Source organism: Triticum aestivum, chromosome 1A (assembly GCF_018294505.1).
Source record: "Triticum aestivum cultivar Chinese Spring chromosome 1A, IWGSC CS RefSeq v2.1, whole genome shotgun sequence".
Lineage (NCBI taxonomy): Eukaryota > Viridiplantae > Streptophyta > Magnoliopsida > Poales > Poaceae > Triticum > Triticum aestivum.
The window spans coordinates 223612772-223684517 of record NC_057794.1 but is presented as its reverse complement, the minus strand read 5'-3'; the positions used below and the strand labels follow the sequence as shown (position 1 = coordinate 223684517).

General features: G+C 46.8%; 2 protein-coding genes across 7 annotated transcripts; both read right to left on the bottom strand.

The window, feature by feature from the left end:
- Window positions 1-29139: 29139 nt before the first annotated feature.
- Window positions 29140-30488, bottom strand: LOC123043709 (inactive protein RESTRICTED TEV MOVEMENT 2). The gene is made up of 3 exons (XM_044466249.1): window positions 30264-30488; window positions 30000-30120; window positions 29140-29903 (listed from the first exon to the last, which is right to left on the bottom strand). The coding sequence occupies exons 2-3, from the start codon at window positions 30109-30111 to the stop codon at window positions 29365-29367; spliced, it is 651 nt and encodes a 216-aa protein (XP_044322184.1). The 5' UTR covers window positions 30112-30120; window positions 30264-30488; the 3' UTR covers window positions 29140-29364.
- Window positions 30489-30668: 180 nt separating this feature from the next.
- On the bottom strand, window positions 30669-43216 carry LOC123043677 (soluble starch synthase 2-1, chloroplastic/amyloplastic). 6 transcript variants are annotated; one of them, XM_044466223.1, is made up of 10 exons: window positions 42865-43216; window positions 42375-42608; window positions 41124-41402; window positions 40916-41036; window positions 36249-36313; window positions 33409-33486; window positions 33212-33331; window positions 33030-33074; window positions 32664-32837; window positions 30669-32122 (listed from the first exon to the last, which is right to left on the bottom strand). In XM_044466223.1, exons 1-10 carry the CDS (start codon window positions 43045-43047, stop codon window positions 31166-31168), a joined length of 2256 nt encoding a protein of 751 aa, XP_044322158.1. In that variant the 5' UTR covers window positions 43048-43216; the 3' UTR covers window positions 30669-31165. The 6 variants fall into 6 exon arrangements, with proteins under 6 accessions (XP_044322158.1, XP_044322143.1, XP_044322150.1 ...); XM_044466208.1 differs by having other exon boundaries at window positions 33030-33092; window positions 33221-33331; XM_044466215.1 differs by having other exon boundaries at window positions 33030-33092; window positions 33221-33331; window positions 41124-41393.
- Between the last annotated feature and the right edge of the window lie 28530 nt (window positions 43217-71746).

Here is a 71746-nt window from a genome sequence, read left to right as displayed (position 1 = left end):
TCTTGTTGCATTCTAGTTGGCATCGTGTTGTTAATCGCAGAATTGTGCCATTATTGTTTTGCTTGCCATTTACAAACCGTGCATCCGATTCCAGTGATCTTTATATCGATTTCTACCGAAATCAACTCATCTTTCCAGAGGCGCACTTGGTTTGGCAAGTTGAGGCCGGGTCCAATATTTTCCTTCCGGAGCACGCATATGCATTGCATAGCACATCCCGCATATCATGCCATGTTTTGCATCATGTTGCTTGCGCATTGCACCGTGATTAATTGTTGGTCACTTGCTTGTTTTCTTGCTTTGGGTAGAGCCGGGAGATGATTACGTGATCGAGGAACCCGTTGAGTACGCTTACGAGGATCAAACTTTCGTCAACTCGGAGAACTTTGCAGGCAAGATGACCATACCCTCGAAATCACTTCTATCTTTGCTTGCTAGTTGCTCGCTCTTTTTGCTATGTCGCGATACCTACCACTTGTTATATCATGCCTCCCATATTGCCATGTCAAGCCTCTAACCCACCTTTCCTAGCAAACTGTTGTTTGGCTATGTTACCGCTTTGCTCAACCCCTCTTATAGTGTTGCTAGTTGCAGGTGAAGATGGAGTTTGTTCCATGTTGGAACATGATTATTGTTGGGATATCACAATATCTCTCATTTTTATTAATGCATCTATATACTTGGTAAAGGGTGGAAGGCTCGGCCTTATACCTGGTGTTTTATTCCACTCTTGCCGCCCTAGTTTCCGTCATACCGGTGTTATGTTCCTTGATTGTGTGTTCCTTACCCGATTGGGTTATAACAGGAACCCCTTGACAGTTTGCCCTGAATAAAACTCCTCCAGCAAGGCCCAACCTTGGTTTTACCACTTGCCACCTAACCTTTTTCCCTTTGGTTCTGCAGACTCAAGGGTCATCTTTATTTTAACCCCCCTGCCCCTGGGGGCTAGTGCTTCTCTAAGTGTTGGTCCAACCTGAGCGATGTCCGGCGCCCCCTGGGCAACCAAGGTCTATGCCAACCCGAGGTCTGGATCATCCGGCGTGCCCTGAGAATGAGATATGTGCAGTTCCTATCAGGATTTGTCGGCACATCCGGGTGGCTTTGCTGGTCTTGTTTTACCATTGTCGAAATGTCTTGTAATTGGGATTCCGAGTCTGATCGGGTCTTCCTGGGAGAAGGAATATCCTTCGTTGACCGTGAGAGCTTGTGATGGGCTAAGTTGGGACACCCCTGTAGGGTTTTGAACTTTCGAAAGCCGTGCCCGCGGTTATGGGCACATGTGAATTTGTTAATGTCCGGTTGTAGAGAACTTGACACTTAACTTAATTAAAATACATCAACTGCGTGTGTAGCCGTGATGGTCTCTTTCCGGCGGTGTCCGGGAAGTGAACACGGTTTTTGGAGTTATGCTTGAATGTAAGTAGTTTCAGGATCACTTCTTGATCACTTCTAGTTCACGACCATGCTTTGCTTCTCTTCTCGCTCTCATTTGCGTAAGTTAGCCACCATATATGCTAGTGCTTGCTGCAGCTCTACCTCACTACCTTTTTCCTACCCATAAGCTTAAATAGTCTTGATCGCGAGGGTGTGAGATTGCTGAGTCCCCGTGACTCACAGATTACTTCAAACAGTTGCAAGTGCCGATGATAACCGTGCAGGTGACGCAACCGAGCTCAAGGAGGAGCTCGATGAAGATCGTGTTCGTTGTGTTGTTTCCTTTCCAGTTGATCAGTAGTGGAGCCCAGTCGGGGCGATCGGGGATCTAGCATTAGGGGTGGTCTTCTTTTATTTTGGTTCTGTAGTCGGACCGTGATTGTATTCTGGATGTTGTAATGCTATATTTATGTATTGTGCGAAGTGGCGATTGTAAGCCAACTTTTTATCCCTTTCTTATTCAGTACATGGGATGTGTAAAGATTACCCCTCTTGCGACATGCCTACAATGCGATTATGCCTCTAAGTCATGCTCTGACACGTGGGAGATATAGCTGCATCGTGGGTGTTACAAGTTGGTAATCAGAGCCTTCCCCGACTTAGGAGCCCCCTGCTTGATCGAATCACTGGCGTTGTTGAGTCTAGAAAAATGTTTTGAGTCTTATAGGTTTATATATATCAGAGAGTAGGATTCTTTTTACTCCTTGTCCCTTTGTCGCTCAGGTCAGGCCTCCTGACGTAGAGTTTTGTCTCTTCTCTTCTCAAATTTCACTAAAAAAATTAGGATCACGCAGGTATCTTGGAATCGTTCCGATGGTTTTGTGATGAGAACATTGTTCTTGGTTCCTCCTGACATTTAGGGCTTGTGGCAGTGTCCCGGGGAGTTGAGCTCCGAGGTGTTGTCGTCACAATTTTATCGTTGCAGTTCTGGAATACCTGAGTTTTCGCCGACATCGAAATCTCTTTTATGCAGTTGTTGGTGAGATAACCTCGACGCCACCCAGTACTGGGGTGGGAGTTCGAGAGTATTGCCGTAACTCGTACAACGGATGCTTTTCGAAGGTTGAGGTAAATGATTTCTGAAGGTTTCTTGGTTATGTGTTGAAGGATGGATACAGCTGAATGTAGGATCTGTTAGTTTTGGGTGTGATATTATGCTTCCCATGTATCCCCAACACCTGATTGCATAACCAGAAAGTTTTGGGAGTTTATAAGTGGGAATTCAAGTAGCTCCTAGGATATCTTTCCGACAGATGCATGATATGAGATTGGGGTTCGACGTCTAGTGGTCCGCCTATCCACAGTTGGTTTTACAGTGGTCTCGTTGTGTCTTAAAGAGTCCTTGGCTATGCTGACTCGGGGACGCTTCGTATGTCATGTGCACTGCCTTGTACATGATGGTGTTGTACGATCGAGCCCGTGTGGGCCCCACCACGAAAACTTCGAATGAAATCTCTATCATATGTTTGTTCCGGCTTATTCTGCAAGACAATCCTTTGTTTTGTTTTCAGTTGTGGTATTCGAATTGTTTCAAAGTCAAGTGTTGATTCCATACCTTTCCTAAGTGGTGTTATCATATTTCTATGTAAATACTAATCCTTCATGATAATCAAGATTGTCATGTCAATCCTTTTCAACCGGTATGTTTCTCTTCAAGTGGATCCGATCTTTTCAACAACCACAAGATCTATTCTAAGCTCTCTCAACGGTGTTTGTTTCATCCTTCCCAAGTTGCCTTTGTTTTTCATGCCCTCCCACCCTTTTTCTTCAAGGACTCGGATTTCTTAATCAGGTATCCTTTTATTCATACGAAGTCTCTCCATTCTTTTCCGTCAATATTCTTATCCGGTGATTCTCAGGAAGATGCTAAGGAAGCTACAAGTTCAACATTTTCCGTTCTCTTTCTTCTCTGGTGGATTCAAATCAAGCTTTTGGTGATGATCATAACCCTTTTCCTCGTTTCAAATACCTTCTCATGCCGATGCACCTCATAATCATTCACTTCTCGCTATTCATTTGTTCGGGAGTGCTGAAGATATCTTAGAAGGCTCATCTTTTCATTCAAGATCCGTTCAACCTATTTCGAGGTTGTCATCTCATTCAAGCCATTTAATTCAATCGTCGCAATCTATCTCTTAAATCATTCAATGGTGTTTTCTCTTGAGTGGGCCCTAACCCACGGGTCTTTTACTAGGATCTTACCTGACTCTTCTTATTTTCCTGGAGTTATTTTCAAATTCTTTTCAAAGTTTGGCGTAAGAATGGATTATCATCAGTCATATGTCTTTCTCCAAGATCTTCCAAATTCTTTTCATCATTGGTTCAACCTTTCTAATTTTCATCCCGGAGTATCTCTACTATTCATGGTGGTGTTTCTCATTGTCATTCTCAGCACTTGAAGACCGAAGAAGAGTCTCTCTTAAATCTTGCTCCATTCTCTTCAAGATTCATGGTTCTAGCCTTATGTCGTCCTCTCATAATTGTTTTCGATTGTGAGAATTCTTTTCGCCCATCCGGAGCATTTCATGAGTTGTTTCCATTTCTTTCCTCCCAAGGCCATCTTTTCAAATATTACTCATTCTCAACTTTCAACTCTCGTTCTCAAAATCATACCAGTGCATCATCCGAGTATTCTCTAATCAGCTCATGATCTATTCGTTCTCATGTATCTAAATCCCCTCAAGTATTTTCATTCGTTCTCCCATTCTTCCCGGTGAACTTGTGCTTTTGCTATTTTCATGTTCAATTCTTACGGTGGTTCTTCCAAGATTCTTCTTCCTTCGTTTACCATGTCAATGCATTCATGCTTTCCAAATTCTACCGGTGGATCATTGAAGACCTTCTCAAGTTGCGCTATATCTATCTTCATCCTTGCTACGAGAATAAGTAGTGTGCCAAATCCGTTGCTTGTCATCAATTTAATTGGTGAAGGATGAGCATAATGTAATTCTTATTCTTGTTTCATCGAGTAAGTTCAATTCCTGCTTTCCGGAGTGGTTCATCATATCACATTCTCGGGTCGAGATGCTTTATCTTTTCTTTTCTCGGAGTTCCAAGCTCTCATCATCACAAAGATCCATCTAATCATTGCAAGGTTTCAATCTTATTCTTTTCATCCTTCACTTCCTTTTGATCATACTTTTGTTGCCGGAGTTCTTCATGGAGGCTCTACATGATGGTTCATAAAGGATTTAATTCCTTCTCGAAGTTTTCATCGAGATTCTTTTCTAAGGAGCTCAAGTATTCTTCATCATGCAATCCGGAGTGCAATTCTTTTCACCTTAACTTTTGAGGTGGTGTTATGTCATTCTTGATAATTTTCCTTCGTGTTTCATGATTCACAAGTTATCAAGAATGAGGTATTTTAAACCCATCAATCTCTTCATTGGAGTTAGACGGGTTATATTTCACCTAAAGCTTTCCCTAAGGATTGTGCTATTTATGGTGCTCATAAATGACCCAAGTTCTTCATTTATCCTCCCGGTGAAATAAGTTTCTCGTCTTCTTGTTGATATCAATCCAATCTGTTGTTTCCGTTAGTGGCGGAATTTCACCTCATAGTTTTGAGATGTTCTCCATAAGCCCACTACAAGCTTACTCTTTTCGTTGTTGGTTTTCCAATAACTACGTTTGACCCTTCTCCTAAAAGATGTTTTCAAGCTCATTCAATGTAGAAGATATTGTATTCTCCTCCGTTCATTCCATTCCATCCCATCATTTCTTCCGGAGAGATTGTGATGTTGCTCTCTTCAACCCATCTTCTTGTTTTGTCAGGATCGTGATCTTTTCGTGCTTATCCATTTAACCGGAGTGTTGTGTCCTCTGCTCAAGTTCTTTTCTACTTATCTAGTCTTGCATCTCTTATCAACCGGAGTGTTGTCCGAATTTGTTCTTCCTTGTTTCTCTTTTCTAACGGAGTGCTTTCAACTTTGTTCATCGTCGTTGTATTATTCTTTCGAAATGGTTTAACCTTTCAAGGTGCTTTGGTTTCACTCATTTGTCAAAGAAGCAACTTAGTTTTACCTCTTATCTTCCTCTTCCTTTTCCCTCCGGTGCCATCCTAGATCTCGGGACGAGATCCTTTCGTAGTGGTGGAGTGTTGTAATGCCCCGAGACCATTGCACCAGGTGTCTTCCAGTTATTTGTTGTTGTTGCCTTGTCATTTGTTTGTGTGTCATGCATTTCATATCATGTCATCATGTGCATCGCATTTGCATACGTGTTCGTCTCATGCATCCGAGTATTTTCCCCGTTGTCCGTTTCGCAATCCGACACTCCTACGTCCTCCGGCGTCCCCCTTTTATCTCTTTTCGTGAGTGGGTGTTAAACTTTCTCAGAATGGACCGAGATTTGCCAAGCGGCCTTGGTATACCACCGGTAGACCGCCTGTCAAGTTTCATGCTATTTGGAGTTCGTTTGATACTCCATGGTTAACCGGGGAACCATAAAGGCCTCTTGTGTGTTGCAGCCCAAACCCCCTCCAAAGTGGCCCAAAACCCATCCAAACCCCCTCCATCCTCTCGGTCGTTCGATCACAATCGCGTGGCCGAAAACCGCACCTCATTTGGACTCTCCTAGCTCCCTCTACCTATAAATATGTGCCCCCCCCCCCAAAAATTTCTAGTCTAAACCCTAGCCAATCTCCCCACCGCACCGCCAGACAAATCCCGCCGCCGCCTGTAGCCACTCACCGCACGACACGTGGCGCTCCGCCGCCAGCCGCCGCCTCCTCGTCCCGCGGCCCATCGGGGCCCGGATCGGGCCCTCCCGGCCCGGGACGCCGCCACCGCCGCCCGCGGGCGCCCGAGCCCCGCTCCGCTCCGCGCCTCCAGCCCCGCCGCCCTTCGCCGCCCGGCGGCCTCCGCCACGCCCATGGACCTCCGCTGCCGCCACGACCTCGCCCCGCCTTTGCCGCCTCCCGCCGGCCCCGCCCAGCTCCGCCTCGAGCGCCGCCGTGTCCGCCCGCCGGCGGCCTTGCTCCGGCTACCGCACGCCCCGCCTCGGCCTCCTCCGGCCGGAGCCGTCATCTCCGGCGAGCTCCCCGGCCGGATCCACCACGGGGTGGATCAGATCCACCAACCCCACGAACCAAACGCGCGCCCTCGTCCCCGGATCGCTCCGTCCCGGATCCCCTTGTCCCATTTCCCCGAGGTCCATTTTTTCACTAAGTCCCCGGATCTGCTACATTTTCATGCCATGTTCATCGCATCATATCCCCTAGCATACTGCTCCGTTTTGCATGCATGATATATCAAAATGTTCATCATGATGTGCTCTTCATTTCATTACATTGCACCATGCTTGTTTGAGTCCATCTTGATGCCCTAAATGTTGTTGCAAGAGTGCTATAAAATGTTAGGTGCTGATTCTTATCAGTTTATGAGCATTTGTCATTTTTGCCATGATTATTTTGTGCTGCATATGAGCATGAGCTCTACATGTGTTTTGTTATATGCCATTCCATCTTTACAGGGGTGTATGCCATGTTTTTTTGTTATCGATGTGGTGACTAGCACAAGCATGCAAAGTAGCTCTCGTGATATTGCTGATTTCAGGGACTTCAAATTTCACTAAGTCTTTGCTCTGCTGTTATTTTTATGCCATGTATTCATGTTGCTATAGAGTGATCCATGCTGCTTTTGAGTATGTTCAATAATAATGATTTTGAGATATGGTTATGCTCTATCCATCCATGTCCATGTTTACATTTATGGAGTGCCGTAGCATGACTCAATCTTGCTCTACTTTTGCTATAAAATGTTCCTAGCAGATTGTTTACATGTTAATCAATTTTGCAAAGGTTGTTGTAGTTGATCCATGCATGCTATGAGATTGTTCTTGCCATGTTTAGCTTCTTGATCATGTCTTCTTGCTGGGTGTATGCTTAGTTTGTCATGCAATGCCTTGTGTTGAGTGCATCGAGCTCGCAAACATGCCTTCATAACTCTGTTTTTGCCATGTCCAGTTTTCTGCTAAGTCTGAATCTGTTAACGAAACTTGCTATGTTTACATGGGTGCCATCATGTTTTTTGTGCCCTTTTGGCTTATGGTCAGTAAGGGACTTTTGTTATATGCTTTGAGTAGATTCATGCCATGCCTTGTATTGCTATGATCTGATCCTGTAGCATATTGTTATCTTGCTCTAAACATTGCTTCCTGATGTTAATTCCTGACATGTTAGTATTTTCACTAAGTCTGTGGTGCTATTATCTTTTGCCCTTTTGCCATGCTTGTTTGAACCTGCTCTTGTGTGATTTAGCCATAGCTCAGTGTTCATCTTTTGTCAAGCATCTTGAGTAGATCACTGCCATGTGATTTGTTGTTATGTTGGAGTGCAGTAGCTTAATTTCTTGTTGCATTCTAGTTGGCATCATGTTGTTAATCGCAAAATTGTGCCATTATTGTTTTGCTTGCCATTTGCAAACCGTGCATCCGATTCCGGTGATCTTTATATCGATTTCACCCGAAATCAACTCATATTTCCAGCGGCGCACTTGGTTTGCCAAGTTGAGGCCGGGTTCAATCTTTTCCTTCCGGAGCACGCATATGCATTGCATAGCACATCCCGCATATCATGCCATGTTTTGCATCATGTTGCTTGCGCATTGCACCATGATTGATTGTTGGTCCTTTGCTTGTGTTCTTGCTTTGGGTAGAGCCAGGAGATGATTACGTGATCGAGGAACCCGTTGAGTATGATTACGAGGATCAAGCTTTCGTCAACTCGGAGAACTTTGCAGGCAAGATGACCATACCCTCGAAATCACTTCTATCTTTGCTTGCTAGTTGCTCGCTCTTTTTGCTATGCCGCGATACCTACCACTTGTTATATCATGCCTCCCATATTGCCATGTCAAGCCTCTAACCCACCTTTCCTAGCAAACCGTTGTTTGGCTATGTTACCGCTTTGCTCAGCCCCTCTTATAGCGTTGCTAGTTGCAGGTGAAGATGGAGTTTGTTCCATGTTGGAACATGATTATTGTTGGGATATCACAATATCTCTCATTTTTATTAATGCATCTATATACTTGGTAAAGGGTGGAAGGCTCGGCCTTATACCTGGTGTTTTGTTCCACTCTTGCCGCCCTAGTTTCCGTCATACCGGTGTTATGTTCCTTGATTGTGCGTTCCTTACCCGATTGGGTTATAATGGGAACCCCTTGACAGTTTGCCCTAAATAAAACTCCTCCAGCAAGGCCCAACCTTGGTTTTACCATTTGCCACCTAGCCTTTTCCCCTTTGGTTCTGCAGACTCAAGGGTCATCTTTATTTTAACCCTCCCCTCCCCCCCGGGGCTAGTGCTTCCCTAAGTGTTGGTCCAACCTGAGCGATGTCCGGCGCCCCCTGGGCAACCAGGGTCTATGCCAACCCGACGTCTGGATCATCCGGCGTGCCCTGAGAATGAGATATGTGCATCTCCTATCAGGATTTGTCGGCACATCCGGGTGGCTTTGCTGGTCTTGTTTTACCATTGTCGAAATGTCTTGTAATAGGGATTCTGAGTCTGATCGGGTCTTCCTGGGAGAAGGAATATCCTTCGTTGACCGTGAGAGCTTGTGATGGGCTAAGTTGGGACACCCCTGTAGGGTTTTGAACTTTCGAAAGCCGTGCCCGCGGTTATGGGCACATGGGAATTTGTTAATGTCCGGTTGTAGAGAACTTGACACTTAACTTAATTAAAATACATCAACCGCGTGTGTAGCCGTGATGGTCTCTTTCCGGCGGTGTCCGGGAAGTGAACACGGTTTTTGGAGTTATGCTTGAACGTAAGTAGTTTCAGGATCACTTCTAGTTCACGACCATGCTTTTCTTCTCTTCTCACTCATTTGTGTAAGTTAGCCACCATATATGCTAGTGCTTGCTGCAGGTCTACCTCACTACCTTTTTCCTACCCATAAGCTTAAATAGTCTTGATCGCGAGGGTGTGAGATTGCTGAGTCCCCGTGACTCACAGATTACTTCAAACAGTTGCAAGTGCCGATGATAACCGTGCAGGTGACGCAACCGAGCTCAAGGAGGAGCTCGATGAAGATCATGTTTGTTATGTTGTTTCGTTTCCATTTGATTAGTAGTGGAGCCCAGTCGGGGCGATCGGGGATCTAGCATTAGGGGTGGTCTTCTTTTATTTTGGTTCCGTAGTCGGACCATGATTGTATTCTGGATGTTGTAATGCTATATTTATGTATTGTGTGAAGTGGCGATTGTAAGCCAACTCTTTATCCCTTTATTATTCAGTACATGGGATGTGTAAAGATTACCCCTCTTGCGACATGCCTACAATGCGGTTATGCCTCTAAGTCATGCTCCGAAACGTGGAAGATATAGCCGCATCGTGGGTGTTACACAAGCTAAACGTCGAAGTCCACATGGAACTACTAGTGAGACTGAAGTCTCTCTGCAAAAACATAAATTAAGCAAACGTGAGTACAAATGTACCCAGCAAGACTTACATCAGAACTATCTACATATGCATCAGTATCAACAAAGGGGTGGTGGAGTTTCTGCAGCAAGCCAACTTTGACTCAGTGGCTATCCTGAACTACGCCTGCAAGTAACTCTTTGAGGTGACGCACACGAGTCCACATATTCACCATATCAATACACCACTATGGATCCGCTCCCGTCTCCCTACAAGAACGCCATCCATAGTACTCACGCTTATCTTGCGCATTTTAGAGTATCCACTTTCACTTGTCTATGAACTGTACAGGCAACCCAGAGGTCCTTTACCGTGGATGCGGCTATTCGAATAGATGATGTTAACCCTGCAGGGGTGTGCTTCTTCACACACGCTCTCGCCACTTACAGCCATGTACACGTCATGTATCTCGTCCAAGCGGAAGCCTGGCGAGGGTGTCGGCCACAACCTAACTAACCACACAAGTCTCTAGTCCAGGTTTATCGCCTATTCAGGTTCCATCCACAGGGAGTCCGGCCGATGTTTCCACATACGGCCCCAAATGATGTGTACAGGGTTCCGCAACACCAAACGGGCGCCTGGCATACCCGGCCACATGCCTACCACATCACAGCCCACCCCTCGGGTCAGCACAGCACATGGCCTCCAACAACTACAAACACCAGAAACTACTTGCAACTCCTGGACAGAGGACAGGGGCGGTTAATAAGTCAAGAGAGTCAATTAAGGATCCCAATCTGTGGTAGTAGCTGTTCATGGATCACAAACACAGAACTCAGTTCCTGAGGGCGGCTTCAATGAGACAACCCACCATGTACTCCTACATGGCCTCTCACCGCTACCTTTACCAAAACGTATTCACACCCTTAGCTCACACACAGTAGGACATGTTCAACACTGATACGTCTCCAACGTATCTATAATTTTTTATTGCTCCATGCTATATTATCTACTGTTTTGGACATTATTGGGCTTTATTATCCACTTCTATATCATTTTTGCGACTAACCTATTAACCAGAAGCCCAGCCCAGAATTGTTGTTTTTTTTGCTTGTTTTAGGGTTTCGAAGAAAAGGAATATCAAACGGAGTCCAAACGGAATGAAACCTTCGGGAACATGATTTTCTCAATGAATAAGACCAAAGAGACTTGGACCCTACGTCAAGAAAAGAAACAGGAGGCCACGAGGTAGGGGCGCGCGCCCACCCCCCACCAGGCGCGCCCTCCACCCTCGTGGGCCCCCAGTTGCTCCACCAACGTACTCCTTCCTCCTATACATATCCATGTACCCCCAAACAATTAGATACGGAGCCAAAACCCTAATTCCACCGCCGCAACTTTCTGTATCCACGAGATCCCATCTTGGGGCCTGTTCCGAAGCTCCGCCGGAGGGGGCATCGATCATGGAGGGCTTCTACATCAACACCATAGCCTCTCGGATGAAGTGTGAGTAGTTTATGTAACGCCCTCGATGTGGCTATATCTCCTACGTGTCGAAGCACGACTTAGAGGCATAACCGCATTGAAAGCAATGTCGCAAGTGAGGTAATCTTCACACAACCCATGTAATACATAAGGGAAAGGAAAACATGGTTGGCTTACAATCGCCACTTCACACAATTACATGAATAAAGCATTACATCAATCAAATACAATCATGGCCCGACTACGGAGCCAAAATAAAAGAAGAACCCCAAATGCGACAAAGGTCCCCGATCGACCCCAACCGGGCTCCACTACTGATCAACTAGAACGAAACAACACAAAGAGCAAGATCTTCATCGAGCTTCTCCTGAGCTTGGTTGCGTCATCTGCACGGACTCATCGGCACCTGCAAACTGGTTTTGGAAGTATCTGTGAGCCACGGGGACTCAGCAATCTCGCACCCTCGCGATCAAGACTATTTAAGCTTATGGGTAAGGTAAAGGTATGGGGTGGAGCTGCAGCAAGCGACTAGCATATATGGTGGCTAACCTATTCGCAAAAGAGAGCGAGAAGAGAAGGCAAAGCATGGTCGATAAAAGTATGATCAAGAAGTGATCCTGGACTACCTACGTCAAGCATAACTCCAACAACTGTGTTCACTTCTCGGACCCCGCCGGAAAGAGACCATCATGGTTACACACGCGGTTGAATCATTTTAATTAAGGTCAACATCAGGTTTTCTACAACCGGACGTTAACAAATTCCCATCTGCCCATAACCGCGGGCACGGCTTTCGAAAGTTCAAATCCCTGCAGGGGTGTCCCAACTTAGCCCATCACAAGCTCTCATGGTCAACGAAGGAATAGACCTCCTCCCGAGACATTCCGATCAGACTCGGTATCCCGGTACAACAAGACATTTCGACAGGGTAAAACTAAACCAGCAACACCGCCCGAATGTGCCGACAAATCCCAATAGGAGCTGCACATATCTCTTTCTCAGGGCACACCGGATTGTCTAAACTTCCGGTAGGCCAGCCCAGAGTTGCCCCTGGTGGCCACCAGCGGCTGACATTTTGGACCAACACTTAGAGGAGCACTGGCCCGGGGGGGGGGTAAATAAAGATGACCCTTGGGCTGGCCGACCCAAGGGAAAGAAAAGGCTAGGTGGCAAATGGTAAAACCAATGTTGGGCATTGCTGGAAGAGCTTTACTTAAGGCGAACTGTCAAGGGGTTCCCATTATAGCCCAACTGCGTAAGGAACGCAAAATCCGGGAACATAACACCGATATGACGGAAACTAGGGCAGCAAGAGTGGAACAAAACACCAGGCATAAGGCCGAGCCTTCCACCCTTTACCAAGTATATAGATGCATTAATTAAATAAGATATATAGTGATATCCCAACAAGTAAATAAATGTTCCAACAAGGAACGGCCTCCAATCTTCACCTGCAACTAGTAACGCTATAAGAGGGGCTGAGCAAAACGGTAACATAGCCAATCAACGGTTTGCTAGGACAAGGTGGGTTAGAGGCTTGGTTCAACAATATGGGAGGCATGATAAGCAAGTGGTAGGTATCGCACCATAGGCATAGCAAAAGAGCGAGCAACTAAGCAAGCAAAGATAGAAGTGATTTCGAGGGTATGGTCATCTTGGCTGAAATCCCGCAAGGAAGAAGAACGAGTCCATGAAGAAGACAAACGGACGTAGACGAACGGGTCCTCACAAACGCGACGTTACCGGAACCAACCCGAAGAAGCAAAATCGGAAAGAAGCAAACAATCATGGTAAACAACCACCACATAATCATAGCATGATGCTCAATCAAGTATGGTGCATGTCTGGTTTAAATATGCATGGCATGGCAAAGTGCACAAACAATCCTACAAATCAAGTGGAGCTCAATATGCAACTCCGTTGCATATTGACGAAACACCACATATAAGTAATTTAGTTTGATCTCGTTTATGTACCCAACAATATTAAATGTTGATTAACAGGGCAAGAGGTGAAGCAAAGTAAAACTACCTATCTAGGCAAGTTTAAATGAGGCCGGGACGCCAAACAACAATTCCAGTAAATCCCCATATGCATTACTCAATTTGGTGCAACAACAATTTAAACCATTTAAATGTTATTATCATGATGCGAATGACATGAGCAAGTTTTGTGCAATATTTATGAAAATGTCGGCATGTTATAAGATATGGGGCATTTCGTCATCATGGTGGAAAGAAAGGGTGCCACGGTGACGGTAACGACAACGATGCCACGGCAGCGTTTCAGTTCCGATAACTCGATTGAGATACCGATGCAAAGGAGAAGTATGCGTATGCGTGCAAAAGATGGCGGGGCACTCCCGGATACCGGCTGTCCCACGAGTTGGCGACAAGGAAACGAGTGACAATCTGGACACGGTGCAAACATGAGCTTCCCAAACATCGCAAGCATTCATTACACGGACGTCGTCTCGGGTTATACCTTCGAAGCGTGCAAACGGGACGGTTCTCGATCGGTGCCAAGTAGAGGAAGTAGACGTTCTTGGGACGTTCGTAGTGGAAGTAGTGGAAGTAGACGTTCACGAGTCGAAGAGGAAGTAGACGTTCATGTTCGAGGAGCGGTAGGGGTACACGGTCGTCATCGAACTTGGAGTCACATCGCGTAGTCGTACACATTCCGTAGATGTTCATGTCATCGGTGTCATGGTAGTTGGGGTCTTCGGACTTTCCGGTCCCGTTCTTGCGACGGCGATAGTGCTACTTGGCAAAATGCACGTCGACGGTAGTTGTTCTCGGTTCGTCGTGGTACTTGGCGATTTCGGAGACGGCGGAAGACGAACTTGGCTGTACTCGTTGACCTAGTACTTGGCGTTGTTTCCGGTTCGGTGATCGTTTAGGCGTCGGGCGTCGAGGTCTCCGGCCGTAGTGGTACTTGGTGAATTCCGAAACTGTCTTGGCGTCTTCGCGCGTAGGGGTACTTGCGAAGAGGTACTCGGTGATCGTCGTGTATATGTTCACGTGTCTTCGGCGACATCAGGATGCATCTTGGCGGTCTCGTCTCGATGTAGATGTACATGGTAAATGTAGTGGTACTCGGCAACTTGTCGAACCCAAGTGACTGTAATAGTTCTCGCGGACGAAGCCGGGAGGCGAAGGCAAAGCAACGCGGCGGCGGCCTGTGCTCATCGGTGAAGCAGCAGCAGAAGACGAAGGTGGTGTTCAGCGGCAGGTGCTCGAGGCGAGAGGAGTAGCGGAACGCGGCGGGGTCGGCCCTGGCGTCACTTGACCAGGAAGATGGCGGAGGGAAGCAGGATCCCACCGGCGACGGCCTTGAGACGACGACGCCATGGGTTCCCTGGACGGCATCCACGGGAGTTGCAGAGAGGCGAGGTGGAAGGAGACTCGGTCGGCGCGGCGGCAGGCTTGGGCTCGCCGGCCGGCAGGGCGCCATGGTGAGGAGGCGGCGATGCGAGGTGCTGCTCTTGGCGTGGAGCGGTGCGCCTGCTGTTTCCTGGAGAGGCGGAGCGATGGGGACCGGCGAAGTGGCGTCCCGGCGGCCGTGCTCGTGGGGATGAGGTCGGAGGAGGGCCGGCAGGGGCGCGGGCAGGTCGTCTCCAGGCGGAGCTCGAGCTCCCGGCGAGAAAGACGAATAGGGAGGAGGAGAGATGGGGATCGGGAGAGGGTGAAAGCGAGAGAGATGGGGATCGGGAGATGGGGTCGTTCTGGTGGCGCGAGGGGAGAGGGAGTCTGCGAGGGGATCGGGCTAGGGTTCGGTCGAGGGTTAGGAGGGTTTGGTGGGGGCGGCTGGGCCTTGGCCTTGGGCCGGCGCGGGAGGTTGGGAGGCCCAGGCTGCTGGGCTCCTTCTCTCTCTCTCTTCTCAAATCTCTACCAAAAACAGAAAAGCAAAGAAAGAAAAGGAGAGAAAAGAAATGAGTGGACAAGAATTTGGGCATGGGGATTATTTTCCCGGACTCACAAAAATGAGCTTGACCCAAGAAAAATGGAGTGGGCAAGATTGCAAGAATTAAATTCAAAGTCATTTGAATTTAATTTAAAAGGTTTGAACAAGGACTAGGATTTAGAAGAGTCCAAAAATGTTGAGAATTTAGGAGGAGCCTCGATAAATGGGAAAAGAAATGTTGGCAAAGTTTGGGGACCAAACTTGAAGTAGAAAGGGAGTGGGGATTTTTCAAGTGTGTTTTGGTTAATTCCAAAAGAATGGGATATTTTTATTATAGCTCTCTAATAATATTGAGAGGCTTCAATATGTTATGAAGAGATATCACAAGTGAATTCCCTCGATTTAAATGGATCAAAGATCCATGCCATTTATTTAGTTGAGTTGCAAAATATTTATGAGATGAAGGCATGATGACATGATGAAATGCAAAAATAAAAGGGCAGGCACAAATGAAACACAAGGCGAAACCCGGAATATATGGAAGTCTTCTCAAGCATCGGTCTCGGGGCGTTACAACACTCCACCACTACGAGAGGATCTCGTCCCGAGATCTAGAATGGCACCGGAGGAACAACGGAAGAGAAAAAGAAGAGGTAAAACTAAGTTGCTTCTTTGACAAACGAGTGAAACCACGAACCTTGAAAAGGTTAAGCCATTTCGAGGAAAGAATACAATGGGGATGAACAAAATTAAAAACACACCGATAGGAAGGAGGAACAAAGAAGAACAAATTCGTATAGCGCTCCGGTTGGGAAGAGATGCGAGACTTGATAAGGCAAAAAGATCTTGCGCAGAGGACACGACACTCCGGTTAAATGGATTAGCCAAGAAAAGAACATGATCCTGACAGAACGAAAAGATGGGTTGAAGAGAGCAACATCAGAAAGCCTCCGGAACAAAAGACTAGAAGATAGATAATTGAAATAAGAGAATTGAGAAGAAAATGCCAATTTCTACCACAAGAGAGTTTGAAAAGGCATCTTTAGGAGAAAGGTCGAATGGAGTTGTTGGAAAAAACCCAACAACGAAAAGATAAGCTTGATATGGACTTATAGAAGATACCCCCAACATTATGAGGTGACAACTTGCCACTCACGGAATAGATTTGATTGGGTTTGTATGACAAGGAGACGAGAACTATTCGCCGGAAGGACAAATGTAGAACTTGGATCATTTATAAGCACCAAAATTAGCAACAATCCTTAGGGAAGGCTATAGGTGAAATATAACCCAAGATAACTCCAAAGAAGAGATTGATGGATTTAAAATATCTCATTCTTGATAGCTTGTGACTCACGAAGCACGAAGGGGAATTATCAAGAAGGACATAATACCGCCTCCAAAGATACGGTAGAAAGAAATTGCACTCCGAATAGCAAGATGAAGAATGCTTGAGTTTCTTAGAAAAGAATCTTGATGAACACTTCGAGAAGAAACATAAATCCTTGATGAACCATCATGTAGAACTTCCATGAAGAACTCCGGTAACGAAAAGATGATCAAAACGGAATGAAGGAGAAGTTGAAAACACAAGTTGAGCCCTTGCAATGATTAGATAGATCTTTGTCATGATAATTAGAGCTTGGAACTCCGGGAAAGAAAAGATAAGGCATCTCAAACTGCGAATATGATATGATGAACCACTCCGGAAAAAAAATACTCATTCGGATGAAACAAGAATAAGAATTACATTATACGTATCCTCCACCAATTAAAATTGATGACAAGCAATGGAATTGGCATACTACTTATTCTCGTAGAAAGGGTTAAGATAGATATAGCGTCAACTTGAGAAGGTCTTCAACTAACCACCGGTGGAATCGAAACAACGAATGAATTGGTATGATAAAGAAGGAAGAGAAATCTTAAACGAACCACCAAAAGAATTAAAAATGAACGAAGAGAAGATAAAGAAACACCGGGAAGAATTATAAAATGAATGAAGATGCTTGAGAGAATTTATATATGAGAGAACGAAGAGATGATGAGCTAACTAGAGAACACTTGAACGATGCACCGGTAAGATTAGGAGAACGACAACTGAAAGCTGGGAATGAATAATTATGAGATGATGGGCTCTGGAGAATCAAATTGAAAATACTCTGAATTACTCCGGATGGGTGAAAAAAATATCTCACGATCGCAAATAATTAAGAGAGGATGGCAACAAGCTAGAATCACGGATCTTGAAGAGAATGTAGCACGATTGAGAGAACAATCTTCTTCGGTCTTCATATGATGAGAGGGACGATGAGAAACACCAACAATAATTGTAGAGGCACTCCGGATTAAGAATAGAAAAGTTGAGCCAACGATGAAAAGAATTGTGAAAGATCTAGGAGAAAACATTTGACTGATGACAATTTGGAAAAGAATTTGAGATTAACTCCGGGATAATAAGAAGATTCAGGTAAGATCCTGGGAAAAGACCTGTGGGTTAGGGCCCACTCAAAAGAAACACCGTTGAACGATTCAAAAGAGAGAAAGCACCGGTTGAATTAAATGACTTGAATGAGGGGACATCCTCGAAAGAGCTTGAATGAAAGCAGAGTGTAAGCACAAATCTTCGAGATATCTTGAGCAGTCCGAAATAATTGAATAGCGAGAAATGAATGAATATGATGAGCACCGGCATGAGGACACATTTGAAACGAGGAAAAAGGATGTGATCACCATCGAAAGATTGCATTGTGAACACCGGGGAAGGTAAAAGAACAAAGAATGATAAACTTGAGGCTCCGTTAGAATCTTCATGAGCAACACCAGGTAAGAATATTGACGGAAAAAAAAGAGTGGGGAGGCTTCACATGAATAAGATGGATACTTGATGAAGAAATCTGAATCCTTTAAGAAAAACAAGGGTGGGAGGGCGGGAAAAACAAAGGCAACTTGGAGACGGATGAAACAAACACCGTTGAGAAAGCTGAGATTGAATCTTGCGAATGTTGAAGTGATCGAATCCACTTGAAGAGAAAACACGCCGGTTGAAAAGGATTGACAACACAATCTCGATGATCAAGAAGGATTAGCATTCACATCGGAGTATGAGAACACTGTTTCGGGAAGGTATGGAATCAACACTTGACATTGAAGCAACTCGAATACCACAACTCAAAACAAAAACAAGGGGTTGGCTTGCGGAATAAGCCGGAACAAACATATGATAGAGATTTCGTCCGAAGTTTTCGTGGTGGGGCCTACATGGGCTCGATCGTACAGCACCATCATGTACAAGGCAGTGCACATGACATACGAAGTGTCCCCGAGTCGGCATAGCCAAGGACTCTTTAAGACACAACGAGACCACTGTAAAACCGACCGTGAATAGGCGGACCACTAGATGTCGAACCCCAATTTCATATCATACATTTGTCGGAAAGATATCCTAAGAGCTACTTGAATTCCCACCTATGAAACTCCCGAACCTTTCCGGTTATGCAATCAGGTGTTGGGGATACAGGGGAAGCATAATATCTCACCCAAAACTACCAAATCCTACATCCAGCTGTATCCATCCTTCAACACATAATCAAGAAACCTTCGGAAACCATCTACCTCAACCTTCGAAAAGCATCCGTTATACAAGTTATGGCGATACTCCCGAACTCCCGCCCCAGTACTGGGTGGCGTCGAGGTTATCTCAACAACGAACTGCATAAAAGAGATTTTCGATGTCGGCGTACTAAACTCAGGTATTCCAGAACTGCAACGATAAAATTATGATGACAACACCTCAGAGCTCAACTCCCCGGGACACTTCCACTAAACCCCTGACAGGAGGCACCAAGACAATGTTCTCATCATAAAACCATCGGAACAATTCCAAGATACCCGCGTGATCCTAAAAAAAAATTTTAGTGAAATTTGAGAAGAGAAGAGTCAAAACTCTACGTCAGGATGCCTTACCAGAGCGATGAGGAGACTGGGAAGTAAAAAGAATTCCTAACTCTCCGATATATATAATCCTAAATGACTCAAAACATTTTTTTCTAGACACAACTCGGCCACTAAAAACGATCAAGCAATGGGGCTCCTAAGGTCGGGGAAGGCTCTGATACCAACTTGTAACGCCCTCGATGCGGCTATATCTCCTACGTGTCGAAGCACGACTTAGAGGCATAACCGCATTGAAAGCAATGTCGCAAGTGAGGTAATCTTCACACAACCCATGTAATACATAAGGGAAAGAAAAACATAGTTGGCTTACAATCGCCACTTCACACAATTACATGAATAAAGCATTACATCAACCAAATACAATCATGGCCCGACTATGGAGCCAAAATAAAAGAAGGACCCCAAATGCGACAAAGGTCCTCGATCGACCCCAACTGGGCTCCACTACTGATCAACTAGAACGAAACAACACAAAGAGCAAGATCTTCATCGAGCTTCTCCTGAGCTTGGTTGCGTCATCTGCACGGACTCATCGGCACCTGCAAACTGGTTTTGGAAGTATCTGTGAGCCACGGGGACTCAGCAATCTCGCACCCTCGCGATCAAGACTATTTAAGCTTATGGGTAAGGTAAAGGTATGGGGTGGAGCTGCAGCAAGCGACTAGCATATATGGTGGCTAACCTATTCGCAAAAGAGAGCGAGAAGAGAAGGCAAAGCATGGTCGATAAAAGTATGATCAAGAAGTGATCCTGGACTACCTACGTCAAGCATAACTCCAACAACCGTGTTCACTTCCCGGACCCCGCCGGAAAGAGACCATCACGGTTACACACGCGGTTGAATCATTTTAATTAAGGTCAACTTCAGGTTTTCTACAACAGGACGTTAACAAATTCCCATCTGCCCATAACCGCGGGCACGGCTTTCGAAAGTTCAAATCCCTGCAGGGGTGTCCCAACTTAGCCCATCACAAGCTCTCACGGTCAACGAAGGAATAGACCTCCTCCCGAGACATTCCGATCAGACTCGGTATCCCGGTACAACAAGACATTTCGACAGGGTAAAACTAAACCAGCAACACCGCCCGAATGTGCCGACAAATCCCGATAGGAGCTGCACATTCTTTCTCAGGGCACACCGGATTGTCTAAACTTCCGGTAGGCCAGCCCAGAGTTGCCCCTGGTGGCCACCGGCGGCTGACATTTTGGACCAACACTCAAAGGAGCACTGGCCCGGGGGGGTAAATAAAGATGACCCTTGGGCTGGCCGACCCAAGGGGAAGAAAATGCTAGGTGGCAAATGGTAAAACCAATGTTGGGCATTGCTAGAAGAGCTTTACTTAAGGCGAACTGTCAAGGGGTTCCCATTATAGCCCAACCGCGTAAGGAACGCAAAATCCGGGAACATAACACCGATATGACGGAAACTAGGGCAGCAAGAGTGGAACAAAACACCAGGCATAAGGCCGAGCCTTCCACCCTTTACCAAGTATATAGATGCATTAATTAAATAAGATATATAGTGATATCCCAACAAGTAAATAAATGTTCCAACAAGGAACGGCCTCCAATCTTCACCTGCAACTAGTAACGCTATAAGAGGGGCTGAGCAAAATGGTAACATAGCCAATCAACGGTTTGCTAGGACAAGGTGGGTTAGAGGCTTGGTTCAACAATATGGGAGGCATGATAAGCAAGTGGTAGGTATCGCAGCATAGGCATAGCAAAAGAGCGAGCAACTAAGCAAGCAAAGATAGAAGTGATTTCGAGGGTATGGTCATCTTGCCTGAAATCCCGCAAGGAAGAAGAAGAACGAGTCCATGAAGAAGACAAACGGACGTAGACGAACGGGTCCTCACAAACGCGACGTTACCGGAACCAACCCGAAGAAGCAAAACCGGAAAGAAGCAAACAATCATGGTAAACAACCACCACATAATCATAGCATGATGCTCAATCAAGTATGGTGCATGTCCGGTTTAAATATGCATGGCATGGCAAAGTGCACAAACAATCCTACAAATTAAGTGGAGCTCAATATGCAACTCCGTTGCATATTGACGAAACACCACATACAAGTAATTTAGTTTGATCTCGTTTATGTACCCAACAATATTAAATGTTGATTAACAGGGCAAGAGGTGAAGCAAAGTAAAACTACCTATCTAGGCAAGTTTAAATGAGGCCGGAACGCCAAACAACAATTCCAGTAAATCCCCATATGCATTACTCAATTTTGTGCAACAACAATTTAAACCATTTAAATGTTATTATCATGATGCGAATGACATGAGCAAGTTTTGTGCAATATTTATGAAAATGTCGGCATGTTATAAGATATGGGGCATTTCGTCATCGTGGTGGAAAGAAAGGGCGCCACGGTGACGGTAACGACAACGGTGCCACGGCAGCGTTTCGGTTCCGGTAACTCGATTGAGATACAGATGCAAAGGAGAAGTATGCGTATGCGTGCAAAATATGGCGGGGCACTCCCGGATACCGGGTGTCCCACGAGTTGGCGACAAGGAAACGAGTGACAATCTGGACACGGTGCAAACATGAGCTTCCCAAACATCGCAAGCATTCATTACACGGACGTCATCTCGGGTTATACCTTCGAAGTGTGCAAACGGGACGGTTCTCGATCGGTGCCAAGTAGAGGAAGTAGACGTTCTCGGGACGTTCGTAGTGGAAGTAGTGGAAGTAGACGTTCACGAGTCGAAGAGGAAGTAGACGTTCATGTTCGAGGAGCGGTAGGGGTACACGGTCGTCATCGAACTTGGCGTCACATCGCGTAGTCGTACACATTCCATAGATGTTCATGTCATCGGTGTCGTGGTACTTGGGGTCTTCGGACTTTCCGGTCCCATTCTTGCGACGGCGGTAGTGGTACTTGGCAAAATGCACGTCGATGGTAGTTGTTCTCGGTTCGTCGTGGTACTTGGCAATTTCAGAGACGACGGAAGACGAACTTGGCTGTACTCGTTGACCTAGTACTTGGCGTTGTTTCTGGTTCGGTGATCGTTTAGGCGTCGGGCGTCGAGGTCTCCGGCCGTAGTGGTACTTGGTGAATTACGAAACTGTCTTGGCGTCTTCGCGCGTAGGGGTACTTGCGAAGAAGTTATCGGCGATCATCGTGTAGATGTTCACGTGTCTTCGGCGACATCAGGATACATCTTGGCGGTCTCGTCTCGGTGTAGATGTACATGATAAATGTAGTGGTACTCGGCAACTTGTCGAACCCAAGTGACTGTAACCGTTCTCGCGGACGAAGCCGGGAGGCGAAGGCAAAGCAACGCGGCGGCGGCCTGTGCTCATCGGTGAAGCAGCAGCAGAAGACGAAGGTAGTGTTCAGCGGCAGGTGCTCGAGGCGAGAGGAGTAGAGGAACGCGGCGGGGTCGGCCCTGGTGTCACTTGACCAGGAAGATGGCGGAGGGACGCAGGATCCCACCGGCGACGGCCTTGAAACGACGACGCCATGGGTTCCTTGGACGGCATCCACGGGAGTTGCAGAGAGGCGAGGTGGAAGGAGACTTGGTCGGCGCGGCGGCAGGCTTGGGCTCGCCGGCCGGCAGGGCACCATGGCGAGGAGGCGGCGATGCGAGGCGCTGCTCTTGGCGTGGAGCGGCGCGCCTGCTGTTTCCTGGAGAGGCGGAGCGACGGGGACCGGCAAAGTGGCGTCCCGGCGGCCGTGCTCGTGGGGATGAGGTCGGAGGAGGGCCGGCAGGGGCGCGGGCAGGTCGTCTCCAGGCGGAGCTCGAGCTCCCGGCGAGAAAGACGAACGGGGAGGAGGAGAGATGGGGATCGGGAAAGGGTGAAAGCGAGAGAGATGGGGATCGGGAGATGGGGTCGTTCTGGCGGCGCGAGGGGAGAGGGAGTCTGCGAGGGGATCGGGCTAGGGTTCGGTCGAGGGTTAGGAGGGATTGGTGGGGGCGGCTGGGCCTTGGCCTTGGGCCGGCGCGGGAGGTTGGGAGGCCCAGGCTGCTGGGCTCCTTCTCTCTCTCTCTTTTCAAATCTCTACCAAAAACAGAAAAGCAAAGAAAGAAAAGGAGAGAAAAGAAATGAGTGGACAAGAATTTGGGCATGGGGATTATTTTCCCGGACTCACAAAAATGAGCTTGACCCAAGAAAAATGGAGTGGGCAAGATTGCAAGAATTAAATTCAAAGTCATTTGAATTTAATTTAAAAGGTTTGAACAAGGACTAGGATTTAGAAGAGTCCAAAAATGTTGAGAATTTAGGAGGAGCCTCGATAAATGGGAAAAGAAATGTTGGCAAAGTTTGGGGACCAAACTTGAAGTAGAAAGGGAGTGGGGATTTTTCAAGTGTGTTTTGGTTAATTCCAAAAGAATGGGATATTTTTATTATAGCTCTCTAATAATATTGAGAGGCTTCAATATGTTATAAAGAGATATCACAAGTGAATTCCCTCGATTTAAATGGATCAAAGATTTATGAGATGAAGGCATGATGACATGATGCAATGCAAAAATAAAAGGGCAGGCACAAATGAAACACACGGCAAAACCCGGAATATATGGAAGTCTTCTCGAGCATCGGTCTCGGGGCGTTACAGTTTACCTCAGACCTACAGGTCCATAGTTAGTAGCTAGATGGCTTCTTCTCTCTTTTTGGATCTCAATACAACGTTCTCCCCCTCTCTTGTGGAGAACTATTCGATGTAATATTCTTTTTGCGGTGTGTTTGTTGAGACCGATGAATTATGGGTTTATGATCAAGTCTATCTATGAATAATATTTGAATCTTCTCTGAATTTTTTTATGTATGATTGGTTATCTTTGCAAGTCTCTTCGAATTATCAGTTTGGTTTGGCCTACTAGATTGATCTTTCTTGCAACGGGAGAAGTGCTTAGCTTTGGGTTCAATTTTGCGGTGTCCTTTCCCGGTGATAGTAAGGGCAGCAAGGCACGTATTGTATTGTTGCCATCGAGGATAACAAGATGGGGTTTTCTTCATATTGCATGAGTCTATCCCTCTACATCATGTCATCTTGCTTAAGGCGTTACTCTGTTTTTAACTTAATACTCTAGATGCATGCTGGATAGCGGTTGATGAGTGGAGTAATAGTAGTAGATGCAGGCAGGAGTCGGTCTACTTGTCTCGGACATGATGCCTATATACATGATCATACCTAGATATTCTCATAACTATGCTCAATTCTGTCAATTGCTCAACAGTAATTTGTTCACCCACCGTAGAATACTTATGCTCTCGAGAGAAGCCACTAGTGAAACCTATGGCCCCCGGGTCTATTTTTATCATATTGATCTCCTAATACTTAGTTATTTCCTTTGCTATTTACTTTGCCTTTATTTTACTTTGCATCTTTTATCATAAAAATACCAAAAATATTATCTTATCATATCTATCAGATCTCACTCTCGTAAGTGGCCTTATAGGGATTGACAACCCCTATTTGCGTTGGTTGCGAGGATTTATTTTTTTTGTGCAGGTGCGAGGGACTCGCGCGTAGCCTCCTACTGGATTGATACATTGGTTCTCAAAAACTGAGGGAAATACTTACGCTACTTTGCTGCATCATCCCTTCCTCTTTGGGGAAAACCAACATAGTGCTCAAGAGGTAGCAAACACTATTCCAATTCATCCTCGATGAATCAGACCTGACTCAACTCTAAGCAGTAGCAGGCACGACGACAAGCATGAATGAGTAGGCACATCAGGGCTCAAACAACTCCTACTCATGCTAGTGGGTTTCATCCATTTACTGTGGCAATGACAGGTCATGCAGAGGAAAAGGGGTTCAACTACCGCAGCATGTAAGAGTTGAATCGTTGTTGTCCTAATGCAGTAAAAGAGAGCAGGAGCAAGAGAGTGGGATTGTATCGGAATGAACAAGGGGGTTTTGCTTGCCTGGCACTTCTGAAGATAGTAATAGCTCTTCATCGGTGTCATCAATCTCATCGTCGGGACGCCGTCTACTCAGAGGGGACAATTACCGGCAAACAAGGAAGAACACAATCAATGCAATGCTCAATATGATGCATGTTCAAGACATGGAAAAATGAGTGTGTTGGGCTAATGCAACTACAACCAGCTAGGTTTGAGTCATTTTGAACCAAAGGTTCAATCCCAAACTCAACTTATGAATTTAAATAGTGGCTTATCATGTTTTGCACCAAACAGCAAGGTTAAGTTGCTTAAACAAGCATGAAACCACTACATATGGAAAGATTGGATTTTTCTAATCATTTTTCATATATAAATTATCTCATTTGGAGTTACGGTTGATTTTATATGATTTTTAAAAGTTTATAACATTTTCTGAAATAAATAAACCATTTAAGATTTATTTAAATTTCAGAAGAAAAAAAATTACTGCGTCAGCATGACATCACTATGATGTCAGCGGTCAACAGGGCCGGTCCAGGTCAAACGTGATGTGTGGGATCCACACGTCAGTGACTAACTAACTAATCTAAGTTAATTAGTGTTAAACTACTACTAACTAAAAATGTCAGTGGAGTTAATTAAACTTAATTAAAAACTAAACTAGGATTAGCTGGGGCTAGGGCCCACTTGTCAGCGACCCAGGGGAGGTCAAACCCCTGGTCAAACCGGGGCTAACCACTGGCGTTTAGACGTCAGCGACGACCGAACGCAGCGGTGTGGCGTGGATTTCGCGCTCCGACAACCAAATGGGCGGCGGAGGCCATCTACGTGAAGCTGGGGATGAGCCGCATCCAGTGATGGTTGGACTCGGCGACGACGTTGGCGGCTGCCGGAGCTTGGGTGAGCTCGGAGTCGTCGCTACGACGAGCTTGGAGGCGCGGGGTTAGCACCTACGTGCTCTACACGGTGCGGCGAGCAAGATGGACATGACGGCCAGGCCGTTGCATGGCCGGAGTCACGTCGGCGGCGGGCACAGGCGGCGACTCGTGCGGGTGAACTCGGTGCGGTGCGTACAGTGCACGAGGAAGAGAACGAAGAGGGGGAGGACGAGCAGCAGCTCACAGTGATCGTCGTGGAGTGGATGGCGAGCTCGGGGAGGGGCTGAGGCACTCAGGGCGTCGAGAGGGATCTCCGGCGACGGCGATCGGGGATGAGCTCGGTGAGGCATCTCCGGGGCGTGCGAGCGCTCGGGGCTTGGTCGAGGCGAAGTGGCAGACGACGGCGGAGATCGTGGGCAGCACGGGGAGGCGAGGGGAGCACGGTGGACGCGGCTATTGCGGCAGCGAGCTCGCGGCTGCGTCGGCCATGGCAGAGAGAGGAGAGGGAGAGAGCCAGGGGGAAGTGAGGTGTCCAGGCGGTCGAGGCGATACCGAGGAGAAGACGCGAGGCGTCGCGCTGGCCAGGCGACACATGCAGGTAGCCTGGTGGCATGGCGCCCGCACGCGCGCCGTGCGTTGTCCCTCCTCTGCCTACTGGCAGAGGTAGGCGATGACTGGCACGGGCCAGCACAGTGCTGGGCCGGCCAGTGGGCTGCCAGGTGGGCTACGCCAGGTAAGTGGGCTGGGTCCTTTTTCCTCTCTCTTTCTTTTAATTTATGTTTTTTTATTCTGTAACTTTAGGGCTTTATTAAAAATACCAAAACAATCTCAAAAATCATGAAACTGCTCAAGGCTACTGTTTGGAATATTTCCAACGGTAAAAAATTTAGTTCATGAATATTTGGACATTTAAAATATTATATAGCATTTAAATGCCCAAATGCAAATAGCATATGATTTAATTCAGTGACCCAATGTTGTCCTAGAAAAATGTGAACCATTTTTGTTAGAGGTTCTAGACCAAGGCAAAGATGATGAACATTTTTGAAGGACATTTCAGGTTCATAGAAAAAGTATTTTAGTAACCCTAGTTGGATTAAGTGGGTGCTGGGGGTTCTGTCGTCCCCATTTCAAGTTTCTGAGGGAAAGTAAACATGATGCATGGAGATTATGCAATGACAGGCAAGACTAAGCTAGGGCTGTGACAACTCACCCCCACTAAACAAGAATCTCGTCTTGAGATTCAAGCATAGGGTAAGATGAAGGGCGAACGGAGAGGGGGAGGACGGGCGGCAGCTCACAGGGATCGTCGTGGAGTGAATGGCGAGCTCGGGGAGGGGCTGAGGCACTCGGGGCATCGAGAGGGATCTCCGACGACGGCGGTCGGGGATGAGCTCGGTGAGGCATCTCCGGGGCGTGCGAGCGCTCGGGGCTCGGTCGAGGCGAAGTGGCAGGCGACGGCGGAGATCGTGGGCAGCACGGGGAGACGAGGGGAGCACGGTGGGCGCGGCTATTGCGGTAGCGAGCTCGCGGCTGCGTCGGCCATGGCGGGAAGAGGCGAGGGAGAGAGCCAGGAGGGAAGTGAGGCGTCCAGGCGACACCGAGGAGAAGATGCGAGGCGTCGTGCTGGCCAGGCGACACAGGCAGGCAGCCTGGTGGCGTGGCGCCCGCGCACGCCGTGCGTTGTCCCTCCTCTGCCTATTGGCAGAGGTAGGCGATGACTGGCACGGGCCAGCACAGTGCTGGGTCGGCCAGTGGGCTGCCAGGTGGGCTGCGCCGGGTAAGTGGGCTAGGTCCTTTCTCTCTCTCCCTTTCTTTTAATTTCTGTTTTCTTTTATTCTGTAACTTTAGGGCTTTATTAAAAATACCAAAACAATCTTAAAATTCATGAAACTGCTTAAGGCTATTGTTTGGAATATTTCCAACAGTAAACATTTTAGTTCATGAATATTTGAATATTTAAAATATTATATAGCATTTAAATGCCCAAATGTAAATAGTATATGATTTAATTCGGTGATCCAATGTTATCCTCGAAAAATGTGAACCATTTTTGTCGGAGGTTCTAGACCAAAGCAAAGATGATGAACATTTTTGAAAGGCATTTCAGGTTCATTGAAAAAGTATTTTAGTAACTCTAGTTGGATTAAATGGGTGCTGGGAGTTTTCTTATCTCCATTTTAACTTTTTGAGGGAAAGTAAACATGATGCATGGAGATTATGTAATGACAGGCAAGACTAAGCTAGGGCCGTGACACCCATGCACAGTGGCTACATCACCACGTTCCAGATCACCGTAGCGTGGTTGCTCCCCTGCGCCGTGACGATGGCGCTCGACGCGTCGGCGGCCGTCGGTCACAAGCACGAAAACTCGTCGTCGCCGCGGGCGTCGAGCGTGGGCGGCCAGGCGGCGGCCGTGTCGTCGTCGGCAGGATCCTTCCCATCCGCGTCCTCATCGACCTCCTCGCTCGGCGACGGGGTCGGGTTGCAGACGGTGCCTCTTCAGCGCAGCTGGTCCGCCTCGCCCAAGTGCTTCGGCGCGCTCGGCGGCAAGAAGAAGAAGGAGGCCGTGCCGAAGGGCGACGTGGTTCCGGCATCGCCGTCCACCGAGAACCGGAAGGGGCACCGACAGCGAAAGAACCGGCGGTCGCCGCCAGCCGGCGATGCATCCGTGTCGGGCTCCTCCAGCCCCGCTTCCTCAACTGCCTCCTCCTCTGTCGGAGATCGGCTCGGGTTCAGAACGTCTCATCAGCCGCAAGCTGCCGCGGGGCTCCAATACCAGCAATGCCCGCGCGCGCTCGCCGGGGTGCAGTAGGAGACGAAGGGCGGCGGTGTAGGCAGCTACCTGCGCGAGATCTCGAGGCGGCTGAGGCGGGGCGGCACGGAGAAACCGCCGCCGCCGACGGCGAGGATAGCCTGCACCGGCGGAGGGCGGAAGCGCGGGAACGCCATCGCGTCACAAGAAGAAATGCGGGCTTTCGTTACTGCGAGTGCCAGAATCATCGAAAGAAATGGGCCGCCCGTGTTGCCATTAGGTTTATTCTGACAAATAAATTGTTCAGGTGTTTGCTTATGAACTCTACTTTGAAGTTTGAACCTCAAAGCAGAATTATGATATAGTGATTTGGGATGGTGTAAATTTGTAAGTAGCCAACAAGGAGGAATGCTTCTGATTCTTGTTTATACAAGAGCAGAGGATTTGTTGTAGGCGTGCTTATATAGAGAGAGAGAGAGAATGAAATAAAAGTTGTACATGTTGGTACCAGATTAACGGAGCCGTCATGATTCATGAATCTTAAGCAGCTGTAGTTCAGGTTTAGGATACAATTGAGTCAACCCGAGCATCGCTTTTAGCACTATCGCACTTGCACATGTTTTGGCGGCAAATCGTTTAGGCTCATCGCTCATCTGACGTCGAGTAGTTTTTTTTTTTGAGAGAGAGAATGACGTCGAGTAGTTAACACCTCTTGCCTCAGCTCATGGGCCGAAGCTGTACCTGACGTAGATGCCAAGGCTAAACAGGACGAGCACCGCGCCAACCACGCTGGTCACAAGCTTTCTCCGTTCAGGGAGGTAGCTGTATCCGCGGCCTGACGCCGGCGCCGGTGCCTCCACTCCTTGGACGCCGTCGGCAGGGGTACCTTGTCCTTGATCAAGGCGGCCACTATCTTTCACCGCGTCGGCCCCGCGCTCCTCCACCGGCTGTTTCTGCACGTTCTCATCTTCCTTGTCTCCTGCTCGAACGCCGGAAGCATCGGCCTTGGCCGCCGGGGGCACCTGCTTGCCGGAGACGTCGCCGACCGCGGCCGCAGGCCCCGTCCTTAGCCCGGGCATGGTGACCCGCACGACGCCGCCCTCGAACCTCGCGTGGATGCCCTTGAGGTCGCAGCCGTCGGGCACGCGGAACTCCAGCCGGAAGCGGCTCCAGCGGTTGCCCGCGACGGCGCGCTCGCCGCGCACGACCACTAGCCCGTGGCTGCGGACCAGCTGCACCCTGATGTGCTCCTTCTTGTACCCTGCAATCGGCACCTCGTAACTAAATCAACACAAGCTGATCCCGGCATATACAACTCATGCGATGGTACTAATATGTAGGGGGGTGCGGTGCGTGCCTGCGGCGGTGAGATCGACGGAGAGGGTGTGGGTCGCCGGCTCGGTGACCATGTTGTGCGGCGGCACGAAGTCCTCGTACGCGCGGCCGGGGGCGGCAGCGGGGGCGGCCATCACTGATCCCTGTTGAATAACGTGTTGGGTCGCTGAGGAATGTAGCTGGCGAGTATGCACTGCTTGGTTGCAGAGGCTACGTGCCTATACATTTATATGGTTGGACACTTGAGCTGGAGTGTCCTAGAGGCGGGGGAGTTAGAAACCCTTACCCTTCACAGTAGAGAAGGAACTTGTCAGGTGGTGATACCTTGTATCCTGTTCTGGACCACTTCTTCTCCGGCATCGCATCTCCCATGGGCTTGCCAACACGCACGATCGCTGCATGTGACGATTGGACGGACATCCCTCAACTGAAGCATGCATGTCCCGGGACGCAAGCCACCGGCTGACCCTGACCCTGACCGACATTACAGACTCAAGCATGGTATAAAGCAGCATCACAAAACCCAGACCACCGCGAAGGGTGAATAAACGAAAAACTAAAATAGTACTCCCTCCGCCCAAAAAATAAGTGACTCAACTTTGTAATAGTTCTAGTACAAAATTAGTACAAAGTTGAGTCACTTATTGTGGGACGGACGGAGGGAGTACGTACTAATTACATGGAACGCTCAAAACCAGGTAACCTCATGCTACAACTGTCTATCTACATGACTTTGCTCTAAGAAATGACCAACCCAACAGCAAACTCCTAGACGGGATGTACAACCCAGCTATCAATCAATCAAATAAACCAAGCAATGATTCCCGAGCTAGCTGGTAGGTACTCTACTGAGCTAAATAAAGCATCTAACTGAGCTCATCCTGTGGAAACAGAGGCTGCTTCAGAAATGCATCCTTCAAAAGGGAGGATGTTTGCCGCTGTCCGCTGAATCTTCTATGTGCCGCTTAAACCTCCTCCAAAGAAGCACCTCTTCAGCAGCTTTCGCCTAGGAAGTAGGCTAACAGTTGCATTGTTGCCCCTAAAAAGAACAGTTGCTCTGACAGGAAAGATTTCGTCTTCCAGTTTCAACCAACATGCTCAACTTGGGACACTGGGCAAACACACAACAAGAGTGTCTTCCAGTCTGTGAATGACAACCATCAGTAGGCTCGTGGATCCACTCCCCAGTCACCACTGATACTTGGCAGCAACAAGAACCTCCTCATAGCGTTTAGCAGCAGTGTCCCAGCTTAGGTCCTGCATCATCCCTCTCCTCCGGAGTCCCTCCCAGCTAGACTTGTAGTTCCTGTACGTGTTCAGGCAGTGCCCCAGCGCATCGATCATCCTGTTTGCTTCCGCATTTTCAAAAGTCCAACCAAGCCCAGCCTCCTCATATGGATTGTAGTGCTGGACGGTGTCTCGAAGGCCACCCACCGCATGCACCACCGGCACGGTCCCATACATCATTGCATAGAGCTGGTTCAACCCGCAAGGCTCGAACCTTGACGGCATCAACAGTATATCAGTTCCTGCGGTCATACGATGAGCCAACCTGACAGAGAAACCAACCCAACCCCTAACACGGTCGTAGTGCTGGCTTTCAAGCCTCCTCAGTGTGTCTTCAAGGTCTTGCCTCCCGGTACCCAGCAGTATTACCTGTACATCTTGACCAGCTATCCATGGCATTGCTTCTGCTATCAGGTCTACGCCTTTTTGATTGTCTAGCCGTCCGATGAAAGCAATCACAGGAACATCCCCACGAACCGGGAGACCAAGCTCTTTCTGCAATGCCGCTTTACACTGTGCTTTACCTGTTTCAACAGTTACCAGAGAATAGTTGCTGTATCCATCTGATTTCAGGTGGACATCACACCTAGGATTCCAATCAGTGGTATCGATACCATTTACAATGCCTTGGAATTTCCAATCACTTTCATTAATGATCCCATGAAGGCCCCAACCACCTTCAGGCGTTTTGAGCTCCCATGCATAACCATGGCTAACAGTAAGTAAACGGTCCGCAGCTTTAATTCCAGCAGCAAATATGTTTAGATGATCACCTCCAAATGGGTCGTGATGTTTGAAAAGGTCCAAGTAGTTACTGGGCAAATCCAGGTAACTGAAATCGTCCAAGGGGCCACGGCCCTGGAACAGAAATTAAAGTTAACTCATCTTGATGGATCATATGTTTGATAGAGAACAATTGTTACACCAAAGCAACAAACAGACTAGGATTACAAATTTACACTATAGAACTACCCAAGGCTGGAAAGTGGAAACAGAAGAAATTATAATGACAACATAAGGTAACTGATACTGTTGTTGTCATCTGTAACTGTGACTGTAAGGAACTACTTTTATGAAGACAATGTACACTAACTGATATGTTGTGCTCTCCAGTAAAAGACGTCTTTTCTGGATCCTTGTGAGGATAGGATGTATTACATGTTTTGCTATATGAGTGACTATTTTTTAAATTTCTCCATTATTGAATAACTATGTATATATTGTTTGTGAATTGGCAAAATTAAAGCTCGTAACAGCATTCCAGAAACCATGTCCATCTTGATGACATCCACGGAATGCTCATTTCCATGTAAAATCCACGGAATACATAGCAAAAGTGTGGGACAAATACTAAAATACATATCAGATAAAAGGTGAGATTAAGGGGAAGAAACGTTACCTGATGTGCTATATTGTGTATCACAAGGACAGAGCGGGCATATATCATGAAACCATTGTCACGATAATAAGCCTTCAAATAAACAGGCAGTAATGCAGTGTGCCAGTCATTTGCTATGAATACAAGATTTCCATCGCCGTAGCAAAAACCACCACATGGAACACACCATGGAGCCTAGATCAAGGTCATTACGTTTTCTATTAGCATATTGAGGAAGAAAGATGCCAATCATAGAAAAAGCAGAGCAAAACAATGTTAATGTACATGTTAAGTGTTTGTGTACTTATTTCCATGAAATAAATGTACATGTTCTTATGGATTATCAGTGCCTGGAGAGAGAAATGGCTTAGCCGCAAGAGAATTTACCTCTACAGCTGCTTTGCACAATAAGATCATTCGTTTCAAGATATCCTGCAGAAAAAAATTGACCTACTCGTCTCAATAATAAGCAACCCCAAAAGGCAAAGAGAAGACAACTGGCTGCTACAACATAAATATCATCTCAGCTTTTGCAAATATGCAATTTAGTATAGTAAGCAGAATATTACATTACTTACTGTTCGGTCTCCACCATAAATTTCACTCTCAACATTGTGGAAGATAGGATTGTCGATAAACACAAAATCCACGCCATCTATGTATGCATGATAATATTTTACCTCCATATCCTGTACAAAGAACGTGTTTTCAAAAGGAATTATTACTATCACAAGATAAAGCTATTACGAACAAGAGGGGAAAGCACCTGCCCTGCGACCTGGTACCTCTTTGGCTCTCCTATTTGGCGAGGTTCTTCATAGTTCCCATACATTGGTACTATCGCCTGTAAATGTATACATGTAAACAAGTTACCAAAGGTGCAACTGAAAGGTAGTCTATTTAGCATTCAAGTACTTCCACCCCGCGATCAAGCGGCTCAGCCGCCGAATGTGACTTGCGAGACGGTACCAGCCCGTAGCAGGGCCTTTCCCCACATCCTTTGGTCACCGTATCCTGGCTGTGTCGTGTCACTATGGTCCTCTCCTGCGTCTCCTTGGTGGGTGGTCGACTGTGCCAGCGGGGCTGCCCGGCGGAGCATCCAGCGGGGATCAACAGGTGGCCCAGATCTGTGTGGCCACTGCTCCATCAGATCTGGCCGGCGTCTTGCCCCCATGCTGCAGGGCACCTCTTCGGCCTGACAGCCGCAGGCAGCTAGCTGGAGGCGGCAGGCAGCAGCAGGCCAGTTGGTGGTGCTGCAGGTGACTCCCCTCCCCTTAGACGTGATTGTGTGCTAATCCCTTGTCTACGACGGTGGACAACTTCAGCAAGCTGCTTCCCTGTCTCTGCCCTGACCCGCTCACCTGCTCCCTCCCCGATGGACATGGTGGCGTTGGTGGTCTTTTGTGGTCAGCGATCAAGAGCCAGGGTGAAATCCTTGCCCAGCCACAACCATTGTTGATGATGGCTAGCGAAACTGAGCGGCGACGGCGGCGCCACAGCGTCGTTCTCCTTGGAGGCGCCGTTGTGGTAGCCCATGGAGCCCTCCAATGTGGCGGCATGAGACAAGAGCCCTCTTGTAACAAGGATGCATCTTCTTTTCTCGAAGCTCATCTCCTAAGAACCTTCTGGTTAAGCGTGCTTGGCTGAGAGCAATATGGGGATGGATGACCGACTTGGAAGTTTCCCGGGGCGCGCACGAGTGAGGACAAAATGTGCCGGCAAGACTCGTGTTGGTCTGTGGGGCTAATCCTGAGCCTAATGATAGCCGGGAGTAATGACTACCAGCCAAAGGGTGGTGTTACAAAATGGTATCAGAGACGACCATCATGGTTACACAGGCATGTGTGGGTTAGGGGTGCGGGCATGTGGCGCATGGCACGTGTGGGCCCCTCAAGGCGCACGACATGGCACAGTACCGGCACCGAACGCATGAGCGTGTTGGTGCAGAGCAACCCATGGACATCACCATGGACCCTACACAAACACCCCAAGTGCCAAGTGGACCGATGACTAGAGCACGCGCACGTGCCATTGAAACCGAGGTGAACTCTCGCTCCTCTTTGAACTACCTTTACATTCATATGAGACATGGCTACTACCTCAACCGGAGACCCTATGTACCAAGGACGCGACCATGGAGAAGCAAGGGAACAAGGCCAAGCCATGGCGGAAGAGGAGCAAAAAAAAAGAAGAGAATACTGCCCCTGCTTTGCAGCCAGACGACCGGACTGCTACCCCGATGTCCGGGCTAAGCCCGGACGAAAGGACCACCTGGATAGCCGTCCGGCCTCAGCCCGGACGACTGGCTTGGCATCAGAAGCCTCGGCCGTCAACTCGGACGTCTGCCTTGCTATCCGGACATCCGGCACCTGGAGCGTGCCCTTCACCCAGCCAGCCCGACCTCGCACCTGCTTCAGCACCCGGATGTCCGGCTTGCACCCCAGACAGTCCGGCCTGAGCCCGGACATCCGGCCCCTGCCTGCGTGCAGCCCGACCCAAGAGGCCTTGTATCCATCTCATGTCCAATGAAATGGTTTCCACGCATGTCCAAGAAAAAGAGTATTAACGTACTTCAAATGTAATTGACAGGACAGTAGTTTATAAGGAGATCGAGACGCTCAGAAAATGTAAAATTAGGTGGTGTTTGGTTGAAAGGTCTTTATTTCGTACCATGCTTGCTTACTGTGAAGGGGATACATGACCAATTGTTTGGTTATGTTACCCCATAACCACAATAAATGTATTAGGAATAAACCCCAGGTCACACAAAGAGGGATGTATTCCAATTACATTACCCTATTTGAGTTAATTCCTTACCTGCTACCCACTGTTGATTTACATGATCTCTTTTCAGTGCAACTGAAACAGCCACTCTGTACTGGCTCAGCATTTAGGTCATCTAAGCTGCAGTACATTTTGACATATGCCAACAAGTTGTGTTGTGCAGCTTGCTAGTGCTTCAAGCTAATCCATGCCTCAGTGGGGAAGGGTATAGTGTACAAGTGATGCTAGATGTACCATAATTATCTGAATACATCATTCTTTTTGTTAAGAGTTAATTCCATTTTTTACGCCTAAGTTTGATATTTTTGACAGAATTTACCCCATTTAAGATGCGGTGAACTATATTATATATATCATCTTCGTGGCGCGCCATATAAACAAAGATATGTATGTCCGACTTGTGAAAGCGCTAGAAGATTTAGAAGAGTAAAAACTGGCAGGAGTTTGGTTAAATGGAATACTTTCTCTTAAATGGGGTAAAATCTGTCACAAACCTGCAACTTAGGGGTAAAATATGGAATTTACTCTTATGTTAATGGCCCATTTTACATTGAAGACCAAATCAAATGATTGCCACAATTGATTATACTCATGAAATATTTATTCATTCAAATTTTACTAGGCACAAACATCATGATACCTAGGTCATTCGGCGACATAATTTTTGAATTTTAGGTCATCTACTGGATTAATATGCTACTTCATGAACATTAAGCAGCATCTGCTTATCTTCCATGTTGACTTGCGGCATTTACCAACTGTCAGCAGCTTAGTTGAGTCTCTATTTACAATATCATCATAAGACGGCTTCTAGAAACATACCATGACACGATGACCTCTCTTTGACAAAGCCTTAGGCAAAGCTCCGGCAACATCCCCAAGTCCACCTGCAGGAGATTAAAAACATGGTTACAGCTTGTTAGAGTTGTGTCGAATATTGTGTATAAGGTAGGTTACAGTTGGACTTGTAGTTGTATTGTGTTTAGATAGGATATGGTGTCGTGTCCAAGTAGGACACTTGTATCCTAGGCCTCTCATATATAGTGAGGGTAGACACACGATGTAACCTATGCCAACATAATAGCACAGGTACGCAGGGGGAGCCGGCGGCGTGTGCCGGCGCCCAGGTGGCCGGTGTGCGGTATTGTGACGGTGTCACGGGGAGGAGCGCCCGTAGTCAGGCCCCGGGGATATAGCCATATCGGTGAACCTCGTTAACAAATCTCGGTGTCGTGCTCGTCTGGTTGCTTGGTCCTCGGATGATCGACGGTATGCCTCGGATTTATTCTAACAAGTGGTATCATGAGCAAGGTTCAAGGAGGTCGCGGATCATTGATCTAGAGGATGGATCGTCGTCAAGTTTCGGTACAAAGACGATGTGCGGAAGATGTTCCATGGTGGTCGTTGGGTGCGCTATCGACGAGATCAGGATAAGCATCAGGCAGCATTGGTGAGTTGCATCAGCGGGCGGCTAGATCGGTTCAGTCGATTGAAGCGGTGGCGGCATGTTCGAGAGGACTCGGCGAGATCGGTTCGATCGAATCGGTCGGCGCGTGGTACACGCGGATCAGCTGTGCAGTGGCAGGAATCCCGTGGCGACGAGTGGCATCGGCAAGTTGCCAGGCGGGGCTGGCTTGTGCAAGGCACGCTAAGGCCCAGGAGGGGCCTGCAGGCGTGTGGCTAAGGCGGCCCAAGGTGGCTGGTGTGGCTGCGCAGGATGCAAGGCAAGCGACGGAATAGGCCACGGCGCACGCGGCTGGGACGGCTGGTGAGGCCGGCGTGTGTGGCATGCGTGCAGGAAGCTGTGGACGAGTGCATGCAGGAAGCTGCAGAATGTGCAAAGCCAAGGATACCGTGAGATTTGTTTGAGAAAAAAAAAGTGCAGTTCTTGTGCGTGCATGGAGGAGCTATTAGTGGACCAAGACAAGAGAAGGAATTGTGCGGAGGGATCACTTGGTCAGGTTTGCATGGAAATTTCTCTTGTGGGTCATGTTTGCTAAGAGTGCTTGGTGCGTGTACGTTAAGGACGACAGCACGCGCATAAGGCTTGGAGGAGCCTGGAGTGCGCCGTGGCAGGATCATGCAAACACAGGGCGTCAAGCAATGCATAGAGATGTGCGGACGGACACGATGCAGGGTGGAGCATGGTTGCAGTCGGACAAGTTCGGCTGGGTCAGACTAGATAGTCTGACGGATCGACTTGGATGTTGGTTGGTACAGAAGACGGTGGTGGAATCGGCGACGATGCCATAAGAGCGTGATGCTGATGGTGACCGACTTCTGGGCGTGGAAACACGTGGTGCACATGCCCGAGGCTTGTGTGGTTTCGACAAGACTATGGCGCGGGGTTGATTCAAGACGGTGCACATGAGAGCTTGAAGTCGACGGGGCACGAGCGTGGACCAATCATCTACCATGGAGTCATGTTGAAGGTGGAGCTGGATTGAGGGGCTACGGTGTAAGGATCCAGAGAATCGAAGCCTATTCAGTGGGGAAAAGCGAGTGACACGCAGTTCGGACTGGAACCCGGTGATCTGATGGAAGCGTGAAACGCGTCATCGGTCGGTGATGATCGATGGTACTCTGCAGTGGGGGTTGAGTGGTGTGGTTTCGCGACCCTTGAGAGTCGACCGGGACAGCGGAGGCTCGACGCGGTAACAGCGGCGAGGCGTGCGGTATGCACGGGGCATGGAGACGGGCCAGGGCTCTGGTGGTCATACATGTGGTGAGACAACTGCGAATTTGACTCGGGATGACTATAAGCAACGGTGAAATTCCTTCAAGTTTCAGACAGGCGGTCAAGAAAGGAGCGGTGATGTTGAGTTCAGGTAACTCTTACGTGTGACACCCAATATGTGAGTTGTTCACTTTCACGCAGGTCAGTGATCAGTGTGTGATGGCGTTGGACGGATACTTTGGAAGTTGGGAGCACAGACTAGAGTAAAGAGGAACTTAATTTTGCTCGAGCATTGGCTGTGGTCAAGAAAAGAAGGGACTACAAGTTGCAGGTGGAGTCATATGGAGTCTTTGGAGTAGCAGCGGTGCTCATGGGATAAGCTCAAGTCCAATGTACATGGAAGTTTGATGCATTGACGAACTCAAGGTGGTGGAGAATATTCGCCAAGGTGGAGTTTGTTAGAGTTGTGTCGAATATTGTGTATAAGGTAGGTTACAGTTGGACTTGTAGTTGTATTGTGTTTAGATAGGATATGGTGTCGTGTCCAAGTAGGACACTTGTATCCTAGGCCTCTCATATATAGTGAGGGTAGACACACGATGTAACCTATGCCAACATAATAGCACAGGTACGCAGGGGGAGCCGGCGGCGTGTGCCGGCGCCCGGGTGGCCGGTGTGCAGTATTGTGACGGTGTCACGGGGAGGAGCGCCCGTAGTCAGGCCCCGGGGATATAGCCATATCGGTGAACCTCGTTAACAAATCTCGGTGTCGTGCTCATCTGGTTGCTTGGTCCTCGGATGATCGACGGTATGCCTCGGATTTATTCTAACACAGCTCCCTTAGCAAGCCATTAGAAACGAAAATTAGCAGTGTCTTCAGGTTTGAAATCATGTGCAGCTATGCATACTTATTACTCCCTCCGTCTCATAATGTAAGATGTTACTACAACCAATACACTCATATATTGGTTGTAATAACATCTTATATTATGGGACGGAGGGAGTATATTATAGACTATAGAGCAATGAATTTGTGCTCACTCTTCTGATTACCAAACTGATTTTCAGCTTAATGATAACATCTGCACAGATTTCTTACGACCTCCAAAAATAGAAACAAAACAATGTGTACTAACAATTAGCAGAAGCTAACCCTTTTTTTTCTTGCAAAGAAAGCCCTTTAAGATATTCATGTTAAAACCTCATAAGCCTTTACAGAGTCGGTTTCAATGAAGTAGAGAAACATGGACAGCTATAGATTTCAACAAAAGGCATGGATGGACCATTTAACTTGTTAAATACTTCTGAATTTATCTTGTAGGAGAAGTAAACATGCATAGGAGCTCAAGAGATGAATCGGGAACTTATGGCTCAGGATGGGCGCCAAACTCAAGAATGAGGCACCACTTGGGAGTACGGTATCATTTGGTGAAGCTCCTTTAACTTTTTTTTGGAGGGGGTGGAAGGGGCTATCGAATAACTGAAAAAAATCCTCTTTAGATGGAAAACTGAAATGTAGTTCTACTTAAGTGCAAGCAACATGGGCCTGTGATGTTAATGGTTTAGGAGTTGATTTCAATCGGACATGTCGGATGCTTTTCTGAATATCCAATTCCAAGGTATAGCATGCATGCTCCTTTTACCAAGAGGAAAAGACTATCCAGATATAAGGATTTGCTGGGCATCCACGTAGATCACATCCAAACAAAATCCGTCGTGCCTTGCTTTCTGTGAACACCTACTCAATGACTGAGAAACTTTGTTTTTTTCGTGTCTGACTTGACTACGAGGACAGTGCAAGCCAATGCTCCGGGCGACAGCCTGACAAGAACAAATATCTAATTCGTCTAGTTATGAAGGAAAAAGTTTTGTAGAAACCGTGACTCTTCTAAACATTACGTGATGATAAATAAATTCATTCCTATGGTTAAATCCATGTCCTAATACTTGGTGTACTAAGCGAGGAGTACCTACAAGCTACTAGCGCAATTTTTTCTAAGATGACAGAGCCAGCCAGAAAGTAGCCAAGCTTGCTTCCAATTTTGTAGTTTAGAAGAGAAACTGTAGGGAAGGCCCTGACAAGAATAAAAGATTCTATAGTGATCCATTTGAATAGGTCTCAGGTGATGCTGCTCCGACGGCAAAACATTATCAAGACTACAGCAGCCATTAAATAGTGGCAATGAGTCGACGGCCCCTTTTCCGCTATGATGTGCTATTTAAAATAGTGGTAGGCCAGTAGCTAGTAGGTGTGGGGGTGTGCGCGTGTGTGTGTTCTTCTTGTTCCTTCAGGTATCACTGCAGTTGTCTTGATGAGCAATAGGATAACTTAGTATGCATGCACACATACCCTCCGTGTTTCTCCTATTCTTCCTCAATTATAGCTGTTACCAGTAACTACAGATGTGAACACACATATAACTTGAATAGGTAACACTCGTGGAAATATTAAGGTGAGAAACTAGAGCATAAAATACATATCCTCCAATATGTAAACCAGAACATTTTGCACCAAAAAGGAAATTATACACCCCTGAGAAATACTTAATTAGCACCGGGAATATAACCAAAAGGGGTATTATTTTCGGGCCAAGTCCTGGAAACAGCCTCTTACAGAAATGTAGGGAAAGGCTGCGTACTATAGACCCAAAGTGGTCGGACCCTTCCCTGGACCCTGCGCAAGCGGGAGCTACATGCACCAGGTTGCCCTTTTTTATTCTCCGGTTCTCCATCCTAGAGGTGCTAAGTTTGAATCTGGAATTTTACAAATAGAAAAGCTTGAAAAAATGAAGCTTTATTAAATCGTTCTTGCCTGTTTTCGACCAAGGAGCACATTCTGCAGCTACCAATATGATATTCATAACATCTACAGCGGCCGAAGAAGATGAATTGTCATCTATTTCCTCAGTAACTGAGTGTCCCTTTTCATAATCCTGCTCCATACCATTAACAGATTGTGGTTCATATACGTTAGTAGCAGCACTAGAGAAAGTTTTGTACAGATAGTGAACATAGCTGACCTTGCTATATGATCCATTAACATCAGTGTAGGAAAGTTTGTCTTCTAAACTTCCATAGTATTCATGCTGGCCACTAATAGATTCTCCATGAGTTGAACGGATTTCGGATTTCTGTGAACGCCTGTCAAGGTACATCTGAAGATCATAGCCAATCTCTTCGCCCTCTGAAACTGCATCCGAGCGTGAAAAGGGACTACCACTGAATGGCTCTTGCCCATTATGAATGGAGCTGGCCTCAATAACAGAGATGAGCTTCTTCTTTTCTGATATCTGAATAAGCTGGCAGTGTATTACAATTCAATCCATGATGGTTCCACAAATTATAAATTACACCATAGATGAATGAGCTCCACATAGTATGGTTTTAATTCAAGTAGATAAACAGTAACACATACATAATGTAATGTGAATTCCATATCATTCATGCAAACATAAATGTAAGAGCACTAATAATTCCAGAAATGGGCTAATGATGAGCATGGATAGTTAAAAAGTACACCGCAAGGTTATTCACAAAGATATTGTGCATTCCAATCTGTAACCAATATGTATTCAGACACATTTCCGATTCCAGCAAGAGTGTTAAATTGACACCTTACGCAGTAGATTCTGTGTGTCAGCCTTTCTTGTTTCCTTCTAAAGGTGGTGGTGCAAATTACTCACTGGTAACACAGACCCTGTTAGGCTGTTACCACCAGCTACCCCTGACAACCATGTTCCTCAGAACTGTAACCATTCCAGTTGTGCACAAACCGTTGCTTAGAATGCACATGCGGTTCAGTCTAGCGTTCAAAATTCAGGCTAAAAAGAGTTACTAGTTCAACTTCCGGGAGGCACGGCGGACGGCAAGGGTATGCCATTTTGACTTCACTTGGAGGTCTAGCATTTTTCAGTGTAATTGAGGAGCTTAATGGGTGATCCACGGACTAAAAGTAAGACATAGTTTAGGACGTTCATATCCGCATTTATCATTTTAACAAAAGTGCTCCCGTACATGTACCTAAAAGACATTTATATATGAAGGAAGGTCATGCGATGTGATAATGCTATGTCCTTAACAAAATCCACTAGGCAGTTTAGTCTCACTAATCGTTGTAGCCGTGCCATGAGCTGGATTAGAGCTTCAGACAGAAATGTTGGGTAACAATATTTTTGAAAAAATGAATACTAACATTTTTTAAAGTGATCCACCAGATGAGAGCATGAAGAAGAAATGCATTTGATTCGAGAAACGAAACGTGCAAAGGATACCTGATCAAGTAGATCTCTGTGCATCGCCAGCACCTCTCTGCTCTTCCGGATGGTGGCGCGGAGGGCCTCATTGGAAACACGGACATCGTCGTCGTCGTGGTCGGCATCCTCGCCAACTTGATTCACAGCGTCGTCATGTGCCCCAGCGGCGCATAAACACTTTCTCGACCCCCTTTTAGTCCAACCCCTGAGTACCGCCGGCCACCCATAGACACCATTGACGCAAAACCTCACCTACGAAGCACACAGCGCACAGAACAGGAAATCAGCAGTTCAGCACCTCCCGCAGGAAAATATCATGAGATATGAATGAAGTCCATAAAGGAAAAACTGCGATGAGGCACCGATCGCATCAATCTCGAACGCGGCGAACAGCTAGGGTTGACCCGAGTCGTGAATCGGCTGTCCAAGTAGACGGAGAGCAACAAGATGACTAAGAAGCTCTGATGACGCGTTCCAAGCGAATAGGAGGAGGAGAGGCGATGCTCACGGGTCGGGCGGCCGCTGGGATCGCTGGGCGGCGGCGGGGGACTCGAACAGACGGGCGCTGGAGTCGGCCGTGGCAGCGGAAGGAGGAGGAGGGGGAGGCCGCGGCGGTAGGACGGGGAGAAGCGCCGTGGCGAAGCAGAGCCGCGGGGGGCGGGGCGAAGAAAGAGGAGGAGGTGGCCGCCATTGGAAGACTCCTTCCACTGGAAGGCTCCCACTCACTGCCAGCGTGCTGCTGCTCGGTGCTGATCCGAATTTCCGGGTGTGAGGTGAGGGGGAAGACTGGAGAAGAAGGCGGTGGGGTCGGAGGTTTCTCTGGTTCACTGGCTACTCCTCGTGTTTGGACTCACTTTGGACTTTGGAGTTGGGTTTTGTTCAATTTGGGTCTTTCTCCTAGCATTTGCAGCTGCTGAGTCGCCGGCCACGAGTACGAGGGCACCACCAACGTGTGGCGTGCGTGCATGTCACGTTCTTTCTCCTTTATTGGTTTTCTTAGTATTTTGTGTCAAATTTTAACTATAGATTTAATTAATAAAATGTTTTTTTGCGGGTCGCAAAAAATAGTATCATTAGAAACTATGTTCATATACGAATCCAACGATATAATTTTTATGACATGCATTAACATTTTGTCAATTAAATCTATGATCAAATTTTGGCACAAAAAACGAAGAAAACTAAGAAACCAGTGCGGAGGTAGTAAAACTTCTCGCGTTTCTTTTCGTGGCATGGAGAAAAGTATCCTCAGAGCAGAGTAGGGCATTTGGGTGACGGGGCTCTATGGAGCCATAGTTTAAAAAACCAAACCGGAAATTGAACCAGAAAGGTTGTCGGTTCAGGTTTTTAACGGTCGGACCGTTGGTTCACCGGTTCGATTGTTGGTTTTTAAGCAATAAAATAATATATATTGAGTAATATATGTACTAATATAGTGTGAAACAATGGTCAAATAAAATTATTTTCATGTAGTGGACAACAAAGTAACATAACCGAGTTGGTTATTGGGCCATGGGCATTCCTGCGTACTGCTCACACGTTCTGGGGTTGAATTCCACTTCTCCCAATTTCTATTAAAAAATCCTGTTTTTTCCCGGTTCAATGGCCTGATTTTTTCATCGGTTTTCTCCGGTCTGATTGCAGAACGGTCTTATTAGCTTAAACAATCGTTGAGGCCGCCGGTCTCCGTTTTTTCCGATTCGACCGTCGGTCCGCTCTGGTTTTTTAAACTATGCATGGAGCTCTTTATCTTTTAAAATTTTGAAATTCAAACTTTCTAATTAAAAAAAGATTCTGAAAACAATTATGCAATATAAAAGGATTAAATGTATAAGTGTGTAAAAATGCAAGATGAAATATTTTGAAATGCGACCTGTGCAAAAAAGACAAATTTCTGGGCTTTGAGGATGAATAGTATCATGTGTTGAAAAGCCCTATATTTTTTTCACAACTCTCATTTCAACGTATTTTCTCCTAAAAATTTGCACACATGTACGTTATGCCTCTATGTATATCTGTATTTTTCAAAAAAAATGTAAAGAATATGAGTTTTGACGAATTTTGAATTTTACAAGGGATGCCTCGAGGGAGCTCGACCTCCAAAAGCAATTTTCTCTCAAAGCAAGTATATATAAACTGACCATAAGAAATGCTATATTAGATTATTTTTTTACCTGGTTGAAAGAAAGAGAAAAAAGCGGACTATAAACTTACACCTGGTTGTAGCATGTGTTTTAACAACTTTTGTCAGAGAAAAAGGTGGACCACGTATTAATGACATGGCATACAAATATGACTCACTATTGTATTAGCGGGCTATTAACTTCACATATCCCATTGTGGGTTGTACTATTAACCATGCTCTTACGATAAAACAATAAAGCTCTCTTCCCAAGGCAGGTTGATCATTTTTGTTCCGATTACTGTTCTTTTTGATTCTGACATAGGATGTTCTCCAAAAGATATAGTGTAAGGCATTTCTTCCGGCAAGCATGCTCGCCGCCGCACCCTGCTGGTGTTGGACGGTGCCTATTCACTGACGCTCTAGATGATGTGTCGGTCGAAGAGGTGTTGCTGCCTCATCTGTCGTGGTTCTAACTCTGACAGTGATGTAGGGGGTAAGTATGGAGAGGCGATGTCTTAGCTATGGAGAGGTTGTAAGGACGCAAGGTTTACGAGTTCAGGCCCTTCTCGGAGGAAGTAAAAGCCCTACGTCTCGGAGCCCGGAGGCGGTCGACTGGATTATGTGTGTATGAGTCACAGAGGTGCGAACCCTTGTCTCGGAGGAGGGGGTGGCTTATATAGAGTGCGCCAGGACCCCGGTCAGCCCCCGTTACGAAGGGTTCAATGTACATTAAGGTAGGGCGTTACTGATAACGCTAATAATAAAGTGCTATGATGACCATAAAAGCTACTTAATGACCGACCGTTAGCGTGCAGAGTGACTTTAGGTTTCCTGGCCGTCGAGTGGTTGGATCTTGGTCGAGTAATTGCTTCTTGGTCGAATGTCTTCGAGTCTGTCGAGTGGAACACCTCCAAGTCGATTGAAAGGTGATTTATTCTAGAGGCGTCCTTGGGTAGGGCAGTTAGGACAGGTCCGTGACCCTACCCTAGGTACATAGCTTCACATTAGCCCCCGAATGGATCGAGGTTTGAGTGGGGAAGGAGTTGAGGACTTCTCGGAGTCGTTTTTTATGCCGTGAGCATATCTTGTTTCGGATCAACAGACCTGAGTGATGACAGCAACTCCCTTTTCAGTCGCCTTGATCCATTCTTAATTCTTCGCCGAGTGAGTTTCTTTACTTGTAAGGCTCCGAGTGACGGTGCGGAGGAGATCTTTGGTCTGACAAGTTATTTGCTGCCCGCAGATTTAGTGGGATCCGAATTTTGGGAAGCGCGCGGGACGGGGGAGGCCGCAGTAATCAGACGAGATAGAGCGGAGCCGCCCCGATCCCCGCGCTACCTTTTTTGCCACGTATCACTCGTGCGGTCGTTACGGGTTTTGACAGAGCCATCTGGGCCTACTTGTCAGCCACTCGGAAGCGGCCTCATATAAGGCGTTGGACCGGAGTCTCCCGAAGAGTGCGCCCCATTATCTCTTTTCCTCCTCACGCCTCTTCTCTGCGCTCGCTCTTGCTCCAGCGCCACCGCGCCACACGCGTCTCGTCGGCGACAATGGTGAAGGAGAAGACAGCGGCTCTGGAGCGGGCAAAGAAGGCGACGGCGAGGTCAAAGAGGAAGGCGACGAGCCGGGGCGGATCTTCCTCGCGGACTGGCCTGCCAAAGGGTTGGATCCAGGGCGACTGGATCCACTCGAGGATCTCCCAAGAAGACCTCGACGACCTGGCCGAGGGAGGGCTGATCCCCTACGACTCGGCGCGGCTTCCGGGGAAGGAATCCGAGCCGCAACCCCGGGAGGGTGAGCGCGTTCTTCTTGCCACCCACGTCGACCGTGGGTTTTCCTTGCCTCCTCATCCTTTCTTCCGAGGGTTTCTGAACTTCTTTGGGGCTCAACTCCACCATTTTACCCCCAACTCAATCGTTTATCTTGTCGCGTTCATTTCCTTGTGTGAGAACTTCTTGGGTTGTCGACCTCACTGGGGTCTTTTCAAGCATATTTTCACTTGTTGCTCCCAGACAGTGAAAAAGGCTAATCCGAGTGACGAGAGGACCCAAGTGATCCAGATGTGTGGGGGTCTTGGCATCCAGACGAGGGGAAAAAGCTCCTTTCCGGACATGATTCTTCCCGATTTAGTTCGCGGATGGCAGTCGACCTGGTTCTACTGCAAGGACCAGTCGACGCCAGGGCAATCGACTGGCCTCCCTCCCTTTACCATGGACCGAGTGGAAAAACCCTCCCCTTTAAAGGTGCTCCCGGAGGAGAAGGCGCAAGTGAAGGTGTTGGTCAACCGAGTGGTCCAGCTCATTCGTGACGGGGTCACTGGTATGGATCTCTTGGAGGTCTTCCTTCAGCGGCGCATCCAGCCTCTTCAAGCCCGAGACCATCCGATGTGGATGTATTCGGGTCTAGAAGAATCCACTCGGATCTACCCGGAGGAGGTCGATGACGACACGCTGGAGAAGTGGCTGTCGAGCATTACCGGGAACAAGAACAATCCCAGAGGAGCCAGAGAGTTCTCCCATTCGACCAGTCGCGTGCACCAGAGCAGGTCTGATTCTGAGTTTTTGCTTGTAATCCGAATACACTCGCGCAGCTGTCTGTATTGCGTCGACTGACTTTATTCTCCCTGCTTTCTTTTAGGCCATTACTGAAATATATTCGATGCCCAACGGGGAGCAAGAGCAAGCTCTGGAAGGCGAGGCGAGTGGTGGCGAAAGTGGCGAGTGGACTTCTGATGGTGAAGGGGATGGTGGAAGTGACGATTCAAGTGATGGGGAAGAAGTCGAGTCGCCTCCTTGCATAGAGAGACGATCCAAGCTTGACCAAGAACGGTCGAGTGCCCGCGACAAGGCAACTGCTCAGGCTGGCCAGTCTTCGAAGCATCCTCGGGTCTCTTCACCAACCCCGACTGAGAAGGCGCCAAAACACCCCAAAGTTGCAGAGCCGAAGACTCGGAAGGCGCTGCCAAAGATCAAGATCGATATCCCTGTCACCTCCGTGTGAGTGTCTCTCCTTGTATTCACTCGACGCTCCGTGCTGTTTGTTTTTCTTGTTTTAACTGGACGAACTTTGGAATTGTTAGCGCTGCCACTTCCGGGACCTCAGCTTACAGGGATGATGATGAGGTGATGGAGGATGCGGTCACTTCTAATCCAGGTATAATTTCCGCCATACTATCTTTCTTTGGTCGATTCAACTACATCGTGCATCACTGGGTGACGTGATTTTGGTAATTTGAACTTTGCACAGCTCCCAACATTATTGACCTCCCTGATGATGATGAAGAGCCCGAGAGGTCTTTGACGAGGAAGAGTAGGCGAGCTCCTGCAAGTGAGGCGCTACAGTCGACGCCGAGGGCGGAACCAGTCGTTGAGGACACTGGTGACGTCAATCGGGATTCTGTTACCTTCGCGGAGCCCTTGTCGAGTGCCTTGCCTTCTTCTTCGGATGCTCAGGCCCCTGTCGACCCGCCTTCAGTTTTTGCGACCCATCATGTCCCAGAGGACGAGGTGAATGCTGCTAGGGAAGCCATACGCCAGGCGGGCATTATGATGGAGAAGATGAAGATGGTGCGGGACGCCAGCCAAGCCGCCTATGATGCCAGCTCAGCTCTCTAGAGCAACGTTCAGGTCAGTAGGCTATCTGAAGATTCTTTCCGAAAATCTTTGCGTCTGTACACCCATTGGGTGCGTCGATTGAAGTTTTGGACTAGTGGAGACTACGGTGGACTGCTGGCAGTCGACTGTAGTCTTTGTATTTTGCCGAATGTATAAACCAAACTGGTAGTTTGTCTCTTCCACTCGACTTCGGCGGGCCGGTCGAGTGGGATCAGAACCGGTGGGGGCACGCTAAGTGCACCCACTGGGTGTAGTCCCCGAGACTATGGTGGACTGCTGGCAGTCGACTGTAGTCTGAGTTCTACTTTCTTTCTCTCTTTTTTCTTTGAACTCGACTTCGGCGGGCCGGTCGAGTGGGATTAGAACCGGTGGGGGCATGCTAAGTGCACCCACTGGGTGTAGTCCCCGAGACTATGGTGGACTGCTGGCAGTCGACCGTAGTCTTAGTATTTATTGCCTTTGTTTTTTTTGTTTTGCCGTAACGATAACTTCTCCCCTTTGATTTCAGAAATCTTGCGATCTTGGAGCTCGCTTTGCTGACTTGGAGAAGCAGCAGATTCAACTGAACCTTGATCTGGAGCTGGCCAGGACAGAGCTGCAAAAGGTCAGAGACGGCGCCGCAGGTAAGACGATTTTGTCGACTGGTTAGTTCTTAGGCTTGAGTACCCTTCTGCTATTTCCGAATCAACCATCATTTCTTTGCAGAAAAACTGAGAGAGGCTCTGGCGAAGAAGGATCAGGACTTGGCTGCTGCCCGTAAGGAGGCTGACGACAAGACCGCTCTGGCCGAACAGAAGCTGGCTTCGGTCGGCCAGTTAGAAGAAGAGAATACCAGGCTGAAGACCGCTCTGAATGAAGCCAATAGGGAGTGTACATGTTGGAAGAAGGATAACCTCAACCTGAACGAAAAGATGGAAGGCATCGCTCGCAGGAGGGACGATCTGGAGAGCTACTTGAGGAGCCTCGCCAAGAAGTTGTACATCAAGCTTGAAGGTGCACATTCAGTTCCGACTGGTGTTTTTTTGTGTCGACTCAGTGTATGAAAATTGACTTATCCTTGGATCGTGAATGCAGAGTTTTGCCAGAACTTTGAAGAGGAGACTGGGCGGATCGAACCAGGTTTGGATCCAATCAACTCTCCCGTGAAAGATGAAACTGCCATGAATCTGCTCCGACTGGAATCTCGCATCGACGGTGCCGTGGACTACTTGGCTCGACTGAAGGTCGCCATGTCACGGATCGACCCGGCACTTTGGCCAGAGGCTACGCTCCGAAACGATCTCGAGTCTCTGATGACTCGACTTAACGGAATCCCTGGCCGAGTGCAGGAGTGGAAGAAGTCTTCTGCTCGGTGTGGCGCTGATGTGGCTCTGTCCTTGGTTCGTGTCCACTGCAAGGAGGTGCGACAAGACAAGGTGACAGCAATTAAGGTCGCCAACACCCAGAAGCATGACTTCCGAACCTTTATGGAGACTTTCATCGCTGCAGCCACTCGGATAGCCGACGGCGTCGACCTGGATGAGTTCGTCGAGCCTGCTAGCCCTCCTCCCGCGGAGTGAACAAACTCTTATGTCCCACCTTAAATTTGCCTCGGAATGCCGAGTGGTTTTTATAACCGTTAAACTTTGTCGAGCTGGAGGCTCGAGTACTTTGATCTGCGGTCTAGTACCTTTGGATCTTATCTGAACTTGATTTATCGTTGAATATCTTCATGAATTATCTGTCAAGTGGAACTTGTTCTTCACTCGAAATAACTTTGTATTTGTGGTGTAGCTCCGAAGGAGAAGGTAGCAGTCGATTTGCACCTCGTCGTCCTTGCGGATTGGGATGTGTTCCGTACTTAGGCGAGCACTGGGCTACAGCTAAGCCTCCGAGTGGAAGGTCTGCTCTCCACTCGGTAGGATTTTAAAAACTTAGGCGAGTATTGGACTGCAGCTAAGCCCCCGAGTGGGAGGTCTGCTCTCCACTCGGTAGGATTTTTTCAAACTTAGGCGAGTACTGGACTGCAGCTAAGCCCCCGAGTGGGAGGTCTGCTCTCCACTTGGTAGGATTTTTCAAACTTAGGCGAGTACTGGACTGCAGCTAAGCCCCCGAGTGGGAGGTCTGCTCTCCACTTAGTAGGATTTTTTCAAACTTAGGCGAGTACTGGACTGCAGCTAAGCCCCCGAGTGGGAGGTCTGCTCACCACTCGGTAGGATTTTTTCAAACTTAGGCGAGTACTGGACTGCAGCTAAGCCTCCGAGTGGGAGGTTTGCTCTCCACTCGGTAGGATTTTTAAACACTTAGGCGAGCACTGGGCTGCAGCTAAGCCTCCGAGTGGGAGTCTGGCTCACCACTCGGTAGGATTTTTAAACACTTAGGCGAGCACTGGGCTGCAGCTAAGCCTCCGAGTGGGAGTCTGGCTCACCACTCGGTAGGATTTTTAAACACTTAGGCGAGCACTGGGCTGCAGCTAAGCCTCCGAGTGGGAGTCTGGCTCACCACTCGGTAGGATTTTTAAACACTTAGGCGAGCACTGGGCTGCAGCTAAGCCTCCGAGTGGGAGTCTGGCTCACCACTCGGTAGGATTTTTAAACACTTAGGCGAGCACTGGGCTGCAGCTAAGCCTCCGAGTGGGAGTCTGGCTCACCACTCGGTAGGATTTTTAAACACTTAGGCGAGCACTGGGCTGCAGCTAAGCCTCCGAGTGGGAGTCTGGCTCACCACTCGGTAGGATTTTTAAACACTTAGGCGAGCACTGGGCTGCAGCTAAGCCTCCGAGTGGGAGTCTGGCTCACCACTCGGTAGGATTTTTAAACACTTAGGCGAGCACTGGGCTGCAGCTAAGCCTCCGAGTGGGAGTCTGGCTCACCACTCGGTAGGATTTTTAAACACTTAGGCGAGCACTGGGCTGCAGCTAAGCCTCTGAGTGGGAGTCTGGCTCACCACTCTGTAGGATTTTTAAACACTTAGGCGAGCACTAGGCTGCAGCTAAGCCTCCGAGTGGGAGTCTGGCTCGCCACTCGGCAGGATTTTTTTACAAACTTAGGCAAAACGGATTCGCAGCTAAGCCACCCACTGGGGGATTTCACACGCAAACAAAAGCAACAACAATTATAGGAAAATTTGTAACACTCTTGTCTTTGATAAATAGACTACAGAAGTTTTTCTTATTACATCTCATCCGAGTGAGAATTCAAGTGTGAAAGGGGCGGAGCAGTTCTGCATTCCAAGCTCGTGGCTCATCGATCTGGCGATCAACATTTTAAAGGTGATACACTCCATTGTGGAGGACTCTGGTGACGATGAAGGGACCTTCCCAAGTAGGAGCGAGCTTGTGTGGTTTCTGTTGATCCACTCGGAGGACCAAATCTCCTTCTTGGAAGGCTCGACTCTTCACATTTCTGGCATGGAATCGACGCAAGTCTTGCTGATAAATGGTCGATCGGATCATAGCCATTTCTCTTTCTTCTTCCAGGAGGTCGACTGCGTCTTGCCGGGCTTGTTCTGCTTCATCTTCGGTATAAAGCTCGACTCGGGGTGCATTGTGAAGTAGATCACTCGGCAGGACTGCTTCCGCTCCGTAAACCAGAAAGAACGGAGTTCTTCCAGTCGACCGATTCAGGGTAGTCCTCAATCCCCACAGAACCGACGGAAGCTCGTCGACCCAAGCGCCTGCTGCGTGCTTGAGATCACGCATCAGCCGAGGCTTTAGTCCTTTGAGAATCAGACCATTTGCCCTTTCTGCTTGTCCATTCGACTGGGGGTGGGCGACCGATGCGTAGTCGACTCGTGTGCCTTGAGAGGCGCAAAAAGCTCTGAACTTGTCTGAATCAAAGTTTGACCCATTGTCGGTGATGATGCTATGCGGGACTCCATATCTGAATGTTAACTCTCTGACGAAACTGATAGCAGTGCAAGCATCAAGATTCTTGATAGGCTTAGCTTCAATCCATTTGGTAAACTTGTCGACTGCCACAAGCACATGTGTGAAACCGCTCCTGCCTGTTCTCAATGGGCCAACCATGTCCAGTCCCCAAACAGCGAAGGGCCAGACGAGTGGAATGGTCTTCAGGGCTGATGCAGGCTTGTGCGACATGTTGGAGTAGAACTGGCACCCTTCACACTTGTCGACTATCTCTTTTGCCATTTCATTCGCTCTTGGCCAGTAAAATCCCGCTCGGTATGCTTTAGCCACAATGGTCCGAGAGGACGCATGATGACCACAGGTCCCCGAGTGGATATCATCAAGGATTATCTGACCTTCTTCTGGTGTTATACACTTCTGACCGACTCCAGTCGCGCTTTCTCTATACAACTGTCCCTTTATGACTGTAAAGGCCTTGGATCGACGGACGATCTGTCGAGCCTCTTCTTCGTCCTCCGGGAGTTCCTTTCTCAGGATATACGCGATGTACGGTATCGTCCAGTCAGGGGTGATTGCCAAAACTTCCATGATTAGGTCGACCACTGCCGGAATTTCAACTTCAGTCGGATCTGTGGCACTCTTTGGCTGCGGGGCTTCATCTGTAAAAGGATCTTCTTGGACTGATGGCGAGTGGATGTGTTCCAAAAACACATTGCTGGGGATGGCTTCTCTCTTGGAGCCTATCTTTGCCAAATCATCAGCCGCTTGATTTTTCAGTCGGGGGATGTGATGAAGCTCTAACCCCTCGAATTTCTTCTCTAACTTTCTCACTGCATTGCAATAACCAGTCATAGCTGGACTTCTGACGTCCCATTCTTTCATCACCTGATTAACCACCAAATCTGAGTCGCCATAGACCATGAGGCGACGGACGCCGAGTGAAATGGCCATGCGCAACCCATACAAAAGTGCTTCATATTCTGCTTCGTTATTGGAGGAATCGAAGTGAATCTGGAGAACATATCTGAGCTTATCTCCTCGGGGGGAAACCAATACTACCCCAGCACCGGAACCATTCAGCATCTTAGATCCATCGAAGAACATGGTCCAGTGCTCCGAGTGAACTTGAGTCGGAAGTTGCTGTTCGATCCACTCGGCGACGAAATCTGCAATTGCTTGGGACTTGATAGCTTTCTTTGCCTCAAACTTGATATCTAGGGGAAGAAGTTCAATCGCCCATTTGGCCACTCGACCAGTTGCATCTCTGTTGTGCAAAATCTCTGATAGTGGAGCGTCGCTGACGACTGTAATGGAATGATCAGAGAAGTAATGTGCAACCTTCTTCGTGGTCATATAAATCCCATATACAAGCTTCTGGTAATGAGGATATCTTTGCTTTGAAGGAGTCAAAACTTCAGAAACATAATATACTGGGCGCTGAACTTTGAAGGCCTTTCCTTCTTCTTCCCGCTCGACCGTAAGTACTGTACTGACAACTTGTCCTGTGGCTGCAATGTAAATCAGCAAAGGCTCCTTGCTGATTGGGGCAGCAAGCACCGGCTGGGTGGAGAGCAGAGCTTTGAGCTCTGTAAACGCTGCATCAGCTTCTGGAGTCCACTCGAACTTGTCGGACTTCTTCATCAGTCGGTAAAGAGGCAATGCCTTTTCACCGAGGCGAGAGATGAATCGACTTAAAGCGGCCAAGCATCCTGTAAGCTTCTGGACGTCATGCACACGCACAGGACGTTTCATCCGGAGTATAGTACCAATTTTTTCAGGATTGGCGTCGATTCCCCGTTCGGAAACGAGAAAACCGAGTAACTTCCCACCTGGAACTCCGAACGTGCACTTTGACGGATTGAGCTTGATATCATACCTCCTGAGGTTGGCAAAGGTTTCAGCAAGGTCAGTCAGCAGGTCGGAACCCTTCCGTGACTTGACCACAATATCATCCATGTATGCCTCCACATTCCGACTGATTTGAGTGAGCAAACACTTCTGAATCATCCTCATGAACGTGGCTCCGGCATTCTTGAGGCCGAACGGCATGGTGACATAACAGAAGCACCCGAATGGAGTGATGAAAGCTGTTTTGATCTCGTCGGGCCCGTACAGACGGATCTGATGGTACCCGGAATAGGCGTCTAGGAAAGACAAACGCTCACATCCCGCAGTCGAGTCGACTATCTGGTCGATGCGGGGGAGAGGAAAATGATCTTTCGGGCAGGCCCGATTGACATGCTTGAAATCAATGCACATGCGAAGTGACTTGTCCTTCTTGGGGACCATGACAACATTGGCGAGCCACTCGGAGTGGTAAATTTCTCGGATGAACTCCGCTGCTAAGAGCCGAGCCACCTCCTCGCCAATGGCCTTCCTCTTCTGGACGGCGGACCGTCGAAGATGTTCTTTCACAGGTTTAAATTTTGGGTCGACTCGTAGACGGTGCTCAGCCAGCCCCCTGGGAACTCCAGGCATGTCAGCAGGCTTCCATGCGAAGATGTCCCAGTTCTCACGGAGGAACTGGATGAGCGCTTCTTCCTATTTGGAGTCGACCGTCGTTGAGATGTGAGTCGGAGCAGCGTTTGGATCGGTCGGGTGAATGTGAACTGCCTTCGTTTCACCGGACGACTGAAAAGCTGATTCTGAAGCAGGCTTCTTAGCTCGTAGCAACTCACTCGGATCTGCAGTCTTCTGATACTCTTGCAGCTCGACCACCGCCATCTGAGCGTCAGCAATCTTTGAGCCTTTCTGAAAACACTCTTCTGCTTTCTTCCGATTGCCTGTAACAGTGATCACACCTTTGGGACCAGGCATCTTCAATTTGAGATACACATAACATGGTCGAGCCATGAAGCGTGCATAAGCTGGCCTGCCCAAAATAGCGTGATAAGCACTTTGGAAATCCACAACTTCGAATGTCAACTTTTCCTTGCGGTAATTCTTGGAATCACCGAAAACCACATCAAGAGCAATTTGGCCGAGTGACTCGGCTTTCTTCCCAGGAATGACTCCATGGAAACTCATGTTACTGGTGCTGAGCCTGGACATCGGAATGCCCATCCCTTTCAATGTTTCTGCATACAGTATGTTCAAACCGCTGCCTCCATCCATCAGGACTTTGGTCAGTCGAGTGCCTTCGACAACTGGGTCGACCACCAGAGCTTGCCTCCCAGGGGTGGCAATGTGCGTAGGGTGATCAGACTGGTCGAATGTGATGGCAGTCTGGGACCACTTCAGATAATTGGGTGTTGCCGGAGCAACCATATTTACCTCACGGTTAATAACCTTCAGTCGACTTTTGCTCTCAACATCAGCAAAAATCATCAGGGTGGAATTGACCTGGGGGTACCCATCGTCACTATCTTCCTTGTCCTCAACTTTGTCCGACTCCTTTTCCTTATCTTTGGACTGCTTGCCCTGAAACTGCTGGATCAGAAGCCGACACTGTCGAGTGGTATGCTTTGGGTAAATGAGTTTACCCTCTTCATCTTTCTTGGTGTGGATGTGACACGGTAGATCCAAAACATCATTTCCATCTTGGTCTTTAACTTTCTTGGGGTTCCAAGGTCCTTTGGGTTTTCCCTTAAATTTTCCCTGGGTTACGGCCAGGGCCTCCCCAGGAGCGGCTGGCTCGGCTTTCCGCTTCTGTTTCCGACTGGAATTTCCTCCGGTTTCCTGGGCGACTGCTTTATGCTTGCCACTCCGGAGTCGATCCTCATCTTCACCATTAGCGTATTTGGTGGCAATCTCCATCATCCGATTCAGAGACATCTCTCCGGTTCGACCGAACTTCAGATTCAATTCTCTGTACTTAACGCCTTCTTTAAAGGCACAAACTGCTTGATGATCTGGTACATTTTCAACTGTGTGATGCAATGTGATCCACCTCTGGATGTAATCCCTCAGAGTTTCATTCGGTTTCTGCACGCAAGACCGCAATTCCGTAAGGCCTGCAGGTCGCTTGCATGTTCCTTCAAATGTGGTGACAAACACTCGGGAGAGATCCTCCCAAGTGTAAATGCTGCTGGGTGCTAACTGATTCAGCCACGCTCTGGCCGAGCCTTCTAACATGAGAGGCAGGTGCTTCATGGCTACCTCATCGTTCCCACCGCCAATCTGGACAGCCACTCGGTAATCTTCGAGCCAAGTATCGGACTTGGACTCACCGGTGAACTTACTAACTCCAGTCGCCAACCTGAAGTTGGGAGGAATTACAGCGGCTCTGATGGCTCGACTGAAACACTCCGGCCCTGAAACATGTACTCTGCTACTGGTAGGCGCATCTCTGTCGTGGCCTTCTCGATGAGCTCTATTCCTGTCGACCAAACCTTGAACGAGAATGGATCTCGCATCAAAGCCTGGTTCCCTGGGGTCGACTGGAATTCTCCGCCCAACACTATGAGGGCGTCTGTCCACCTGCTGTCGAGGCACATAAGATCCACTCTTCGGGGGAGGGGTTGGCACTCGACGTCGATCATCACGATCGAATCGGTGATCATACTGCTCATTCCTTTTGTACTGATCACGCCGGTCTCCACGTCCCTCACGCCTCGGAGGCGATCTTGGGTTGTGAGCCGACTGGACTGTATCCGCTGCAACGGATTGACTGTGGATCCTGTTCCGCGACGAGAAACAACGGAATTCTGGTCTCCCGCTGCCCGGAGCAACGCTCTGATTTGCAACAAGCCTCTGCCAGCCTCTGAATGGGAGGGCTGAATCGACTCTGCTATACGGGCCGCAGCCGCCAAATTCTGAATCGGAGTATGATATACCTGGGGGGGGGGCGGAAAGAGTTGACGTCGACTGGATTCTGGAGCCCGTTGACGCGCTCGCCCGTCGAGTATTCGCTGGAGATTCTCCAGTCGAGTGTGCTCGGCCAAGTTAGCCAAGCGCGCGTCCTCCAAGGCTCGGACCTCGAGGGTTTCTCCAACGATAGGAGTGTGGAGTGCATCCATGTTCCGGCGGTGAAGTTCCTCCCGCTGCAATGACGTGGGAGGCTCGGGGAGATACTCCTCGTGAGGACGCGATGGGTCGCCCCCATCCGCGCCTCCGTCAGCGCGGGGGAAACCGGGAGGACTGTGTGGCCCATCGATCACCAGAACCTCTGCAGCTGGGTCACTGCTGTCGCATTCGGATGCGATCTCTGCGGAGCCAGTCGACAGGTCGAACAGGCCGTAGAGGGATTCGTCGGGCTCGATTGCCGCAACTTGTGGGGTGGCCGACTGGCGGGCCATCGCATGCCTCACCCACCTCTAAAGCCTCGACCGACCGGAGCGCTTGCGCCGGCGAGAAACAGGGCGGGGAGATGCCATGGGAGCCGACCGATACTGGGTCGATGGCTGCCGCAGGAGGACACCACGGACGCATGCGCGAAAGTGCGTTGCCCCGCGGACGGGGAGCGCGTCGACGTCGAGTGGAGCCTCCTGAAGCCAAGCGAAGTCGTCGGCGATGAACGTGAGCGCGCCGAGACGGATCTCGCGGCCCTCCACCAAAGCTCCGCTCGAAACCATGATCAAGGAGATCAGAAAAAATCGCAACTTCTCAAACTAGGCGCTAAGACTCCTAGCCCCAAGGTGGGCGCCAACTGTCGTGGTTCTAACTCTAACAGTGATGTAGGGGGGTAAGTATGGAGAGGTGAGGTCTTAGCTATGGAGAGGTTGTAAGGACGCAAGGTTTACGAGTTCAGGCCCTTCTCAGAGGAAGTAAAAGCCCTACGTCTCGGAGCCCGGAGGCGGTCGACTGGATTATGTGTGTATGAGTTACAGAGGTGCGAACCCTTGTCTCGGAGGAGGGGGGTGGCTTATATAGAGTGCGCCAGGACCCCGGCCAGCCCCCATTACGAAGGGTTCAATGTACATTAAGGTAGGGCGTTACTGATAACGCTAGTAATAAAGTGCTATGATGACCATAAAAGCTACTTAATGACCGACCGTTAGCGTGCGGAGTGACTTTAAGTTTCCTGGCCGTCGAGTGGTTGGATCTTGGTCGAGTAATTGCTTCTTGGTCCAATGTCTTCGAGTCTGTCGAGTGGAACACCTCCAAGTCGATTGAAAGGTGATTTATTCTAGAGGCGTCCTTGGGTAGGGCAGTTAGGACAGGTCCGTGACCCTACCCTAGGTACATAGCTTCATCATCATCCACCTGCCCTGTAGTGGCAGAGCTACAGGCACAACTCTAGGCGGGCCAGTACAAGAAATACCTTGGAATTTTGTTCTTAGGCCCAAATTTATCTCTACTCTTCATTGAATTTTCATTGGGCTGGGCGGGCCATAGCTTGGTTTGGCCCAGCCATAGCCCCACCACTGCTGCTCTAGGTAACCCTAGTGGGGACATCGAGGCACTTGCGCTACAAACCAAGGCATCGCCTATCGGACATCCTGCGTCGCCACTCCATGGCACACATGTGATGCACGTGCATGTGCTACCTAAGGGGCATAGGGCCATACAAGGAAACTCCGCTCCCCCGGTCGAAGCTATGGAGACTGATGAGTGCATTTCGCATGTCTCCCTTCACGTTGATGAGGGAACCATTTTAGGGGACGGTAGGAGTGCACCTCAGGTGTCTGATGAGGGCATGACTACCTTGGATACGACTAAAAATATTTCATACATGCATATTTGTCAGGTGATTTCTAGTGCAAACTATTCAATAGTCTATTTATGTTATCCAGAACAAAAATACTTCACACACTTTTGTGTTTTGTCTAATTGCAGGTGTGTGGGACATTTCTACAATCCACATATGAAGATAAGGGAGAAAGAGATGTTTACTTGCTATTCAAAAAGTTCTCTCACGTCACTTTTGGCCCAAGAGTATATAGAGTCCAAGTCTCTCACGTTCTGAATTCAGATTCGGACTGCACAGACATACCTGACTCAAAATGCCAACAACTTTTTCATACGGACTCTGAATTGGGTGATTCTTTTTTTGTTGGAAACTAGATTTCGTGCTCTTTCCAACCCAATTGGATTCACCTTCAAATTCATCCGGAGCATTGAGATATCGACGAAACAATCTGACATTGCAGCAGAATCCGAGTCAAACAACAAGTCCAAAGGTGTTGCATCACCTCCACTTGGGCCCATGATCCTTGTACGACCTAGGGTTAGTTTTAGGCTGCCTTGGGACGTCCTCCCACCTCCTTGGCCGCCACCCTTGCTCCTATATAAGTAGATCCATCTAGTAGCTTTTTCCTAGGGGATTTGTTTAGTTAAAAGTTAGCCAACACAACTTCGTGTACTTCGTTTGTGTCCAATGACCAGACCAAGACCGCTTTCGGATCCCCACCTATATTAATACTTCATCTATATTCGCAATATTCGTATTGCATTATCATATTCTTGCTTGTTTTTTGATTGCGTGCAGGAATAGACCTTCGTGGTCAGGCTGATCGAGCTTCCAGCATCGTCAGTAACCTCGGGAGATTGGTTTAGCGATTGTTAAGGCGCAACGCCATGCACGTTTGTAGTCGGATCGTCAAAGTCGACTCCACCAAATCGATAGTTATCATCTCATCGAAAGATCGGGACCCTCGCCTCTATCAAGTGGTATCATTTTTCAGGTTGCTCGGTGAGAATTTCCAGTTTTTCCTATATTAGATTTATTTTCTTACCTATTGTCCAAGAGAAAGCCACAAAAAGTTAGATCTATTCATCCTTTGTCCAAGCCAGTCTGATCCTTTGCAATTTTCTTTTCATTGCTTGCATAGTTGAATTATCGGTTGCATCATCGTGTCGAGTTGATGGTCTTAGTGTCTAGTTCATTTAGAGTTTCGAGTTCTGTTCACATTAGTCACGCCGCCACTGCATCGTTATCCCTTCCGCTGTCCACCACCCATCCATCAATTTCTTCCACGTGCTACCCACCGTTCATTGTCATAATCATAGTTGAGATCGTTCCCATCTTCGCTTGATCCAATCTACATCTTATCTAGTTTGTTTTGGAAAGAGGGAGAGAGAAAAAAAAGAAAAAAAGTCAGAGAAAAAAAATAAAGAAAGAGAACAAAAGTGTGAGGAAAAAAAGAGAGAAGAAAAAAAACAAAATTTGAATCTATCTAGACTCAATCTCGTAGCTGAATTCGATTGGAATTTGTTTTGTGCACTGTTCAGTAAAATATGCATAACTTCCTCATACGAAGTCCGTTTTGGCTTCGCGAGTACTCAAATTAAAGATAGAGACGAGCCGCATCTAAATAGTTGCAGAAGCTGGTTCAATATTTGGCACCTCAAAATCGGCTGCTAAATAGGTCTTTTTGTCCTCCGAAATTTATGAACACAGCTTATTCCAGTTTTTCAAGCCAGTTTTAGAATTTTTTGACTCCTCATATCAACTCGGAATTGAGTGATTCTTTTTGCGTTTGAAAGCTTGAGTCAGTGCTATTCTTGAGAAAAATTGGCACAAAATTTTCCAAAGAAAAAGTTGGAGAGAAAGTTGTTGATATATCCTGCTTGGCTGTTGTTTCATATCATTATCTTTACTGCTATTGTGATCTTCACTTATATCTTGTTATCCAGAGCTACTTCATATCCTTTATTGATGCTAGTTATGCTACGGCGTGACCTCATTAGTGTTCTAGGCTCACGTCTCTAGTTTGGTCTAGCCTAGGACCAGCACAGTATCGTTGTTGAGCGTTTATTCAACATTGCATCTTTGAATTGATTATTGCTAATCTTTTGCTACCATATATAGCCAACCCAGCTCCACATATTTCTACACTGTGTATACGTACGTTCCCCTGGCAGTCGCTTTACTCAATCTTCAGAGTTATTTGACACCGCTGGTTGCCGATCACCACCTGCTGCATGGTAAGAACTTGTAAGATATTGAGATTTGCTATACTGTGCGTGTTTTACCACCACTTTCAAGTAGTTCATAGGAACATTTTTTTGGATTCTGTTTCTTGTTTCTACTAATTATGACAGGATCCAAAGTCAATTCATGGTCTTTGTCGATTGTGGGAGACGTGCCACCACCTTTGCAAATACCACAACTGTCACAAGAGGTGCACAAACATCCAAATGCACAAGACCAGGTTAATGTATCTATACCACCATTTAATGGCCATTTTAGACCTGCTTTATATATTGAATGGGAGTTCAACATAAAAAATATATTTGCTTCCCATACTTTTTAATGAACATAAAAATGTTAAGGTTGCGGTTGGTTCTTTCACTGGTTATGCTTTGGTTTGGTGGAGTGAATATTGTCGGTTACACCCTGATTATATACCTACTACTTGGGATGATTTGAAACTTGCCATGCGACGTACTTTCATTCCCGCTTATTATACTCGTGACATGATTAAAAAGTTGCAACATTTAAAACAAGGTAGTGACACTGTAACGAAATATTATGATGATTTACAAACTACCTTGTTGCATTCCTCTTTAGAAGAAAGTGAAGATGATTTTATGGATAGATTTTGGGGAGGATTAAATCGTGATATTCAAGAGATACTAATTCATGAAGAGTGTTATCCCATGGACCATTTGTTTCGTCTTGCTTGCAAAGCTGAACAGAAAATAAAACGACGTGTTTCCCACGAGGAGAACAAGTGCATGGTGCATATTCCAATAGTTGATACGATTGTTCCTTCAACTACTAGGCATACTATGACAACCACATCCGTTGTTATGCGAACTACATCTCCTCCACCATGTGACACATCACCACCGGGAGTGCCTACATCATCTGAGTTGATCATAAAAGGTAATGACAAAGGTACTGATCTTCCACCTCCTTATGAGTATGATGAATACCTTGTCAATTTCAGTTCACCATGTGATGACCTACACACTACTTTGATCACACCACCTATTTTAGAGGACTATGTTGATGATTTGACTTTGGCATGTGATCAAACAAATGCAATATCAGTAATGTCGAGTGCACCCAGTGAATTAACTGTTGATGCAAAAGAACCCATGTTTAATCATTTTGATATGACCTCTAATCTTGGTGATGATTCTGTTTCAAATGACTTATTGCATGTTTGCTTATTTAAGCATGTGGTAGCATGTAAATTTGATGCAAATAAGGTTTATTCCGCAATGTTGGGATGGTTTAATGATGAACATTGTCAATCTTTTAATACGAATAAGGGCTTCACTTATATATGCAAATTGAGTTGCAACATTTTCATGCCTTATGATAATTGTGATAATATTTTGCCTATACATTTTATGAACTATGAAAGTTAGTCATGTGTACATGTGTCATATGCGCAAAAATTAAGGGAAGTAAAAATGGATGACATATACATATACAACATGTACACCTTGTCTCTTTTGTTAGTCACATTTTAGATTAAGCAACGCCGAGGACGACTTTGTTTTTAAGAAGGGGAGGATGATGAGGACATGACTACCTTGGATACGACCAAAAATATTGCATACATGAATATTTGTCAGGTGATTTCTAGTGCAAACTATTCAATAATCTATTTATGTTATCCAGAATAAAAATACTTCACACACTTTTGTGTTTTGTCTAATTGAAGGTGTGTGGGACATTTCTACAATCCACATATGAAGATAAGGGAGAAAGAGATGTTTACTTGTTGTTCAAAAAGTTCTCTCACATCACTTTTGGTCCAAGAGAAGATAGAGTCCAAGTCTCTCACGTTTTGGATTCAGATTCGGACTGCGCAGACATACCTGACTCAAAACGCCAACAACTTTTTCATATGGACTCTGAATTGGGCGATTCTTTTTTTTGTTGGAAACTAGATTTCAGATTCGGACTGCACAGACATACCTGACTCAAAATGCCAACAACTTTTTCATACGGACTCTGAATTGGGTGATTCTTTTTTTGTTGGAAACTAGATTTCGTGCTCTTTCCAACCCAATTGGATTCACCTTCAAATTCATCCGGAGCATTGAGATATCGACGAAACAATCTGATGTTGCAGCAGAATCCGAGTCAAACAACAAGTCCAAAGGTGTTGCATCACCTCCACTTGGGCCCATGAGCCTTGTACGACCTAGGGTTAGTTTTAGGCTGCCTTGGGACACCCTCCTACCTCCTTGGCCGCCACCCCTTGCTCCTACATAAGTAGATCCATCTAGTAGCTTTTTCCTGGAGATTTGTTTAGTTAAAAGTTAGCGAACGCAACTTTGTGTACTTCGTTTGTGTCCAACGATCAGACCAAGACTGCTTTCGGATCCCCACCTTTATTAATACTTCATCTATATTCGCAATATTCAGATTGTATTATCATATTCTTGCTTGTTCTTTGATTGCGTGCAGGAATAGACCTTCGTGGTCAGGCTGATCGAGCTTCCAGCATCATTAGTAACCTCGGGAGATTGGTTTAGCGATTGCTAAGGCGCAACGTTGTGCACGTTTGTAGTCGGATCGTCAAAATCGACTCCACCAAATCGATAGTTATCATCTCATCGAAAGATCAGGACCCTCGCCTCTATTAGTGTCAAACCTGTAACACCCTGAGAATCATACTATAGTAATCTCCCCTCTAATCTTGCCAAGTCATCATGTTTTTCAAGCTTAAGTGCCACTTGCTCAAAATCAAACTCAAATTTAAATTAAAACTAAAAGTCAAATTTCTATTACTTCGAACTATCCAACAAAAATGTTCGTTGGATTGCAAATAATCACCAAGTAATTGTCATGGAGAAACCAATATTATTGGAAATATTAAATTGCCCCTAACCTATTTAAAAGAGTGCCCAAAACAGCTTATTTAATCCATTTGTATTTAAGTAAAATTCAAATGAAATCATCTTGCCTCCAAAATTTTTGTGGCAGTATCAAATAATGCCTAGTATTTGATTTGACCAGTTACAAATTTGTTGGGGAACGCAACATGCAATTTAAAAAAAATTCCTACGCTCACACAAGATCTATCTAGGAGATTCATAGCAACGAGAAGGGGGAGTGTGCCCACGTACTCTCGTAGACTGAAAGCGAAAGCGTTTGACAACACGATTGATGTAGTCGAACTTCTTCTCGTTCCGACTGATCAAGCACCGAACATACGTCACCTTCGAGTTCTGCACACATGTAACACCTCCAATATCATGCTACAGTGATCTCATACTAATGATGCCATGTCATCATGATTACTATGCTAATTGCCACCTATTTCAAATGAACTCCAAAAATCCAATATAAATTGCAAGTGAGAAAACATTTCTTCAAACTGACAAATAAAAATGTTCAATGGGTTGAAAAATATTCACTAAATAATTAAAATATAGGAACCAACATTAAATGGATCTTTAAATTGCCCCTGGGAATTTTTAGTGGATCAACGGGATTAAATAAATACATTTTAATTCAAATATAAATTTGGACAATCCCAATTGGCCTCAAACCTTTTTTGTACAACCCTGTAAGATAGCCTAGTATTTATGTGCTAAGTGTCACAATTAAAAAAATCATCCGACAGCAAAAGGTAAATGCAAAACATTGGAGAAACTACAAAACTGTAAATAAAATAGAAAAGGGAAAATGCCTAACTACTATCGTGCTAGTGGGCTCTATTTGCACAGTGCACTTTGGCCCACCCTGAATTGTACTCAATCCAGCTCATCTCTCCCTCCTCTTCAACCTTACCTACATAGACCGGTGCGTGTCGTTCATCCGTTGCCGTCGTAGCTCGATTGCCGCCACGCATGCCGTAGAGCCTCCCCATCCCTATAAGCACGTCCTCTGGGAACCCTAGATCGAGCTCGCCCGATCCCCTCTTTTTCCCCATCGTGCCCCTCCTCATCTGCTCGAAATCGAGCGCAAGAGCTCGCACGGTGACTGCGTCGTCGTCGTTGTTGCCGTGGCCACCGGCCACCGTCCGCCGTCCGTTGAAGCCCAGAAGAAGTGCGCCGTCGTCCTCTTCTTCCACGTCGAGCGCCATGAGCTAGGACGCCCCCGTGCTGTTGCTCCCGTCAATCCCCTCCGCGGACAACCGTCGTTGTCGGCTATCGATTCGCTCGACTCCGACTTCCCCCGACCTCACCGGTGCTCGTCAGGTCGCGCGGTGAGCTCCTCACCCACCCCCCTTTCTCGTCGTCGTTTGGCGCCGCCTCCGGCGCGTCCATAGCTCGTGGTGAGCTCGCGCTCGCCCGCACACCCTGCTCCGGCCGGCCGCACCCTGGGCATCGCCCCGCGCCCGCCTGCGCGTGTGGCCGCTGCACTCGGCCACGCCCGCGCCAACGCCACCTGCAGCCGCTGGCTCTACTGCTCTCGCCCGGCCACGACTCGCGCTGCTGCCTCGGCTTGCTACTGCTCGCTATTACGCTGATGTCTGCTGCTCCGCTACTGGTTGCCGCTGCTAGTGCTGCTTGCTGTTGCGCAACTTGTCGCTGCTTGCTATGCCTGATGCCGCTGTTGCTTGCTTTGCCTGATGCGCCGTTGTTGTTGCTGACTCTGTCCAAGAGGCCGGCTTGTAGTGCTAAGTTAGATTAGGTTAGGTGCTAATCTAATTAGTTAGTTTATTATAACTAGACGTTGACTGATAGGTCCCGCTCTAATTAGTTCAACCAACTAACCTCAGGATTAGTTACTGTGAATGACATGTGGGTCCCCTTACTAAATAAATCTTTTTAGCACTTAAGTTAAAATAACAGTCAATAACAAGTAGGCCCCATGGCCACTATTCACACTTTCACCAGGTCAACCATTGACTGTTGACTTGTTGACTGTGTATGCTGACTCAGTAGCTGGGCCCCACTGTCTGTCTCACTTGCACTTCTTCGGGTACACTTTTATGTGCCCGTAACATATAGCGTTTAATTGTATTTTCGAATTAAAATAAATAAATAATTTTAGAATATGTTTAAAACTTCGAAAAATCATATAAAATAATTCGTAACTCGGATGAAAATAGTTTGTACATGAAAGTTGCTCAGAACGACGAGACAAATCCGAATACGCAGTCCGTTCGTCTGCCACACGGCCCTAGCATAGAGAACATGCAACAATCCACCTTCGGTTCATCTGTTCAAAAACGTCAAACATCGGGAATAATTTCCCGGATGTTCTCCCCCTTCGGCAGTAGCACCTAGTACTGCGTTAGGTCACCCATAGCACCGCGTATTGTCATGTTATGCTTTGTGATGCTTTGATTGCTCTATTATTTATTGTGTTCCCCCTCCGTTACTTCTTTCCGGTAGACCCCGAGACGCTGCCGATACCCCCGTGATCGACTACATCGACGACAACCCCTCCTTGCCAGAGCAACCAGGCAATCCAACCCCCCTTATTCATCTCGATATCGCCTACTCTTCCCTTCTACTGCTTACATTAGAGTAGTGTTACTGTTTCATCGGTTTGATCCCACATTGCTGCATAGCCTGTCCTTCACTACTGCAGGATGGTCCAAACGCGACACTACGATTAGATACCCTTCAACGAAACTGTGTGCGATGCCATAATCGCAAACGGTGGTGTAAAAAACCCGTCAAAAAAGGTGCAAAACGTTTGCGATGACAGATGCATCAAACACGGTTCAAAATTTAGTTGCGTGTGCGATGCAGGGCATACGGTTCAGCTCAATTAACTGTTTGGGATAAGGAGGCACAAAAGAAACGGGCATCCAGATGAAGGCGTGTGTGATATACAGCATACGGTTCACTCGGACGAACTGTGCGTGATTAGGCAACACAATGGAAACAGTTTAACTGAACAAGATGTGTGTGATACGCGACAAACAGGTCCGTAATCTAAAATGTGTGCGAAGACCAATAATAACACAGATGATTACTGCTAATAAGCCGTGTGAATTGCTCTGTCTATAGTAGAATAACATATACATATAATATATATATATATATATATATATATATATATATATATATATATATATATATATATATATATATATTAGCACTATTCTGATCCCAGGATCAGAATAGTTTATTCGGATCACGGTCTGCCCTATATACGCACGATGGGATGTTCCCGAACTCCCGAGAAAACAAAAGAAATGAAATCCTATCCTCTCTCCCGCAACCTCCCTCCCTCCCCACGTTCCCCTCAACCTCCCCCGATCCAGCCGCCCCACACGGCCATACCGGCGAGATTCCTCCGCCACACCCGGCCATCCTGACGTGAGTCCGCCGCCCCACCTCTCCTTCTCGGCGTGCCGCCGCTGCCCCATCCCGCCCTCCCCGCGTGTCGCCGCCCCACCCCGCCTTCCCCGCGCGCCGCGCCGTCCTTCTCCTGCTTCAACCGCAGCTGCGTCCTCGTCCACCCCTGCTTCAGCCGCGACGGCGACCCCCCTCCCCCGCCCGCCGCCAGGGATCTCAGCGCCGACGCGCCTCCACCTCCCGTGGCCTCTCTACTGGTCTCCTCTCGCGGCCCCTCTGCCGGCCTCCTGCGGTAGCCCGGCTACCTACCCTGCTCTCATGACGACCCCCGACCCACGACGCCAGCTCCCGGATCCACTGCCACTGCCACCGGCATTGTCACCGTCGTCCCCAACCTCTTCCTCCGACTCCAGCTCCCGCTTCGACCGTCTCGCCATGGTGAGCAACCCATGGAGGGCCTCGGGACGAGGAGCATGGAGGGAGGCCACAATCATGGCTTCCTCCTCCAGCTATGCCACGCGACCAGCACCCTCCAGCCGACGCCGCAGCCCATCGTCTTCCCTCTCTCGAGTACCTCCCCTGCGCAGCGCCGTCCGGCCACTCGGCGCAGTGCACCTCCTCCTGCTGCCATCCCGCTCACCTGTGACGAGCCCTGCTGCCATCACTTTAGTTCAGTTCAACCTAACTAGGTGCATTAGTTCAATTCTATGTACTTAAGAAAAACAAAGATCGCTGAAAAATTTGTAGAAGTTCGATGGATCTCACAGTGGAAGGAATCACGTTAATGCTGCAAATTCTCTTGATTGTGCGCTGTCACAATTTTGTTTTGTCTATCATGTGGGGCTACTTATCTCTCTCTCTCTCTAATTGATTCTAATCCACAGCAGGCAGTGCTCCCAAAATCTGCAGATGGAGCTAGTGACAGATCGCTGAAGTTCTATTTAAAAATGGAGAGAAGTCTGACAAAGAGAGGGATTGGTTGTCTTGAAGATTTTTCTTTTCTCCTTCCATATTTACAAACTCACTCATTATGCAGAGAGGTAGAAGAATTCAGATGCCAGCTCATATGTTTTCGAGAGTACAGATGCCAGCTCATATGTTACACATGCAAAAAAGGACACATACACACAATTTCTCCACATTTCCCCTGATTTCTTGCTTCTCTCCACACCTGCAACACTCATGCCGTTCCCTCCTGCCGTTCAGCGATGCAGTACAAGGTCGTTCATTATGAATACACTGCATTGTATTGGTCACTGTTTTTACTGTTCAACAACGCGGTACAAGCTAAGTTCATAGTTTTGTTTCGAGGAGTGCACACCCCTCTTTGAAAAAATGTGCATAGAAAAAATACGTAAAACACCAAGAAGTTTTCATAAGTAAATTCTAGCGAAGTTCAAACAGTGAAGAAGAGGAAGAAATGAAGTTTAAAGAAACAAATCAGTTGAAAGTTCATGAAAACATAATGTAAAAAATGTCTTTGTATTGACCTCCCAGAAACACATGTAAAAAAAATCTTGTTTTTTGAACACATACACAAAATCAAAAAAAATATGTCATTCAAAAAACCCAAAAAGAAGTACAAATTAGAAAGAAGGAACAATTCAGAATTACAAAAAAGGTTCCTCGTTTCTATAAAAACTTAGAAGTTCAAATTTGAGTAACATAAAAGTTTTATGTGTATTACAAAACCAATAACTTTGAATTAAGTAAATAGAGTTGTTCAATTACTAGAGAGTAGTTAGAATTTATAAAAAAAGTATTTCCTGTGTTTAAAAAAATCTAGAAGTTCAAATGAAAATAACAAAATGGTTTGATATCTTTAATAAAAAGCTAAATATTTTCCCTATTACTAAATAATAAACATAGAAGTTCAATTTAAAAAGAAAGGGAGTTGTTCAAGCGGATATTTTACTGTTTCTAAATAAAAAATATAGCGGCTCACAAATAATAAATGGAGCGACTTTCAAGCGGATATCTCACCATTCTCAATAATAAATCAAGAAGTTCAATTTCAAAAAACAACAAGTTCAAATTAAAAAATGGAGCGACTTTAACCGCTACTAAAGAATAATAAATAACATAGTTAAAATATAATATCCCAATTTTTTAAAGAAAACTAGAACTTCAAATTTATATAACGAAGAGATTCGACGTATATTCCAGAGTTAGGATTTTCTCCGTTACCAAAGAATAAACGAAGAAGTTCAATTTTGAAAAATAGAGGAGCTAAAATTTGGTGAGAAAATGGATTTTCTCTATTTCTACAAAAAGCTAGAGATTCAAATTTAATTGAAGGAGAAGTTCAATGTTTATTACAACACTGGAAGTTCATATTAAAAATATGGAGAAGTTCGATGATTATAGAAACTCAGATTTCCTCGTTATTAAAGAATGGAAACAAGAAGTTCAAAAATTAAATAACAAGAAGTTCAACTTTTATAAATAGAGCGCTTCAAAATTCATAAAAAAGATTAAGAAAAAAACCCAGGAAGTCCATATTAAAAATATGGAGAAGTTCAATGATTATATAAAACTCGGATTTCCCTCATTATTAAAGAATGGAAACAAGAAGTTCAAAAATAAAATAACAAGAAGTTCAACTTTTAAAAATAGAGCGCTTCAAAATTCATAAAAAAGTATTAAGAAATGCAGATTAATATTCATAAAAACTCAGATATTTTCACATAACCGAGAGAAGTTCAGATTGATAACTGCCAGAAGTTCACGTACTACACGGTGTGCATTTTTGTATGAAAAAAAGAATGAAAAAGCAAAGGCTAATGATTTTGTTTTTAGAAGTTCAAGCGCTCGACCCGATAAAGTTCAAAAATTGTTGTGAGAGAGGTTGAACAAAAATACGTGACAGAAGTTCAAGGTGAAAACAGTAGGAAGTTCAACTACTACACGGAATGCATTTTAGATAAGAATAGAAAACTAAAAGCTTAAATGGTTTGTTGCAAGAAGTTCACGTGCTCTGTCCGGGGAAGTTCAAAAATTCTTGCGAGAGAGGTTCACCTTATATTCCCATGTTCGAAAACACAAAAAAATATTATTTTTTTTTATTTTTAAAATAATTATCTCAATCCACAAAGAAGATCAGTTATTACTTGGAAGCAATTTGATTTCAAAAAGAAAATAAAAAATTCAAATTATAAAAATGGAAAAAGTTCATGTACTACATGGTGTGTGTTTAATATGAGAAAAATGAATAAAAAGGCAAGGTCCAAATTTGTTGTTGTCATAAGTTCAAGTCCTCGGTCGGAGAAAGTTAGAAAAATTATTTTAAGAGAGGTTTGTACAAAAGGAATATCATTTGTGTAACACCGACGAATGGATGAGAAAATTACAAACAAAAATACGTCACAGACGTTCAACATGAAAACAGCAGGAAGTTCAACTACTACGCTGAATGAATTTCAGATAAAAAACTTTTAAAATCATCACGAGTATGAAAAAATGATCAACACGGGAAAGTTGCGTGTTTACAACAGCTTTCCATCGGTATATCACTTGCCCAATTCCGGTGAGTGCATGGAGAGTTACAAGCAGTGGATGGAGACCTACGAGCAAAAAATCACGTGAAAATAGAGTGAAGTTTAGGTACATGCGTCGAGAAGTTCAGGTTCTTCACGCGGTGCATTTTTGAAGAATCTGTTTCGCGATAAAGGCAGAACGCATGATCCCGCCGTTTTCGAAATTACTTTAAAACGGCTAGGAATCAGAGAAAACCATCAACATGAAAAAGTTTCGCATTTTTCGTAGCTTTTCAGCGGTATATTATTTGCCCCATTTTGATAAAGTTTGTAGAAATTACGGTGAAAATACGTTTTCGCCATTTTCAAAACTGACTTAAAACCGCAAAGAATTGGGAGATACAATACATACCAAAAAGTTTCGCATTTGTTCAAGCTTTCCAACGCCATATCATTTGCTGCATTCGGACGCACGGTTAAAAAATTAGCTCGAAAATACGAACTCGGTAGGACTTGGACCATTTTCTAAATTACTCTTAAACCATCCAAAATTAGAAAAAAACTGCAAGATGAAAAAGTAGCGCATTTTCATAAGCTTTCCAACACCGTATCATATGCCTCCATTGGATTAGCCGTTTAGAAATGACATAAAAAAACGAACTCGGCTGTTCGGTTTACGAAATTTTACGTTTTTTCAAATTACTCTTTAACCATAAGGAATTAGAGAAAACTTTCAACATGTGGAAGGAGCGGTTTTGCAGCAGCTTTCCAACGCCATATTATATGCCTCATTCCGATAAACGGTTTAGAAATGCGATCGAAAATACGATTCACATTTTTTGTGCGAAGAAAAAACGGTTTTCAAAACTGCTCTTAAACCGCTTATATTTTGCCAAAAATTTAAGTTGGGTCATGATATTGGTGTCCATAGCTTTCCAACGGTATATCGCAAGCCCCATTTGGGCAATGTTGGCGGAAGTTCAACCTAGTTCACAGGGAAGTTCAACGTACTACTAGTGAGGCAGGTCAGGTTGTGATCAGAATATTATTCTGATCCCGTGATCAGAATAGTGTTTATGTATATATATATATATATATATATATATATATATATAACTGAAATAAGCATCCAATTACATAAGTGACTATACAGATCATTCACACACACCTTGATAAATAATTGCAGGCATTCTAAAGTAGGAGAAACGATCGTCCAGCCATCTACTTCTTGTGACGCTCCCGCCACTGCTATGTGGCTCGATCCCTCATCTGGGTTA

What these genes read in the sequence shown, in the direction of transcription:
- LOC123043709 (XM_044466249.1), bottom strand. Translation starts at nt 30,111, where the DNA reads ATGGCCGCCCCCGCTGCCGCCCCCGGCCGCGCGTACGAGGACTTCGTG. An exon ending in CGTCGATCTCACCGCCGCAG is followed by an intron (nt 29,904 to 29,999) that starts GCACGCACCGCA and finishes TGCCGATTGCAG; the next exon opens with GGTACAAGAAGGAGCACATC.
- LOC123043677 (XM_044466201.1), bottom strand. Translation starts at nt 43,047, where the DNA reads ATGGCGGCCACCTCCTCCTCTTTCTTCGCCCCGCCCCCCGCGGCTCTG. An exon ending in ACAGAGATCTACTTGATCAG is followed by an intron (nt 41,394 to 42,374) that starts GTATCCTTTGCA and finishes CAGCTTATTCAG; the next exon opens with ATATCAGAAAAGAAGAAGCT. An exon ending in TACACAATATAGCACATCAG is followed by an intron (nt 32,123 to 32,663) that starts GTAACGTTTCTT and finishes TTTCTGTTCCAG; the next exon opens with GGCCGTGGCCCCTTGGACGA.